The following is a 60,948-nucleotide window of genomic DNA, read 5'->3' on the forward strand; positions in this document are numbered from 1 at the left end:
CCAATAATATCGTCACTGTCCTTTCAAATGTTCACTCTGCATGTGAAATGTACATTATTTGGGAGATTTCTTCTTTCGCTAGATTTAGCATCCCAGAGTCCAGGAGTAATACAACTAATTACCCAGAGACAGCCCTCCAAAAGCCTTTATATCGTTAGCATTAAAGTATTGCTGTTGGCTGAGTAGATCATTGGAAAGGCTGCTTCTTGTATCCAAAACAATCTTCCTTTGCCTTATTGTCAGAGTATAATGAATATTTGCTCATAGTGAAGCATTACATTTAGTGGAGAAAAAAGGTCTGAATTATGCTGAGACTGAAGATATTCCACTTAATTTATGATTAATAATAACGACAACAGCTGCATGTGTTTACTTGTTGTTTCACTATTAAACGCAGGCATGGCAGTGGGTGTATTAAAAGGGGAAAGGGGCCCATTGAGGCTGCATATGTACGCTGCATGCCGTTGCCTAATGGAGCCAGGTTTAGTCATTTTGAAGCACTTGTGCTGCACTTCATGGGTTAATTCCACAACTCTTCTGGCCTTTTGTGTTTCTTTCTCGTCAGGTTTCAGGATATGTTAATTAACCAAGAGTACAGTCTTTACGTTAATGAAGCGAAATAGTGACATTTAAAATTGCAGCCCTGCCTCACAGAGAACCTGGATCTCTCATTCAGGTACACTAGACTGCACACATCACTCTGTATGATATAAACACAGCAAGGCTTTTATCCCTGTGGTTTGCAGTTGCAATGGAGAAACTTTTCATGTTCTAATGTGAAAACCATATTACGCTGTAAACGAATCAACAGTGAAAAAAAAAAAAAAGAACTGTGGCTTGCTACGTCATTAATTTCTCCATCGACTGTATAAGCAAACGCAAGCCTATAATTTAGCCATGAGTGATCCATGAGTCCATGCAGAGCACATTAATGGCTGAAGTATTGAAGCCTCAACACGACCCACTGCAAATGTTTACCCTGCCTGTTCATTCATCACACCGCACTTCTACCAGCTTAATTTGTCCGTCGTGACTTCTCTAAAAAAAATCATCATTTTGTTGATCCTGTGTCCAATGAATGGAAGGTGTCCCCAGGTCTTTCTGAATATACTATAATGCTTTTGATGGATTTTTCTAGGTCTTGAGGAGCTATAAACCATGTTTAATCTGTCCAGCGGTCCACTAAAATACACATTATCAAAGAAGAAGAATTACTTTATTTATCCCGCAACAGGGAAATTGCATTTTTTCACTCTTATTATTAATCATGTTACACACACAGGCACAGACAGGACCTAGACATGGAATTAGGGAGAGATGTTAGAGCGAGGGGGCTGCTAGTGACCGGTGGCCAGAGCAGTTGGGGGTTCGCTGCCTTGCTCAACAGCACCTCGGCAGTGCCCAGGAGGTGAACTGGCACCTCTCCAGCCAGCAGTCCACACTCCATACATGGTCAACACAGGGACTTGAACCAGCAACCCTACGGTTCCCAGCCAAGTCACCTATGGACTGAGCTACTGCCGCCCCCCATCAAGTTTCAGAACAGGTTACATTATCAGGTTCATTTTTCTGATCCACCGCACCTGCAATAGTCGTCATTATCATCCAAACTGTCTAATAAACTTTGTCACAAAGTACTACAACAAAGAAATGCAGAATATAAAGTATAATTTCATTATCGAGATTATAGCCTACTTCATACAACAAAAATTAATTAATAATAATAGTAATTATAATCCTGCATGGTTTACATTCATATCATCCTCTTTAAGTGCAGTTTCAATGCAGGACTTTACTTTTGAATTGACTTCTTACACATTGGGGTGCTTACTTACTTTGGGTTTTATCAGTATGATATTTTACACAGTGAATCCACACTAGTACTGTGTCCACTAGCCCAGGGGTGGGCAATTCGGGTCCTGGAGAGCCCCTGTCCTGCATGTTTTAGGTTTCTCCCTACCCTAACACACCTGAGTCTAACAATAATCAAACTGTGACAAGCAGCAGCTGCTTGATAACGAGCACAGCATTAGAATCAGGTGTGTTGGAGCAGAGAGAAACCTAAAACATGCAGGACACTGGCTCTCCAGGACCCGAATTGCCTACCCTTGCAATTGCTCGGAAAGTTTCAGGGCACGCCCTCTCAATCAGCCGCTCAGCCGTTTCCATAAAAAAGGCTCCAGAGGGATTAAGGAGACTCCGGAGGCAGTTGTGTGATAATTTAGCATGAGGGCAACGGGATATTTTGGATCAAGTCACTCGCTATTTTCAAGATGGTTGCTAGTGTGTGCAATTCTGTTGCATCTCTGAATGAAGTTCCTTTTAGTCGACGATCCAATTCAGACAAATTGACATTAAAACAATCAGGACCTCCAAGACCAAAATGAATAATTAAACAGGTTTCTTCAAAGGGGGGAAAGACTTACACCCGAGGATCTTCAACAAAGTGGTATGAGAAAAAAAACGGTTTTCTTCTGCTACCCCCGCCTTCTCTTCCACCCTGACAACAGCACAACAGAAAGCACTGCACCATCTGTCAGAGAAAATAAAGAAGCGTGAAATGTCAAAGATCCACACGGATAGCTGCTTGAGATTTGTGATTATTGGGTGAACATTGCCACTCAACTGGATGAGGGATACAGACTAGCTGTTCGCCGCCACCACGATGTGGTGAGCAAGAACTGAAAGATCCTCAACCGGCTCATTCAATGTGTGAAGTTTTGCGGAGTCTCCGAGTTAGCTTTGTGAGGCAAGGATGAGACGGAGGACTCCACAAACCCAGGTATTTTTCTTGGATTGGTGGACTTTTCGGCACAGTTAGACAAAGTTTTTACGAGCGCCATGGTGTTCAAGGGCACATCCAAGACGGTGGAGAACGAGCTTCTGGAATGTATGCTAGCAGTCGCATGTGTAACGATTGTGGAGGAGGTCAAGTCCGCTCGCTATCTGGTTATCCAAGCTGATGAAACCACCGACGTCTCTATGCAGACACAGCTGGCGCTTGTGTTTCGATACATTGATGACAACCATGCAGTGCAGGAATGTTTTTTAGTTTATTCCCATTCCATATTCAATGTCAGTTTCCATTGCCACAAGCTGACGATGGTGCCATTGTGATGAGGGGAGAGAGGCTGGCCATCAAGATGGGTTCACATAGTCCATTTGACCATTTGAGTGTGAGAGAGGCATCTGGATTTTATCTTTCTTCTGTGTTTTCATGCCCCACGTCAACATTCTGTACCAGAAGCTCCAGAAGAAGGACATAGATGCAGTCTTCATCATAAGGGCCCTGGAGAGCTTCACAAGCAGTGTGCAGACCATTAGGTAAGATAACAATAACTGTATTTGTGTTCTTTTTATTATAAATGTTATGCATGCATGCACTGACTTCACAGCCCAACCCCTGGACTTCCCTCTATCCACCAGTGGCGATTGTTCTAAGACTTCAAAGGAAGCTCAGCTTCCCCTTAAATGCTCAGCGCCTCTGGGGGTCTATGGGACAGTGGGCCGGCCCGGACGCTCGGCTTCTGCATGATGATTGGATGAGCTGTCTGAGGCGTAATCCTTTTTTGATTGACAGCTAAATAAGCGAATCAGCGATCTTGAAGAATAAACATCCAACGGAACATTTTCCAAGTTTTCATTCAGTTGTTCTGAACTGATCCGGAGACTTTACCGATCCCCAGGAACTTTGTCTTTGTTAAAAACAACAAGCGTTGTGTTTGGCGACTCTGTTCTGTCACAACTGTGCACTTTACCCCCCACTAACACTAACATTATGCATCCCAGCCCATTTTAAGTGGGTATAGTGACATCTTTGTACTGGATAAAGCATGAACATGTGCACCACGTAGACTACAGTACTGTACACACAGCCTAATAAAAACATTATTGGTTTGTTTGCATTTAGGGACTCTGACCAGCTGCAAGAGCAATCAGAAACCGACAAGCCAAAGACGGCTTTGACAGAAGAGACGATGCAGAGGCTGACTGAAGAGGTCTGCGACACCATCCTGGCTCACACCCAAGGAGGTTCTCTTTCACAGGCCACCTTGTGAGTGCTACCTTAGTACAGGGAGATTTGTTTGAAAGGTACTGCCATTCATTTCCTGTTGATGCTCTGAATGCCACTGTGAAGACATATCTTACGCTGAACAAGGCAAAGCTCAAGAGGGAACTGTCTTTGATCTATGAGAATCCTGAATTCACGGCTTGCTGTGGCGCACTGGCACTGTACCAGGTTATCATGAGCTACAACCTCCAGGAGACATTCTCTGAGACTGTGAGTTTGTTGAACATTCTCATAACCACTCCTATTGAAAAGACTGAAAGAATTAAAACATTCCTGCGAAGTTCAATGGGCCAGGAACAACTGACTGCGCTGGCTATGCTGTCCATGGAGAGGGAACTAGTCCTCAACATGCGTGATTTCATTGAGAAAGTCATCGACCGCTTTGCTGCACTGAAAGAGAGATGAGTAAAGTTTCAGTACATGTAATGTAGTCTCTCTCTCTCTCTCTCTCTTTTCACATTTACAAAGCCATACATTCTAGCTGCACCTCATCATTTTAGCTTGGCCCTTAATGTGTAAAGCCAAGATGCACTGCCACTCAATTGTTTAGTCACTTTGGCACATGTACATTTGGCTTTTATGGAAAAGCACTTTGTATCCTAAAGACCAGAAATGGTAGATATAAAGATCCAATTCTCGGCAATTTTACTTGGTTTTGCCATGCTGTTTTGATATTTATTTATTTATTTATTTATTGTTTAAAGTCTGCCCTTACCTTTACACTTTAAGATAATGTGACTGCACTATCTTGTTGTGAAAGCTCTTGGTCCTTTTGATCCTTGGTCAGTTATTAAATACTTAACTTAATATGCTGCCCCTGTCTTTATGTGGTTGATGGACATATCTTGTGTCCTATTGAATGAGTCACCTTCATCATTATCAGAAAAGATTTCCCCAACACTACACAACAGCATCAGCTTAGTGTGTGTGTGTGTGTGTGTGTGTGTGTGTGTGTGTGTGTGTGTGTGTGTGTGTGTGTGTGTGTGTGTGTGTGTGTGTGTGTGTGTGTGTGTGTGTGTGTGTGTGTGTGTGTGTGTGTGTGTGTGTGTGTGTGTGTGTGTGTGTGTGTGTGTGTGTGTGTGTGTGTGTGTGTGTGTGAACATGTTGCAGACATAACTCTGTCCCTGCGTTCCATGTCTATACCTTTTTTACATTTCCACCTGGGACAGGCTGTGTGAAGGGGTTGCTGTTCTGTATGTTTTCTGCACATTTTGCCAATCACATAGCATCACAGCTTACCACCAAGAAATGTGTAGTGTCTCCATTTTCAGGCAGGACTCCAGTCCACTTATTAAAGTCTCGTGCCTTTCCTCGGAGAACTGGTCAAGTTGTTCCTGGCTGCTGATTTGGGATCAGTTGTAAAGAACTAATATCTCTGCATTGATTAGTTTGATGTCAGAAGATCAATCTTGTGTATAGATGCATTCTAACTCCTTAATTACCAAATTAACATTGGAAAGACACTATTGCTGCCTATTGCGGTCTTGAACAGGACTCGGTTTTCCTGTGGTGGTTGGATCACTCTTTAGGATAAGAAACAGAAGGGTTGAGACGGATAACTTCTTATGCAACTCTTTTTCACACGTCCCCACGTCAACAACAACCCTACTAAATACTTCCTGGCTCACATGTCAAGGAACTAACCAATCAGAGGCTAGAAAGGCTTTATCTAAAGTAACTGTGAGGAAAACCACAGAGGCAGATTCAGGAGATTAACAAAACTTTCCATTAGATTCTATGGAAAATGTTTAAATCTCTAAATATGTAAATAATAATTGTAAACATAAATGTGTGTATATAGTTACTGTGTAAACATTCTTCTAAAGCTTACAATATTAACGGGGACACACAGAAAAGAAGCTATGTTGTGTAGAAATTGTGAATAATGGATGAGAAGTGGATTATTCTGCGGGAGAGGTTTGAGAGGTTCGGATCATCATTAGAGTGTAAAATCTATCTTATCAGGGGGCTAAAATTTGCAAACACATTTGGCGGGGTCATCTTTAAGTGAAAGCTGCGAGCACTTCTTCCTTCACTGGCTCTGCAGGATATCATATGAGACCCTGAAACACTGGACATGAGATCTGAATATATACCCCCCCCCCCCCCCTTTCCAAAAAGTCACAGCTAATCCTGCCCCCGCAGCCCCGTGTCAGCTGTCTGCACCCCCTTCCAGCTGTCTCCCTAATGATATACCTAATGAGACATCTGGGGGGTCCCTCTCTCACACTGAGACAGTATGAGCTCACCGAAAGGGGGTACGCCGAGAGGGGAAACACATCAACTTTCCCACGTGTCCCAGTATAGCAGTGTGACTAACTCCTCGTTGTTCTTTCATGAAATTTCATCAACTGCTCCTTGAGTTTTTGACCTGTAGTAGCACAAATCCACAGAGAGAGATAAAGCCGAGCGTGACGCGAAGCCGGAGTGTCGGGGTTATCCGTGAAAATTGAGATTCATAAGTGCCCGCGCACTTGAAAGGATAAGCCTGAGTCAATCAATCACATCTATCCCAGTAGTTCTGCATAATGTCATGGCAAATAAGTTAAGCCTCCTGCTTTAATTCTGATTTAAGCTGAAACCTTTTGAGACGTGTGAGTCTAGGCAAAGAGTGTAAATCTACTGTAGTGGAGTTCATTAGTCACAATGTTTCAACAGCTGATTTATTTATTTTTTTACTCCATTGGCTGAATAAATGTTTGACATACATTGGTAAATGTTTTTATCATTCCAGTTCCTACATTTCCTTTCATTTTGTACACATTCTTTAAGTGCATTATTTGATTTTTTTTTTTTTCATCTCTTTGTGACTTTCTTTGGAAAGGTGCCATGCAAAAAAGGTTTCTTATTCTTTAATAAGAGAAAAATCTGCCTAAGCCAAATGCCTTAAAGCTGCATATTTCGAATGTCCAGCAGGGGCTCCACAGGCTCCACAGGCTCCAACAAGAAGTCAGATTGTATAGAAGTCAATGAGAAAATGAGCCTAAACTTCTCACTTGATTGAAAACCTCAGTAAACATTTTCCTAATGAGTTTATGGTCTCAATCTGTAATTTCAAGATTTCTTCAAAACAAAAACAAGGTGTGCCAGGGCTTCTTTCATCCCTATGGCCATTGAGAAACTGAATTTACTTCATTAACTTGCTTGCTTTTATGTGTATCCTGCTTAGATGTCTTGGATTAGGGTGTCGCTACCACTGCAATGTTGTCAGGTTCCAACCCCCCTCCTACCCAGGTCCTACCTTTCAATGTGTGACATCACGGCAGCTGCATCTACTTCATGACCAGAAATCATGATGGTAGTAGTAAAATTGAGAATCTATTTATTTATTTTGTTTTGTTTCATTCCTCCATCCTTTTATGGAACTGCATTGGAAAATGAATTTTTGCCATATTTTTTACACAAACAAGGCTGTTAAAATCAAATTCTGTCCTCATTTGTTATGAGGAAAAAAAGGAACAGCGTTTTCAGGCTAAGGCCAAATTCACACGTTGTTTCAACTCAGCACAAGTGGAGCGGCGGCTCTCTGCAGGTTGGCTGCATTTGGATTCACACATCGTTTTGGAAACGATCCACTCAGCAGGTTTCGCTCAATTCAACTCCAGTCCAGGTTTGTTGGCGCCATCTGCCAATCGGACCCCAGATGTTTTTAACCTTCACTCATCAGAGAGACGTTGCCAGAGCAAACCACTGCTTCACATTCATGTCACACAGTCACCAGGTAGTCCACAAATTACCTTCTACTGCTTAGTAAGCATTGGTTTGTTGTTTTGTGGGTCACACATAATAAACTTCTCAAAGGGAATTTTTAGGCAGCTGGATTGAATTTCATCCGTGATTATATGATGATGATGATAATATTTATGATGATATTCCACTTGAACATGTAAAATGTTCCCTTTTCAACCAAGTTTACTTTTTAACCAAATAAATGTTTATTGGATGATGATCACTGTCTACAGCTGGGATTTAGATACTTTGATCATTTGCAGAAGTAGTTAAAAAATGCATTGTGAAATGTTGTTTTGGCATTTCATGAACCTTAAAATTCATATGTATTATTACAACTGGATTTCCTGGTATATATTTAATATTCTCACGTTCCCTTTAGCAACTCACCTACACCAGTGCAGACTCTTACTTTTTTGTGCAGTCTTGAAAAGCCACCTTTCAGATTTACACAATGTTACGCTTTCTAGTACGAGGAAAAACAGGCGTTTTAATGTCCGGAACCATTTCAATGATCCATTTCAAAGTTTTTCGATACAACACACTGCAGCCTATCAGGGAACATTGTCTCAACACGCAGCTGAAGGCTTCAAAATGTCTCGTGTTGTCCTGCTCCAAAATAAAAACAATTGTTGTTTGTAATCCACAGGTTTTCTCTTTTTTTCACTTGTATTTAAGTGTCTGTGTGCCTCCTGGATAAGAAACGAAGATTCTCCCCCTGGAGAATAAAACTCTATCACAAAGCAGAACACATAACTATGAGGAGAATGGGCTGTCGCTCACTTCCACCCTCGGGGAAGCTCCTGATGGCGGGGAAATCACAGAGAGTGACATGTGAAGTGTGCAGTGAGTCGTGCCATCAGAAAACCTCAGCTTAACCTGCAAGCCAGGGATTTTGTCTGAATCTTTCATATATTATGCACATTTCAATCAGCTGGTCAGAAGTTTAGAAAGCAAGGACAGAAAGGGCCAAAAAGTTTTTTAGTCTTTTGCAGCACTCTTCACACAATGACACACTCCACAAAAATCCATACTGTGGTCTTCCACTGTCTCTCCATCCGGTGGGCTTGTTTTGGCTGCGTAATGAGAACAAATGGTGATGTAGCCGCACTGCAGCGACTCTGAACGCAGCCTCATCCATCCCCATCTGAATGAGATCTATTCGCCATCACAGGGAGAGAATGCAGAGCTCCCAGAGCCCCATCACTGCAGTTACTTCTCCAGACTGGGCTCAGGCTCCTAAATGGGTTCATTTCAATTGATCACAGAACATTGCACTAAACCACGGCCTCATAGTGGCACAAGAGAATTCACAGCAACAGGTTGGATACATTAACACGCACTTTTCTGTACCAGAGACTTGTCGGCATTAGTCACCTGTTGAAATGCTTAAAACTTGTTTACATGTCATAATGCAGCTGCAAATAGTCATGGACAGATCATGAGACAATGGGTCCTTGGACACAGACATGTAAGAGGTCCCTGGGGCACAGACATGAGATCCAAGAGATCCTCCACTCTGTCTACGTAGGAACAAGATACCCACATTCAAAGAGTCGACTTTTAGTCGTTTAGTAGTCATTTTGGGTCTCTTTGTAGTCATCGTTTCTATGGTTTGCAGAAATTTTCAATATCAATAGCGACCAGGCTGCATAATCATTAGCACATTTTATTAGTACTTTATTAAAGGTATATTCTGGTCCCCAGGACAGGCACTCTCGTACTGCAGCACTTGCCTGTTTGTGTGGCAGTCCTGTGTTCCGAAGCACATTCGCCCATTCACTCCCATACATGCTGAGAAGAGATCACAACCGAAAAAAAGATCTGGATACCAATCAAAAGGCTCATAATTATCTTCAGACCCTCTACTAAAAAGAATGAATGTGGGCATAATTTTAGACCCTACCAAAATCGAGTTATGGGCAGAAGAAGGATGGTGTGCGGCCAAAAAGAGCCGTAGTGAAACACATTCAGCAGCTTAGGTCCCGTTTCCGTAGAGCCCAGTGCAGCATCACAACTGTGCTGCTCTAACTTTTTGTGCATTGTGTCCAATGTTTTTTCAATTTTTTTTCATGTTGTTTCATGCTTGGTGCTCAGGCATGGATTTCTACATCCGGTAAGTCCTCTCACGTTTACGAGAACCAAAAATGGCGGCGGCCTTAAGGAAGTCTGTGCCACTGAGCAGCTTTCCATACGAATGAATGGGCGCCATTTTTTCTGTCCGCTGTCCGTTCTTTTTCTGTGTCCATGGGTATATTGCCGTTTGTTCAGACTGTACAATAACAGCAACAGAAAAGTTTACTAATGAAGCTCAGTTTCTCCGACCTGCATTGGATATTATAGAAGAACATGTTCCCTGCACATATAGTGTTCGTCTGACTCCATTACAGCCAGAGGGAGGGGTATAAATGGGTTCATTTGCTGCTCATATTCAGGACTTTTGCCTGCTGGGGCCTTAAAATTACCAATCAACTGAGTGACGGAGGTCGACCATGCAAAACCAAACAAAACATAGAAAGAAAAAACACAAAAAAGACTGACTACAAAGAGGGGAAGTAATAAGAGATTCTGGACACAATATAACTTTACTTTGTGGACACAGACGTGCATCTGAATCATAAAGGCCATATGGGAAAAATAAAATAACAGCAGTGCTATATCCTCCTGATGTGGTTTTGTTTTTGTGCCTTGGAGCTGTTTATTTGTACATTGCTGTTTTCTTTTAGTGATTTTAGCTACTGTCTCTCGTCTGTACAGCACTTTGGCCACTGTGGGTTGTTTTTTAAATGTGCTTTATGAATAAATTGACTTTACTTGACTATATTGTTTACTATACTAAAAGTAATACACAGATAAAATAGACACATTAAAAACAAAGATATGCATCTATACTTTTTTTTCTCCCTTTTTTTATTCTCCAAAGTCCTAACATTAAACCTAAAAGTGGTTTCTTCCTCTTCTTCCTCTGAATTAAAGGCAGTAAACAAAGAGCGGCACCGCTGTTGGTGTTGGTGGGAGGGGATGAGAGCTGGCTCAGGACTGCATCAGTCACTATAAAGGCTTCTCTCCCTCTCATCAACAGCAGCAGCAACCTGGCAGCCTTCCACAGCTGTGTGTGTGTGTGTGTGTGTGTGTGTGTGTGTGTGTGTGTGTGTGTGTGTGTGTGTGTGTGTGTGTGTGTGTGTGTGTGTGTGTGTGTGTGTGTGTGTGTGTGTGTGTGTGTGTGTGTGTGTGTGTGTGTGTGTGTGTGTGTGTGTGTGTGTGTGTGTACACGCCCTTCAAACACACTGGACTTGGCCGTATAAATGAGAATGCAGCTACGCCGAGAAAAGGAGAAGGGGGAGCACCACCTGTCTTCCCTCCTGCCAGGATGTGGGTGTGTTGGTGGAGGGGAGTTGAAAGTGAGGGATGGTGATGGAGGGAGTCTCCTTCTAAACAAGGTGAGCCCCACCCCTCCACCTCTTCCAATTTCCCTCCCATCTTCCCCTTTCTTTCCTCTCCTCCGTCCTGGCAGAGTCTTAAATTGGAGGCTGAAGTGGTGGCTTCAGTGACTCATGAGGCTTCACCTCTGTCCTCCTCCTCCCACCATCTTTCTGCTCACCTTGCCAGACTGTTTGAGGGTGGGGAAGCATAGGGGGGGGGGCTTCCACTTCTGTCCCGCCCCCCCTTAAATGCAGCACTCAGAATATCCCATCTGTTTGAACACCAAGGTGGCGGCAGGTCGTCCAGCCGAAGCTCTGCCAGGCCCTCAACTGTCCAAAACAACATGAAATTTAAAAGAAGAAAATTCTGTGTGTGTGTGTGTGTGTGTGTGTGTGTGTGTGTGTGTGTGTGTGTGTGTGTGTGTGTGTGTGTGTGTGTGTTTGTGTGTGTGTGTGTGTGTGTGTGTGTGTGTGTGTGTGTGTGTGTGTGTGTGTGTGTGTGTGTGTGTGTGTGTGTGTGTGTGTGTGTGTGTGTGTGTGTGTGTGTGTGTGTGTGTGTGTGTCCTTTGGTCACCTGCCTGCAGAAGGGGGGGTGTCTGGAAAAGGTGTGTCTCAACTGTTGTGGAGGGTTTCGTGCACACACACACACACAGGCCTGTCACAATAACTTAACATACATGAGGATCTTTCTGGTGACACATTTGCTTGGTGGATTTTGTAGGTTTTTCCAAAGTGTAATTATAAATTTCTAGCACATGTGCAGTGAAAAGGAGGTAAAAGGTGTCGTGTGCAAAGGAAAGATGTGCATCCATTTCACAGATGGATGCACAAACTACATGACCCATCCGTACCCCAAAGCATGTTGCTTTGATGTGGGAGACAGCGGTTCACATCCTGTCAACCAACAAATAATGCAAAAAATGACCCAGGTGTGTTATCTTGTATTTAGGGTGCAGCAGCAGAGATCTGTAGGTGTTGAATGGTTTGATGTATTGGAATCACCAAGAGGACCTGTTAATTCCAAGGTCAAGAATAAACATTAAGCGTATGAATTTGTTTTAATGCACACCGTCATCAGCAGCCAGAGGAGCCTGTTCAGTGGAAGGCTGCTCCTGCCCAAGTGTAGGACCAACAGGCTCAAGAACTCCTTTGTCCCTCAGGCCATCATCCTCTACAACTCCTCACTCGGGGGGAGGAGGAAATAAAGAGGACAGAAGAGAAGGAGAGGGAGCCACTCACTGTGACATTAATAATCTACTCTTACATACCTGGATACTTATCCTCTTTTCTTTATGGGATAACTTTATCCACCACTTAAGTGAAATAATTTAATGTTAATGCTCATTTCTGTCATATACAGTCATACAGATTAAATCTCGTACATTTTCTCTACATTTTACTTATTCTGATTTCATTTTCCATGAGTTTTATTTGACCTGTATTCTGACATCTACCTCTCATATATTAACTAAGAGTTTATTGTTTATCCTATACTGTATTTTTCATACCTCTCTTGTGTTTTCGTAAGCTGCTGGAAACTCATTTTCCTTGAGGGAGTTCATCCCGAAGCTTCAATAAATCTAAGTCTCTTATCTGACTAAATTTAACCAAACTTTTATCATATATAGAGGTGACAATTTAATAACAATCACTTGAAGTAATTTTTAGAATGCTGTCTCTGAAAACTCTTATTTCATTGTTATTGTTAACTACATGGTAAAAAATAGATTTTTTTTGTAACCATCATGAGCATTTTGGAAAGCACCAGCAAACACTGGGCATGTTTACACAAACACTAGTGTTCCACTATATTCCTTAATTTGTCACAGGTCAACAGGCAAATAGGATATTCTGAATGCCTTTTTTCAAATGCACAACAGGTGGGATATGTCGATATAATTCAGGTTTTAGAGGAATTCTTTCGACATGTACAGTATTATGTGTCTCAGTTGGAGGTCAACACTCTTGCCTGTTTACAGCTTACAGTCAGCTCTGTTTGTACATAGACTTTGACATCAACAGGCTGCAATATGCTGCGAGATGATTAAGTATCCACCGACAAGTCAGTTAGCTGGCCCTTTTCCCTGCTAGATGCTAGAATGTGAAACAAAACTGGCAAACAGCACAAGCGTTAACACACAATTCAACAGATGGTTATTTGAACCCAAACTTGAACAACACAAAACTGTAGAGAATAAATATCAGGACAAACGCAGCAGTAATCTAGACATGAATACGTGTCTGCACAAGTTGAAGTGTTTCTACTTGATGAAAAAATGTGCATGACGCTGTGACGAAAGTCTATCAGCGCTGAAATTCACCTGAAATCACCGAGATTCAGAAAAGACAGGGGGCGGGGCCTATAAAAGACGTGCCCAGGGCCTTATGGGACCATAGTGTAAGGACTGAAAGAGGAATGTTCTGTTCACACAGTCAAACAAGTCCGTACTGGTGGAAAACTTTTTTTTTAAATACTATTTTTCACAGCTGCATGTAAACGGGAATATAGTGGAATATTCATTTCCATTAGCCATGTAAACAGCTTAATAGGAATATTGTCTTTTGGGAATAAATGGGCAAAAAACAGCATGTTTCGTGCATGTGAACGTAGTCACTGTTTCCTGCTGACAGTGGGAACCTAATCAGTAACCCCTCCTGGGTCATTTTGGAAGTATTGGCCCTGTGTTGAGAGTTAATGTCATATAGGACACAAAAACAGCCTTTGCACCAGTTATGGGCATCATTTAACATTTTGGCACTGGACTGGTATAATGGACATTGAAGAAAAACATTTCCTGCACAGATTAAAAAACAAAAACATAAGAAAGAAGCTAATGAAGACATGTGTTCCCATTCAATTCTGCATTTTGGCACCGGGTCCTGTTTCCACATATTTTTGTCATGTCTGTTGGGTTTTGTTTCAAAATTAGAGAAAATAAGTGACAACTAATCCCGAAGAATGACTGACGGAACAAATTCGCTTGTTGGTTTGTTCTGAAAGGAGCTATTGTATGGAGATAATCCGTTAATCCTTCTGGAAAAAGGGGTGTGATTTATGGCTACTTCTGCCAAAGGCAGTTTCATTTTTCGCCTTTGTAAGCGTGTTTGTCCACCTGCCAGCAGGATGTCTCGTTACCTGACCGGCACATCACCCTGACATTTGACGGACAGACTCGGGGAGACCAAAGAACCGTTTTCTGCTCATAATCTGGAATTCCCACCAAGAGACGATTATCGTTTTACAGCGTGCAACTAATGAAAATAAAGGCTGCATTTCAAACAGAGGGAGGCTTTCATGAGTCAAGTCCTTTTTTAACCTTCGACTGCATCAGGAAGTTAATGACTTGTTTTTTCATTAGCAGTTTGAGATCTCAAGTGTTTCGTTTGTGGATTCAGACAATGATGTCTCTCTTAGTCTTTTCCAAGCACTTGTTCCATCAAGGTCAATTTGTAAATGTTTCTATTCAAAGTACTCTAAGTGCTTCTTCGGCAAAGTTGACTACACTAATTTAAACTTCCTTGTGTCACTTACACAGCTTTTTCTTTATGTTTAATGAATTTTTTGATCACAAGAGAAAATCTGTGTCTTTCACCATCAAAGCGACCTCAAATTCCTCTGCATCCCACTGTTACCTCGTACAACTTTTCACCCTCACTCTCCTCTCGCAGCTCTCTCATTTCAAAGGGAACGTGTAGTGATGGGGGCGGTGTCTCTTTCCTCTTTCGTCGGTCCTAATCACCGAAGTCACATCAATCACGCGTTTGTTTTCCATTGAACAGAGATGCTTTTAAAGAACGATGGAAATATCTTTTTGGCAGCACGTCTGAGCGCTCTTCCTCTTTCAAGCCGTCTTCTTTAGCTGGTCTTACCCACTCCAACAGCAGAGCTCCCACCACATCTGTAGTGTGGTTTGGTCTGGAAAGGAGGGAGAGACAGAGGGAGGGAGGAAGTGTGTTTGGTGTAAGAGATAGTTAGCTGCTGGGAACCTCCAGCTCTGTGTGCATCTCTATTGCATCTCCTCTGGTTACCTTGAGCATGGTCTTCAACATACATGCAGGTGTGCCATGTACGGCGCTGAGCAAGCTCTCTGAAAGATGATGAAACTGTATAGAGGCAAATATAGAGCATCTTATCAACACTGGGAAGCTGCTGGAGGAGGGCCCAAATATGGTCTTTAGGGAAATGTGGTGAGACGTTCCAAAGAGGAAAGAGATGGGACCAGAGCCATTTAACGTTAAAGCACCACGCTGGTGGTTTTGCATGTTTTTGCTAATCTACAATCCTCATGTGACCTACCACTAATTATTACATTTATTTCCAACCTGTAGATGAGGACTGGAAGAGATAAGAAGACATGAGAATTGAACTTGAGAAGGATTTTCTATGTCCTAAAAACGTGTTTTTGCAACTCAACCTAGTCCGGTCTGCTGCAAGAGTTGATTGGGCTTCCTGCAGGCTCAACCAGACCTGAGCAAATACTTAAAAGTAAATACACCTTCATTTGAAACTTCAAAAAGGAGGGGGGCACTTCAAATACTTATTTGATGCTGAGCCGTCCTTGTTCATTTCATTTCAGTGAAAAAATCAACTGGCTGTGACCTCAGACTCCTGGGAAACATCCTCCATGTTGGCGTCGAATGCAAATATGCAAAGGCATTTTTATTTTTCCTTATTTTTGCATTCAAGGGACTGCCAAATAAGTGGGTTTTTTCTGATATCTGAAATGGTTTTAAACTTGTGAGTGCATCAGAAACAAAGGGACATCAGTTGAAAGACACATTAACAGGTCTGAGTTCAACACTAGGTCATTTTCACAAAAGAGGAAATGTGGGTCATTATCTCAATAGAGAACACCACCAAAGTGTTCAAATATTCACATTTAAAGGCAAAATATAAAAGGAAATATATAGAAACCCCAAATTACAAAAAAATGCTTTATTATCATTGGACCCCCAAATATGTTGCAGCAAATGGATCGAGTCAAACCTCAGATCTGACGAATATTTATATTATTTGCCCTTTACTGTTGTGTTATCTCAGTCTTTTGCATATTTGCACTTTACCAATTTTGTTTTGCATGTGCTGCACAGTATTAATAAACTTTTATCTTATCTTATTATCTTATTTAAATAGGAGCTCTTTCCAATGAGTCATTGGGACTGTATGTTTTCTGAATCTTCCCAGTGATGCACATCACTTGACACCATAGACTCTATAAAATATGGACGTAATCTCTGTTACATCGCACAAAGGTTTCTGAAGGTTTGCCTCATCTGTCTTCCTCTTGGTAGTGCCTAATCCCAAAAGGAACAAAGAGGCTGGAGTGTGGATGTAGCTGAGGCAGGTCGAATGAAACCTACAGTCTCTTGTGACAGCATTACCCTGCATAGTATCTAAATTCTTGTGATAACACAAGATCATGTGAAAAATCTGTATCGTCAGACTCCAAGTAGCGCGTTTGTGTTATGGTTAGGAGTGATCCGGCCAATCAGCATCTTGTAAAGAGCTACTGGCAGTTTAGGGGGAGGCTCCTTCTCCTGTTTGACTTTGACGAGAGTTTATGGAGACAAAAACAGCACCAGGCTGTAAACATGTTAATTTCTGCTGTAAAGTTGGGCATCACGGAGGTCTGTAAGGATTGACTCACTTTTGTGCCCATTCAAGGAACTGCAGTATTTTGGCACTTCCACGTTGGCTTCTGTTTTTCAGCACCAGAGGTTGCTGCATGACTGACACCCACAGCAGGCTACTAGTGTCGTACAGACACTAGTAGCATGGATGTGCCAATCAACGGAGTAATTATTTAGGATAATTGACACACATCAATGCTGGGAAATAGGATAGTAGCCTATTGAAAGGAGTTGTTTAAGTCCAAATGATGAGCACAAGTGTCTAGGAGATGCTACTGCAACTTTTATGCTTATTCCAAATGTTAGTACAGGGATTGTGACAAAAATATTTCGGTTGTCTCAGGAAGTGTGAAGAACTAGCAGCTGCCACCAGAGTGGAAGAAGGTGTGCTTTTTAAACTAACATGATGCTGGTTTTCAGAACAGGGCACGTCTCTCACTTTACCTGCGTCGGCTGCTACCGCCTGACTGAGAGGATATTTATAAACCTAGACTTTCTCTTTTCTATTTATTCAAGATGTATACTAAGTGCACAGGGAGGGAGAAGGTGTCACTCTGTGCAGCGGTGTGAATTATCCATCATTGTGATAAAATACTGATGAGGGTCCTTAAAAAGCCCTCAGTGAGAGAAAGCTGCCAATTAGAGGACGGATGGTGATTAAATGGAAACAACAATAAAGCTTTATCTGCTCTGCCTCTCACACACACACGTTTGTACTTCTATACTTGTGAGGCCCATTATGGATACTGCATTTCTAGTCCCTCACCCTAAAAGCTTAACCCTCAAACAGCCATTTCAAAAAGACAAATATGTCTTCAACTTCTAAAACGTCATCACTGTCAGTAATGTCCCCAGGATGGTAATGTTGCTCTACCCGTTACTTTGGTCCAGACTGAAATGTTTTAACAACTACTGGATGGATTGCAATAAAACTGTGTGCACACATTAAGGAGATATCAGGGACACCACACAATAATTAACATGGATTCACTTATAAAGACCACGCCAACACAGGATGTGTACAGGATGAGTTTGAGGTGGAGTCTTTGTTCCCAACCCTGGTTATAAAACGTCATTGTGATATGAATGTGTCAGATTTAGTCAAAGGCTATTTTTGTTTATTTCTGCAGTACATGGGTGGCTAGATGTTATATGTTAAAAGAAACCAGATGAAACATCACGAAGCACATGAAGGATCAGAATCAGAATCATAAATACTTTAATAATCCCAGGGGGATGTCAGCATCTATTAAAGGACCTGTAGTTGTTGGATGGATTGATCTTAAATTATGTTCAGACATTCATGTTCACCTCAGGATTGATTGGAATCCCTTTGGGGATACATTAAGTGATAGTTTGGTTTTGAAGTGGGGTTGTGTGAGATAATTATCCGTAGTGAGTAGATGACAGAACAACCGCTTGATTTTTAAGCTTCTCTGTGTAACTTTCACAAAACCCTTGTTATCAGCAATGCCGGTGAGCTGAACTGTAGTCAGCCTCCTGTTGCCCGCACCCACATGCTCGCACACTCCACAGCTGCAAACAAGTACTGGGCAAATAGTGAGACTGAACATAATTGGCCGACATCATGTTGGTATAATTCAGCAGACATTAATTACAATCATATTTAGAATAATTCTAGTTTTCTGTCTGCAAATCACTCCATCAGCCAACGCCGCAAAGCAACTGACAGCAGATTCATGCCGCACAGCCGAGACACAGACAGTTCAGTTTTCAGTGAGCTAACATTAGCAAGCCAGCTACCTGTAACTTAGCTACACTGTGTGGATTGTTGCCTGCTTCATAACATTAGCTGATAAGGTCATTTACAAGCGGTGAGCCAGCCAACATTTTTTTGAATTGATGTTATCCACTCAAGGCATTATTGGGAGCGTGCCTGTGTTCCCCAGATATAGGACCCTTAAAAAAAAAAAAAAAGATCTGGTGATACATACGGATGTTTAGCTAAAAGCAACACTGTTGTGCAGGTGCAGCCTCACAGACCCACTAGAATGCTGTAAGCTTATGTCTTGTTACAAGATGTCCTCCCTTTCCGAAAATCTGAAGGGCTGAAGCTCATTGATGCACAAATATTATTCCCAGTGCACACTATAATACCTCACGTACACAGTCTCACACACACAGAGCAGTGTGAGCAGTCGGGGGTTTGCTTTTTTTTCTGGTGTTTGTCAGTTGAACTCAGTGATGCCACCAGACATCAGCACCCACTGCAACTCTTAATGAGTCTCGGAGGAGCGGCCAGCTGCGCAGTGGCCAGGAAACAACCCCAGTTAAAAACCATCATTTCATCCCCTCTACTCACCCGCTTCCCTCCCAAAAAACCCCAACACCGCAACCTGCATCAGGCCTTACCACCTGCCAGACAATGCTGCAGCCTCCCTCCCTTCCTCCCTCCATCGCTCCACACTACACTGTTAACTGAACAGCCAGCCAAACGCTTGGCCTCCAGTCACCTGAAAACATCATCTGCATTTAAATTAAAAACTCCCTTTGGTGACTCATTCTTACTCCAGAAGTTCAGGGTGTTTCATTAAGGGGATTTGCATGCAGGAGAAAGGACTCGTCAAAAACATGGTGCAGCACTTGTGGCTCATATTATTGTTGATGTCCTTGGCTTTTTCTTTGGGTGTTGATAAATGGTATACAAAGGTAGAAATAGGCTGTGATGACATAGAAGCATGCAGAGAATAGAGAGACACATATATTCCTCTTCATGTATCTTTGATGCGGACATAAAAGGCACAAATATGCCATAAGAGTGATTCAAATATAGGCTCAACTACACAGACAAATCCAAAGATTCCCCTGGTCTCTTGTTAGTATTGAGCCTTGCATGAAGCTGGAATAAAAATCCTGTTCATGTAACTCAAGCGGAGCAAAGAAGCACCACCACTGTGAGAAGTTTGAGACGTTTTATTACCTCTTTAAAAACTTGTGTATGTACTCTCGGTGACTGCGAGGCTGCTCCAAGACGTTCATCATCTCCCACTAATACTGATTCCTGTGAGTGACCACAGAGGCTGGGTGGCCTCCGGTGACGAGCCAGCCTGTTTACGCACGCCAGAGTGAAGGTTAAGTCGACGCCAGATAGCAGAGGTCACCGGCGGCCCGGGAGACAGAGATGGATGTGTGTTTGGTCTGGAAGGGAGACAGGCCTGGAGACGTTCTCTCTCGTACAGAGAGGCCTCAGTGAGGCTCACCCACTAACTCACACATAAGGCTTACTGAGCTGTACACAAAGACCAGAGCTGTAAAATACCATCTACCTTCACTTCAGTGCTGCACTGAGGATTAATGCCGCAGCACCGGTACTTTACTTGACTGGTATTTCCTTTTGTTCTGATGTAATTGTTGAACATGTCCCCTCAAATGGGCATCCATCTGCTGCTGTAAAAGCCTCCAGTCCTCTGGTGGCATGCTTTCCAACAGACCTTCCCCACAAGAGCATTAGTGAGATCTAGGGTTGCAAAATTCCAGGAATATTCAAAGCAGCAGGAATAAACTTGAAACTTTGGGGTTAATTTATACTAACTGTATTTACCTTTTCATATGCAGACATTAATAGAAACATCTTGTATTCTCACGAGCTGATATGCATGCAAACATTTGTTTTTTAATGACATTTTTTATATTTTGTGAGTAGAAATGTAATGAATTCTTTCATTGAACAACAACTACAACACATTTTGATTTTGTATTTGCTAGCTAACTTAAATAGCATTAATCAAATGTATTCAGCCCAGTAATATTAACAAACCTTAACTGACTGGATGTCTTCCTTAGGGTCAAATACAGCAATGTGTCCCTAAAAGTCCTACTGTAGTGTGCAGGATGTAAATCATCTGTGCATGTGATGGAAGAATGCACCGTGCACAGTTAAAGACAGTTAGAGACAGGTACAGGTACAAGGTACAAGAAAGTGTCGAACTCTTGTGCAAAAAATAATGGGTACAAATTCCCAAAAATCCGAACATCAACTTCCCTTTAAAACATTTCAGGGAAATTCCCAAAAGTTTACCAAAAACTTTCCACCCCTTTGTTACCCTTAGGGGTCCAACACTGATGTTGGGTGATGAGATCTGGTTCACCGGTTCATCCTTAAAGTGTTAGATGGAGCTGGTTCAGGACTTTGTGCCGGCCAATCAAATTCCTCAACACCAAACTGGGGAAAAATAATTTCTTTATGGAGCTGGCTTTGTGCACGTGGGCACTGACTTGTTGAAAATAGGGAAAGGGACTTCCCGAAACTGCTGCCACAAAGTTGGAAGAATGAGGTCGCCTAAAAGACTCTATCATTGCTTGCTGTAATAATATGATTTCCCTTGACTGGAATTAAGAGGCACCAAACCATGAAAAACAGCCCAAGACCAAAAGTACGTAAGAAGAAAAGAAAGGGAGGAAAATGGATCTGGATCAAAATCTACATCATTAACTCTAACTGTCATAGATGCATGTGCAGGAAAGGAAGTGCAGTTCATAAGAATGTCAAAATAATATATCTTTTACAGGTTCGTTTCTTTTACATTTTGATTGAGATGAGACCAGAAAATGTGTCTGTTTTAAAAATCATCTCCATAACGTTTGAGGAAGTCAATAAAACTTCTATTTTGGACATTTTAGAGGGAAGTAAACCCTGAGGTGATAATCAAGCACGTTGGGCATGTCCACCGTTTAGATTTTTGTTTTTGATGCATTAAAGCGTAAATCCGGTGTAAAATCATCCCAGTCTTTTTCGGCAAATCGGTCACCAAATAAGCCATCAAGACAATTTTTTTGGTGTATGAATGATTAATGGAGAAATCCGGTAGAGTCGCTACAACACCGGCAGAGGCCAGCTGTTAACTAACACTAACACCTCTGCAGCAGCATGATCCCTACATATTAACCGAAGCACCAACAACGTTATTAGCGAAAGTCAATCCAAAAGGAAGGAGCCCATTGGTGCTTTGTTTTATGTGTAAGGACTCTTCTCATGCTGCTGCAGAGGTTTGCTGTTATTTTGAGCAGCATTAGTGGTTAAAAAAGACGCTTTAAAGCCTTCACCGTGCTGCCCCGAGCTAATCAGTGTTAGGCACGTCCGGCTGTTAGCGACTCTACCGGACTTCTCCGTTAAAACACGGAGAAAAATGTCTTGATGGCTTATTTCATGACCGAATTTTAAGCCGTTATCTCACATGAGTCTCGATCGTAACCCAAGATTTACGAAAGTCTTGCGGTGGTGGAAGTCTTACTGGAATGGATCAGTTTAGTACAGGTGGTTGGTGAGAGAGTCTCACGAGAGTTGTTATAGGTTTACACAAATCTAGGGTTACCATTTAGACATGACCATGAACTGGAGAACAGGAGATTCTCCGTGTCAGACGTGTTCTCACTTTCTGGAAATCCTCTTTAGGCAAAGCTGGGAAGAGGGTGCAGGAGGCAGGACATGGTACCAGTTACAGCACGGGCAGGTAGCCGGTTTTGAAATTAAACAACTGAGCCTCTTGCTGTTCCTTGGATTTGACGATTTCATTGTTGAACCGACAGAAGTTCCAGTATCTCATCGTCTCTCCAGTGAGACATTTTTGTTGGCGTGGTCATGTCAATCCCGCCTTTTCTCCACCGTCACATGGTTGTTTTCTTCCATTTTCACGCCAACCGCATGATAGAACCAAATTCTCAGCACAATGAGCTGCTCTATTCACACATGGACTCAATCTATATGTTTATGTTTACTGTCCAGTCCAGCTGATTAAGACAGCTGTGTTGTGTCCTGCAGCTCCTCTGGATAATATCTAGATTCAGATTAGATTGACTTCAGGGTGAAAGGGCCTTCAGTTTCTTGAATTTCTGATATAACCGCTTTTATTTAACTGTTTTTGCAAGAGACATTTTGATTTCAAGATGTTGTACCGCTGTTATGGAGTGTGGTGCATGCGGTGGCAGAGAACTTTTCCAGACTACAATTTATCCAGTACATGCTGAATCATTGTGACATTTTCAAACAAGCAGGACAATGCGCATTTAGTCAATTCACTAGCCATAAATGACATGTTAGACTACTCCGGGACTGAGGAGTTTGTATTCAGCTCGGTTTCGCGAAGCCTTTAAGAAAAACACTTGTGATGGTTTGTTTTCCTGCTGAGATGCCAGGAAACAAGAGGAACCGTAATGAGACCGGAGAGATTACACAATCACAGGCATGAGTCTGAAGGTCAAATAGTTCTTCTTCTTCTGTGATTACCTGACCCAGTGAACCTCAATACCTCCAGCTAAAACGTGTGAGGACAAACTGTTTCCTTCGCCATCGTTCTTCTTTTTCTCAGTTGCTATGTGGTGAAGAAGCTGACTCCGGTCTTTGCTCATTCATCACTCCCAAGAACAAGAAGTCACAGTTTGCCAGCGAGAGTTCATTCGTCACTATGGAAACACTGTTACACGCTGCCATCTAGTGGCCAGACTGCAAACACCACTAATCTGAATGATGAATGAACTGAGCTTTTTGGAGGCAGCTGATATTTTGTTATTTATGTCATTGGTTCCTTTCAACAGATCTTTCACCGCTTCGTGGGATATATTTTTATCATTTTGGTTTTATTTTATTCAATAAAGTATTAAATCTCGTGGTGTTGTCTTGAGCTGAGGATGGTAAATGGTAAATGGACTTGTACTTTTATAGCGCCTTTCTAGTCCTCTGACTACTCAAGGCGCTTTCACAGTGTTTGTCACATTCACCCATTCACACAGACATTCACACTGATGGCAGTGGATATTTACATACCATCAAATCTAATGTAACCATTCACACCACATTTACACACCCATGCGCAGAACGGGGAGCAATTTGGGGTTCAGTGTCCTGCCCAAGGACACTTTGACATGTGGACTGGGGAGGTGGGGCTCGAACCGCTGATCTCTCGAATGGAGGATGACCCATTGAGCCACAGTTGCCCCAGGATGATAGTTATTGAATTTGTTGCTATGATGCCAAAAAATGAAAATATTAAACTAAAGGGAACTTGTATCATTGTATCTTAGAAAGCAGGAAAAAAATGCAGTTTTTAGCAAGAAGTAAGACGCGATGGCCAGAGTCACCTTTTGTAGATTAAGATTTACATTTTGATTATGTACCTTCACACTTCAAACTAAGGAAGCAAGAAAATGGACTTGGACTTATATAGCGCCTTTCTAGTCTTCTGACTGTTCAAGGTGCTTTCACACTACTTGCCACATTCACCCATTCACACAGACATTCACACTGATGGTAGTGAACATCTACAAACCCAGCACGGGGAGCAATTGGGTGTTCAGTGTCTTGCCCAGGGACACTTCGACATGTGGACCGGGGGAGCTAGGGATCGAACTGCCAATCTCTCGAATGAAGGACGACCCACTCTACCACTAAGCCACAGCTGCCCTGAAAATACACTTACAGACATGTATCATGCAAGATAAATGACTTATGGCTCTTTATTGGAAGAAAACAAATAGACCAAGCATTAAAGAGAGGATTAAGGATGGTGTATAATGGTGTTAGAGGAGATAACTTACATAATGAGATAAATAGAAATAAATCTGGAAACCTTTTGTTACATTCCTTAGAAACGCAAACGTTAGAGACATAAGGAAACAATCTGCTGCTTCCTTCAAAACTAATATGCATCAGTATCAGAGTATTATTTCTGTTTGTCTTTTTATTTTGGTGCTGCTGTTCTGTCTTTTTGTGTGTGGGTTTATGTCACCTATTGGAAGAGTAATGTTTTGTTATTGTGTTTCCGGGAGGTTGAAAACATTGTTTAGAAATTTAAAAAAAACATATTTAACTCTTAGGCTACCTGTTTCATCCTTTTTTTTTTGTTCTTTTAATGGTGGAAACTCTTGAGTGAAATTGGGGATGATTAACTCCTTTCAAAGTTAAAGTTACACACATGCATGTATTCAACAGACCTTAGGGGAGCATTAGAATAAATACTGCTTTTTTTAATTCATTTACATAACGGCATAAGTAAAGGACTTAATGAATACATTAAACATGGGAAATGCAATTAGCAGGGATTAAAGGGAGGCATTGTATATATGACTGTTCATTAGTTATCCCACCTCTTTTCAAGTGCAAAAATGCAATTATCCTGACTTTTAATTAACCGTGTACTTTCATAGTGTTATACTTTATAGTTTTGAGGCACCTCCAAGTATCCTGCAAATGACATTTCATTGCGTAGTGACAATAAACGCGTCTTGTATTGAATAAAGATGAACAGCAGCTCGCAGCATCAGTGGTGCTCTATATTTGAAAGGGATGAGAGACAAAGCGAGACAGGAGTACAGACAGAAGCTGTGTTGAGAGATTTATTGCAGTTTGTTTCAAAGCGATATGAATAACAGCAACTTGTGAACAATCCAGATGTCTCAGATGTGTTCAGTTCTCCTTCGATTAGGAGGTTTTACATCAGACTATAGGCAGAGCGGACAGAAGCACGGTGCGGTTTATACTGCAGCAGACAACAGTGTGGTTTCTCTGTCAGTGGTGAACACTTGTCACCCTCAACACTTCCATAAACCTCTACGTCTTTGTGAAGATTTACATTGATGAGACTGCTTTTTTTTGTCTTTTTACAATAAATATCTCAGTGTAAAACTACGGTTACTACGACCACATTTTTCCAAACGTTCTCGGGTCCTTCCCCAGCTTCCTGTGATGTGACAGAACATTCAGATGTCGTGACGAATCAGAAATCTCTAACATGACTTGGAACTGCAATCATAGATGTACAATCTTTACACCTTTTACATTATTAATCTGTATTATTATTGCGTTATTGCAAAGCCCTTAGGCTGAATTAAGGGGGATTTCTTAAATTAACATTTCCACCCAGCTTATCAGTAAGCACCAATGTGGTTCAGCCAAGTTTGTGTTTGTGTGGACGGGATCATCTTCAAGGGTCATTCCGCTGCAAAATCATCCCAGGGTCTTTTCCGACAAATTCGGTAATCAAATATGCCATCGAGACCATTTTTTTCATGTAACAATTATTAACAGAGAATTTGGGGAGACTCGCTAGCAGCTGGACGTGGCTAACAGTGATTAGCTCGGGGCAGCACGGTGAAGGCATTAAAACGTCTTTTTTAACCACTAATTCTGCTCAAAATAACTCCAAACCTCCGCAGCAGCATGAGAAGAGTTCCTACACAGAAAGCAAAGCACCAACATCGTAGTTAGTGAACCCAGAGTTTATTAAAAGAGTGTTTTAAAGACTTACCTACTGGCCCCTGTACCAGCTCCTCTCATAGTAAACGACGTACTATTATTAGTGGTTACAAAAGCCGCTTTAATGCCTTCACCGTGCTGCCCCGAGCTAATCACTGTTAGTTAACAGCTGGCCACTGCCGGTGTTGTAGCGACTCTTCCGGATTTCTCCATTAATCATTCATACACAAAAAAATGTAATGCCCCGAGCTAATCAGTTTCATTTTTTGACACAATTCAGACTTTATCTTAAGTCCTGACGAGTGGGAACTCATTATAAAACTGTTATTTCTAAAAATTACAATTCGCTCTCAGAACAAACACAGAAAAAAACACTGTTCCTGCTCTGGAGGAAATGAGAAATAAACATAAAATTTGAAACCAAAACAAGATGTTAACAGTTAATGTGTTGAATACAAAAGACAACACAAAAATAGAAGATCTGAATGTTTTCAGCACAGTGACCGAGCACCGGGAACAATGACAAGAACAACAGGGACAGATGTGGAACGATCCTCAGGCACTGATGTTACAGAAATTCAGACCGGACTTCCAGAGGAAATAAGAAAAAGCATTACAGTACGTAAGCATGGAGCACCTGTGATGAGACGACATCTGTCAAACAAGTCTTCCTCTCCTTCTTGAGTTGTAACCGTACATGAGGAGCCTCTGAGTGAAGCAGGCCGGTCCGCTCAGTTTACATGTTTGAGAAAGATTTACAGCTACTGTACCGGGAGAGTCTCATCACTGATGTGTACAGTCTGTCGCTGTTTGTTTCTGTTGATCCAACATCAGGAAAACTCCCCAACATGTGAACAAAACATTACAGTCTCATTGGTAGAACACTTGCATCTGCAAACCGGCATGCGACCCAATAAATGGTTATTTCCGTGATCATGCAGTCAGCTGAGGTACTCCACTGCTGCACAGGGAGACATCTAGTGAGCTCCTTTACATATTTACATTAAAACTGTACTTTAGAAGAAGTCCTACATACAGTTTATACAGCCGTTAGGACCTTAATCTGATGTTTAAAGTATCCACTTCATGGAGTCCCAGCTCTTCACTGCCTGGTTATTTGAAATAACCCATCATGTGTATTAAGATCACTTCAGTCGTTTTTTTGATTTAATCAGAGTCTGTTCTGTTTCGCTCATGTAAGCTCAACTTATTCAACTCTCATCCAAAGCCCATAGTTATCTAAGAATTACACTTAAAAATACTCTAAAGAGTCAAAAAGTCTATTAAATATTGGATCTTTATAAAAAAAAGTTAATTTAATTTGATTACATCCTTAATAAGAATTGGTATATGCATAATAGTCTTTTGTGGTCATTTTAACATCTTGCCAAAGGACTGCAGTTGAAAATGAGCCCGCTGGCTCACACTGGCACATTTACAGAAATTTAAATAAATAAATGAAATGACATATGTGAATGTAAAAGCAAAAAAAAAATAGGGATTGAAACGTAGCAAATTGCCTGAAATGGAAACAAACTGGAGTGAAGAGTGATCAAATTTGTGTTTGGACATTTACGCTGAAAACGCACCAAGCAGCGGCGCAGTGCAGCCGGCGGTGAGCTGCCATGCAATGTCTTCGAAGTGCAGCCAGAAAAGCAATAAAAACAAGAATCAGGAGAATAAGGGAAGTACGCTTTGAGCTGCAGCCAATCAGCAACAGACTCCTGTGACATGTTGACCTGTTTACAAAGAAATTCTTCCTGAAACACATGAACCCGCGAGCAGCCCTTCGCCTTCGTCGTTTGGTGTGTTTTCGGCGTAGAAAGATAAATTTGGCGCGTGTAACTGAATTTTTAGGAAAGAGACTTGCAGCAACTTTTAAACAATATCTTTAGGACCTTGCAGCTTTAAATTTGATCATTTTTAGGTCGAAGAGAAATAATAAGTAGTTGCAATAATTTAAACATCATACTAAAGGCCCCTCAGACTCATGACCTCGGTGCTCCTAAAAGTTCTTCCTGATTGTCATCACCATCAACGCCATCGCAGAATTCTGGCCGTTAAAACAATGAATACATTTCTAAAGAACTTCAAAAACTTTATCTTATATACAATAACCTTTCTCCTTCCTATGTACTAAATGTACTGTGCAAACATTGTGCGGATCCACTTTCAGATACTGTGAGCTTCCTACAGTGACATGCTTCTCTCAAAATAGGTAGTTTTTCTGTTCAGTCGAGCACTTCTGAACCTCAGACCTTGATTTCCATAAACATGCACTTATAATCTAAACATTTAGTTTCAAAATCCTTTTGCTGAACCGCCAGAATAATTTAGTTTCAGGACTTAGATTGTCCAGCTCAAAATTAATTTCCAGCCTCCTCCATTTAAAAAACAACGTTACTAAAGTTGAATGAGACACAGTTTGATCTCACACAGACACACACAGCCGACCTCTGGCATCATACTCTGATATTTCTCAGTCTCCGGAATAAAAGGGATTCAACACTTTGTCTACATGAACCCAATTACAACCTGCACACACAAAACTGTCAACATCTTCTCTTTGTGTTTTTTGAAGTCACTCAAATCCTCCGAGGCCTTTTTTTCTCTCTCCACTGTAATCAACACCTCCTCATCATACCTCAGAAACTCCCCGAAGCAGACGGCCCACACCTCCTGAGATCAATGTGCCTCTTCGTTTAGAGGCTGCGGGCCTGAAAACGCCGTCACAGACACACTTCAGCATCCTGACAGGCAGCCCAGACGAAAGCCCGACACCCATCTCCACTGCACCGACTGAGGTGCAAATATCTTTGATTCTCCACAGAGACATGATGAAGGATGGATACAGAGAGCAGGAACAGTCGGACACTGTTTAACTGTCTATTACAGGGTGTCTGCAGCTTCCAGCCAGAGTCTATGTCTATGTGTTTTTTAGACCTCTGTTTGTGGGTGTTTTGATTTTGTGACTGGGTTCCATATTCACATGAAAATGTTACAGAGTGAGAAAACAGACATCTACGGACATTGGTGACTTCAAAAGAGCAGTGAGAGGTACATTTAGACATTTTCAAATCTAGTTTTGTTTTCTCTGGATAAAGCACTAAAGAAAGACTTTGGATTTTACTCTTTAATTCCCCTTTATGTGAGTGAAATGACCATATCTGACATCTGAATGGACATGTGAATATGCATATGGATATGTATATGAATCTACAAGGCCCCAAATATTCCTGTTTCCCGTACAACTCCACCGTATCACACTGAACATTCTTTGCAGATACATAACTACCTGATCATCACTTTTTACACAAGATACAGGTCCACAATACATGACCCGAACACTACAGGGTACAACATTTAAATGCCATGTTTGCGGTCTCTGCATCTTTTGCTGCAGCACAACCCGAAACGTTAAATGCAACATATTATTGCAGTAAATGGACAATATGTTTCTGACTGAACTGAGGCTACGTTCACACTGCAGGCCTTCGTGCTCAGTTCTGATTTATTGCTCAGATCCGAAAATTTTTGGTTGGCTGTTCCCATTATTGTATCCAATGTGAAATGGTCACAGTCCTGAAGTGAACGGCATGCGTAAAAGAACAATAACAAAGACGTCGCACGCGTCATTCTGTAAACACGGAGGCCACAGAAGTCGGTTTAATTTATAAGTTGATGGAAGCCAAAACATTTGTGAGGATATGATAAGGAGGATGAGGAGAAAGAGAGGCAAATGATGTCTTTATGTGGAGCAGTGGCTGCTGCTTCTGTACGGGAGAGTGTGTGGATGAGGAGTCAAGAGCCAGGAGAGGTGGGGTTGTGACGCAAATGGCTTCACTGAAACAAATTTAATCCAAAATTTTCAGGATGTGGAGGTCTACTTTTAACTACTTCTGTTGGCAAAGAACCCATCTCTTTAAACTCTGATCTGTATCTGATTTAGGACCACATATGAAAGTGGCCCAAATCTGAATCGGACAGATCAGATTCCATGTGATTTGTGCTGTTCACACTGTTAAGAAAAGAGTCAGAGTCCCATATGATCCAGAACGTTTGCCTGCTGTGTGGACGTAGACTTCCAATAAGATTGTTTTCGAGGAGGAGATCTGTGACAAATGACTGTCATTTTCAATAAAAACCTGCAAGAAGTTAGTTTGTCCGCTGCCTCCTTGGTTCCCTGCCAACAGTTTGCTGTTGTACAGGAAGATCTGTGTACAAAACAGATTTTTTTATATTTTTTTATTTATCTGTGTATCCTGCTTTGGTGTGTTAAAATAACCGCTTTACACACGGACGGTGAAATTGGCGCTGGAAAACCAAGTGTGGTTGCATTGCAGCGGCGAGGATGGAGGCTCTGTGGGGAGTGGCAGTGTGCGGTGGGGCTGGTAAGGACTCAGGAATGACGGTTTGGGATGATTAATAAGAAAAGGCTGCGTGGGAGGCTTTAGAGACGACACACAAGCTAAAACGCATGTGTGGAAGTGGTGAGTGATGTAGGATGAGTGATGGGAAACATGAAATGTAAAACAGGAGGGAAAAAATCAAACAAAATAAAAACAAAAAGGAATCCATGATCATCAGGAATTTATTCAACACTTTGGATTCACTTTGTAAATGATGTTTCTTTACATGAACGTGTTTTTAAAAAAAAAATACATTTGAGAGTCAAGTTAAACTAAAAATCAAATCCACTTCTTAAGGAGCATCTCCACATTTAGATGAAAAAAAAACTTGGAAAATTGGATTGAATAAATAAATAACAATTATCTCAGAACAAAAACACCAGCAGGCTCTACCTTATATTGATTCAAAGACTAAAATATATATTTTTTCAGTTTAAATATGATTACATGAACATCATTTAGCACCTCATCTTTCAAACTAAGGAGAGATTCTTTTAGAAATTCTGTCTTTGAGGATTTATTAAACAACTTTTATTTGGGGGGAATATCACGTCAACTAAAAGTGACTGAGGATTTTAATCATTTCCGAGCTGAAATGACTCTTAACTGTGTGTTCGGACAGAAGGTGATTACGATGCTCAAGCCAATTACATCAAATGAGCAAAGAATTGTCCCGTAACCCTGTGTTTCACAAATCTGATAGATGAGAGGAAAAGGAGTAAAGTTTGCTTTGCCTCCTGCCTGAACACACCTTTAGGACACATTCCCTGTGTAAAAATATGGTGGCCGCACTATAATTTAAGATGCAGTTAAATTCAGTTATTTTATTTTCACTCCTCATCATGTTTCCCTGACGCCACTGATCCTGCTGCATTTTCCCTCTGCAGCTAAACTGTTCTCTCTACATCCGCCTTAAGAGAAAACTCCTACAAAAAGGATCGTTCTTCAAGTGATTAAAAAAAAGATATATTGCAAAAACAGTGGAAACATCTGTCCCAGAACAAATCCATCAACTCCCAAGTTAGCAGAATATCAGCCTGATATCAAGAGAAGCAGAATCCACACGTTACTTTTTAGTCGTAGCATCCTTTTTCTTTTGCACGAGGACTCTTCCACATGACGCATATTGCAATATGCTTTCAGCAGATCAAACACACTTGATCCGCCTCCAGAAAGGGAGAAAAACTAAATTCATAAAAAAAGGTACATGATGCATAAATGACTTATTGCTTTTAAATATTTGTTCTTCTAGCAAACGAGATCGACAACTTAAAAGTCTCCTCGAACTCAACAGGAATCTTTTTTTCCGGACGGTTTTTGTATCGTAGATCATCACAACACGCTTCTTCTGCTCCCTGCACATTCGCACCCTGAGTCCAAACACACACGCGCGCGCACACACACACACACACAGCTACATTTTCAAAAAAATGAATAGTGCATTTACATAGTGGCAACACTCGACAGAGGGCAGCCAAAGAATCACGACAGCGAGATAAAATCAGCCATTTCTTCCTCCTAACGAGCCTAAAATGTCAAATTCAAGTCACTAAAAGAAAATTTCAAGACTTGGTTTACCGCGAAAAACAACTTATTTAAGATCGCTGTCAAAATGCTTCTGCTGCCAACTGCATCTCCTTTACTTGAGACTTTATTTTGAAGCATAGTGCAACACTGCTGCCAGCGGAGAGTGTTGACTCCTCACACCGCAGCCAAAGAAGACAAAACCACAAACTACCACCGCGCACGGCTGCAGAGGCTTCTGTCTTTGGGGTTTTGTAAATAACATATTTTCATTTTAAGTCTGTATTCAGTGACTTGCATGTGGCATTCTGCTGATATTCATAACAGAGTTCCTACATATATCTCCATTTCAAAATAGTTATTTTTTTCTAGAATGTCTTAATCACATCCTGGTAGAATTTGAGAAACCTGACTGTCACATCATATCACTGAGCTGGTTTTCTCTATTTGTATCCTGAGTATCGATACATTTTTTACAGTTTGTAGACTTTGTTAGACAAAACAAGTCACTTTTCTCTGTTTTATATCACTGAAACTAAATTTCTTTAGGTTTTCGACTGTTGGATGGACAAAATAAATGTTTTAATGAAATCGCTTTGGGCGCCGACAGCTTATGATGTGCACATGCGGTCATTATGGCGTCACTGCCCCGGGTAGCCCTGCTTGTCAAATGCATGCTGATCCACTACAGTGGCTGTTTTAAACACGGGAAACGTCATATTTATGTTGTGAATTCACACAAAGTTATGGTGTTTCAGCAACAAAACTACTTGGTTAGGGTTAGGAAAAGATTGTTGGTGGGGTTAAAATAAGTGCATTTGTAACGTAACTACAGCGACGCAGTCCTGTGTTTGTTTGACACATCCATCACCACAACCTGCCTGCTTACGTGGAGTTTGGCGCTCTTTATCCTGGAGCACTTGCTCTGAGCGTCTAATTTCACCGCAGATAGGTTTAAAGTCGAAAGGCAGTATTTGACGTCCTGTGAATAAGAACAGACTGGGAGCCCTCTGCTCAAACAATTTTTAGATTTCATTTGAAGCCTTTCTAAACCTGCACTGAGACTCTAAGTATTGATCTCTATCAGCCTTACATGTTCTGGTAAACGTCACTGTCATGAATCTTTCCCCCTCCTGACCTTTGACCCCTTTTCTGCCTTGAAACAGTGGCAGTGCTGCTAACGTACGCAGCGCTCCTGTGAGCCCGGCCCGCCAGGCACAGGGACACAAACACCTCTCTCTCCTGCCAAGTGTAACCGAGAAGTTGTCACAACGTTTGTGTGACGTGTTTAAACCGACTGCTGATTTATGCGGCAGAGCGCATGCCATGTCCCGCCGGATCGTCTCTAACCTAAACACAACCCTCCAGTGGAGCTGGCTTTGGCCCATGTATGGGGCGAGTGTTTACCCCCACACGCATCAGTCTGACTGGTCCCAGGCAACGCCGGGTCTGAACTGGGACAGAGCCCCGATCGGAGACATGCAAGCTCTTAATCATCCAAGTATGACAGCGGATTCCGGGAACGGATTAAATGGAGCGCTGTCCACTCAGCGTTATCTCATGTTCAACTTTATCTTCCAACGTTTACACCTGAGCTCTTCTCTAGTTACCATGGAGGAACAACTGAGGGATGGCTGAGCACAGCATTCACTTAAACAGTAAAAGCGGATCAACCCGTGACTGTGGGTTCACACTGCAACATGACAAACAACTCAGCAGGACTTCATTTATGTCCTTCACAAATGAGCAACATGGAAAACTGATTACTGCTTTTCTTTATTAACTAACAATTCAATTTTTTCATTAAATGAAGTATTTAGTCTCTCGCATTTCCATGTTAATTAAGTAGTAATTTAATTATCATATTATTTGAACACTGCCAATGTCAATAAGCTGCTGCCAAAAAGGAACAATCCAAAACAAATGCAGCTTCTTACACTGAGCAACATCGGTTGGAATTAGTGCTGAAATTATTTAATTAAACGATGAGCCGATTACGTACATTTTAATTTTGATAATCTATTACTTGTATAAATCATTTATGAGGCATAAATGCTGAAAATTAGCTGGTTCCAACTTCTAAAATGTGAGAATCTGCTGATTTTCTCGGTTTTATCTCACTGTAGTTTAAACCCAAAGATCATAAAAGAAATCATTTGAAAACGTCATCTTTGGTTCTTGTTATGGGCATTTTTCTTTTTCTTTTTTTACATTTTCTTTACACAAAATAAATCAAATATAATCAAAATAATCATTAGTTACTGCCCTAAAAGGACTATGTTGTCAGAAAAGTACAGTTGCCAGGCAGCTTGCAGTGTGAACACAGGTGAATAAATACCAACAGGCAGTGAGATGAATGTAAAGCTCAGTAGTTGACTCAAATATTATCTGATAACATCACTTCATCTTTGTTTACAAGCCCCACACATTCATCGCTGTGGTGCAAATAAAAATACAAACCGAGGACTCAGTATGGGCCTCAAACCACCTGATCTACAGCTGAATTCTTCTGCCAACGTCTACATTTCATCAAGTTAATCCTCTCTACAAACTCCTTACTATGCCCAAAAAGGAACAATGCATAATCAACAGTATATGATCCATAATATCTGTGTCTCGGGGAAGGCCACTTTGCATTTAAACTATGGAGGTCAAGATTTACAAAGATTATCAAACTACTCATGTGCACAAAATAAACTACTCAACAGCCCTCATCGCCCTCTGAGCCGACAACCTCCAAACAACTGAAACAGAAACCATCTGCTCTAACACTTGTTACAACAACTGTGGAGGCCCATTTCCACCAATGTGATGGAAAAGTCATTTTAATGTGACACTTAATCAAAAATAATGTCTGTCTTTTTGAGAATGTTTCCCCATTTTTTTCAACTAACTCATTATTTCAAGATAAGTCATTATTTTCTTCGATACTAACTTAATATTTTGGAGATAAGTCATTTTTTGAGATAATAAGTCATTATTTTGAGATACTAATAGCTCAATATTTGTGTGTTATTATAATCACTTACAGGATCATTATGATCACGGGGCTAAGGTATTACATATCTTCTTCCTTTACTGACTGGAACGGGCTTCCATAAACAACGCTCCGGTATTTGACTGGTTTGCTGTTTTTCGTGACCCTGTGCTGTTTTACGATCCTCAATGCTCATAAATATCAGTCAGTCTTAACGGGTTTGTTCATTTGTTGCTTTTAGGAAAAATCGCTGTTATTAAATGTGCCACAGTGCAACTTTGGCATTTTACAGAAATCTACTGAACACAAACGGAATCGATATTAAGAGATGTGCTACAACGAGACAAACGATTATGTAATAAAGTACAAAATGAAGAGAAATTACAGTGCAGTCGTTTTAAATATTCAGTCCTTGGCTTCAAACACTTTTGCAGCACGAAACCTAAAGGAAGGGAATGATGAACGTAAAGCTATGATTATTTTTTAGTTTTAGAATGAATATTTAGCATTTCTCTAATTCAACTCTTTAAACTCACATCACACATTTGATGCTTTTGATTTCATTTCTATGTTTTGTTTAATGATATATTTGGTTGCAGCCACCATTCTATCCTAACGCCAGCAATAAGCTACCGTGTCCAAGTACTATTAAAAAAAAGGAAAATTAAAGGTTACTTTACAATATGAGAGTATGATGAATAAACAAAATCAAAAGAGGGAAATTATGAGTATGATGAGTGAAATGAGAGAAATGAGTGAAATGATCGCAATGACGCAGATTTTTTCCCTCCAGAAAAGATCCCTCATTTCTCTGAGATGATGACATGAAAGAAATGGAAAGGCAAGACAGTTCACCTCAAACTTAAATAATATATATATATATATATATGTATTTTCCAACATAGTTTTTTTTATCAGTTTGCCATCTTTTAAGTTGGGAAACCATCGTTTCATGTCATTCTGTTCCCTCTGTCAATAAATAATTAAGTAAAATTACACAAAACTAAATATTAACATATAATACATGATTAGAATAGTTTAACATAATGGCAAGTTAAGCTTATTTTTGATTTTGTGCGATTTTAAAGGCAATATGCCTTCTTTTTCATTGCTTTAGGGGATCAAATTGATGCTGGAATTACATTTTTGAGAAGGCAGCTGTTACCTCTCTGTCTTGTCGTCCAGGAGTTTTTCTGTGACCGGGTACCAGTCACCAACTCCTCAGTGGTCTTTTTTTCTTTACATAAGTGCTGTGTGTCTTTATGGGGGGGAGTTAGCTGTTGAGTGTGGCTGCCTTTTCCTTCTCAGCCTTCTCTTTGGCCTTTTCCTTCTCGATCAGCTTCTCCTCCTTCTGCAGCATCACCATGATGTCGGCCACCTGAGTGGTGGAGATGTCGATGTCCTCCTTGTCGATCAGCTCCACCACCTGGGACAAAAAGGAAGACATTAAAGCCTTTGATCTAATATCTTCATGCTAAATCTGGATCTTAATGACTTCCAATATACTGTATTTAAATTCAGCTTGTACTTGGAAAATCCATAACAAACTTTTTTTACATTTTTCTCTTTCAAACCAAAAACTCTAAAAGAATTCTATCTGGTAATTAAAGTAACTACAAAATGAAAAGACAAATCAGGGGAGTGTTTCTCCTTTTCTTTCTTCCCGTCATCGTACTTTGATGACGTCGTCGATGTCGATCTTCCCGTCCCTGTTGTCGTCGAGAGCCTCGGCGATGCTCTGCAGCTTGTGCTCTGGAATGTTCTGGATCTGCCGCATGATGCCGATGAGCTCGTCGATGCTGATGAGGTTCTCCCTGAAGGTGTAGAACAGACTGCATACAGGAAACGGTATGTAACGAAATGCAATGAATACGTGGTGGAGAAGTCTCAGATCAACATGCTGCATATCGAGGTTCCCAGATCACACCAATCAGACGGGACTTGCGAGCTTCATTGGTTACGTTCAAATTTTGGTCAAAGCTGCCTCAAAGTTAATTCATGCTGAAAACTTAAAGATTAAGAGATGGTGGAACTGATTTGGCTTTAAAGTTGGCAAATATACAGTAGTTCAGAGCTGCTCTGGGAAACATGTAAAAGATGGAAATATAGTTTCTGCACACTAGATCATGCTCCCATCCACGTAAATGTATTTCATTACCATCAAGCGATGTTTCGAGCGCCAGGCTTGACACTTGTCTATCTAGACTATTTTCCCATCTTTTACATAAAAATATTGTCCTGTACATTGTTAAATCAGACATCAAATTAGGGCTCCACAATGTATTATTTTTTTTAATCATCATCATGGTGTCAACATCAGGAAAGACACCACTCACACACAGGGATTTTTGAGTTGGAGTTGAAAGAGAATATCAGTACAAAAGTGCTTTTTAATTTTATTGGTGCCTTTTGTTTTCAATCTTATTTATAGTTCTAAATCATAACTAGAGTTATCTCAAGACACTTTATATAGAGTAGGTCTGGACCACACTCTGTGGACCCAACAATTCCTCCATGAGCAACAGCAAGTTGCAATATCGATCGATCTCTCCATCTATCTAGATATATATATAGAGAGAGATATATATACCGTATATCTATAGATCTATAGATCTACTGTATATATCTATTTATATAGATATAGATATACAGTATATACATCCAGCAATCATATGCACAGTGGCAACAAAAACCTTCCCTTTGACAAACAGGAACGTCAAACAGACCTGGCTCTATTGTGGACGGACATTTCAGGGTTTTAATTCAACAAGCAATTTGTTGTATTTTATCAGTATACCTGAGTATACTTTAATTTCTGTTTATGTATCATAATATCATTATCACGGTATTCAACAACGTAATTGCATATTTTCCTGCATAGCATGCAGCCCCACATCTAAAATTTGTCAATCCTCAGAAAACATCTGAACAAAAACATTAAGTACAGTTTGGACTCTCTTAAATATTTCAAATCAAGCAGAGTTAGATATTTGTATTTGATTTGATTTCATTAACTGGGGAATATAAAATGTTTATTAAAGTGGATGCACAACAACCTTTTTTTCAGCAGCTGACGGTGGAAAAAACCCACAATGCAATGTTAGCATTTAGCAAGCAAGCAAATGGCAGTTTATCACAGTTCAGCTTACCTTACAGCATCTCTGTGTTTAAAATAGAATAATCTGTAAAATTTTAAATAAATTAGATTTTGGTTTTACAATCATAAACTCATAACTGGCATTATCACTAACAGTATATGATGTTTTTTGGTCTTTTTCTGGGAAACCTTTTGATCCTTGTTTTATCTCCACCACCATTTCACAATGACAGTAATGATGATGAAGATGACAATGATGATGAAGATGATGATGATTATGATGATGAAGATGATGATGATAGTTATAGTATAAAAGTCCGGTATATAATAAAATGATCACTGCTAAAAAAAATTGTGTCAGCAGTGGCTTAAGCGTGACTACCTACCTGCAGCACTTAAAACTGTGCAAAGCTATGAGAGCCAGCAGAGCTTTTACCGTAAAGCATTTGTCCAACATGTCGGGGAATGTGCTTATTTATTTTCTTTCCGAGTGAGATGAAGATTACTAATAACGCTGAAGCATAGACTCTATATAAAGATGGACAGAAATCGTCTTGAAAGTTAATTGTTTATTGCTTAAACTGTGCCAGCCACCAGGGGGCGATCCAGATGCTTGAAGTTTTTGTTTTTACGTCTGTCATCCATCTTTATACACAATCTATGCTTTGAACAGAGTCAGGCTAATTGTTTTCTCCCTGTTTCCAGTCTTTATTCTGGGCTACAGGCTTAACACATCTGACTCCATCTCCAAACTTAACACACAGCAGATGTGAGCTTGATTTTAGTGATCTCCTTTGACGCTCAGAAAGAAAGCAAACGAGCATATTTCCTAAAGGCTAAAATGTTAAATAAAAAAACACTGACTGATTTAAAAGCTTCTAATAATAAGGCAAAACAACTATGGCTTAAACAATAGCAAATGTGTGAGCACTGAGATGCATGGGTTTATGTCGCATACATACTTTTCCTTCCCTCTTCCCCCAATGCATTATTATGTCTGAGCTTTTTTCTTTTTTTTCACAATATGTATGTGACATAGCAGGGAAGTCAGAATGTATTGAGAGACAGAATAATATTGATTGTCTGGATTGGAACCTGCTTTTTACTATGCTGACACAAAACAAAAACCTATTTAGCTCTCACCCGATCGGTGGAGTGGTTCCACTGTCGATCTGTCCGTCCAGGATGACCTTGTCCTTCTCCAGCTCCAGGATGATCTTGCCGATTCGACCGATCATACGGTTTACTCTCTTAGACAGACGCTGGCTCGCCTTTGACTCCTCTATTGCCTTTTCTTGACCAGTCTTAGAAAGCTCCTTCTTTATCTCTTCCAAATCCTGGAAAGCACAACAAAAAACATTGATTTGAATGGCGTTAATAATCTTAAATCTTGTCTCCCTGCAATAAGTACAAGTCTAAGGCCCCTTTTACACATGTGCTGCAACCCTGGACTTATCTAGACCTGAGTCGTCGAACATTTTCTGGAGTTCATATGAGAAAACAGCTTAAGTCAGGCACCTCGTTGTATTCCAAGACATCATCCTTCAGCTCTTCAAGCTCTTCTTTCTCCAGAGTCAACAGCCTCTTCTGGTCCTTCAGCTTTGAGCACGCGTCACTTAACAGGTCAATCTCTTCTTTGGTGATCTCCTCACCCTGGAACACAAACATACGATTGAAGAAACTTGCTCTTAAATGTCAAAAAATACTTAGAAACTTCAATTACCATGTCATTTTTAAAACTAACAACATGTCCTTAGAGGTAGACTAAATTTAAAAAAACTTTAAAGACAACTTTCTTGGGACACCAAATGATAAACATGTCAGTTTACGGTTATATTTCCCCTCCACAATGGATAGAAAGCAGGTCAAAGAGTGAGTTCACTTAACAAGCATCACATGTGCATTTAATATAAACCCACATAAGAGACCAACCCAAGCAAACAAAGTGGGTAAAAGAGGGAATCTGTGGAGGACACTGGGATACTCCCCATAACCCCAAAACACAAGACCACATGATGAAGAGAACTGTGGAGCTACAAAGGCTGATAGTTAGAGAGGGAAACTTGTCAGTGATACTGCCTGGAAGGATCGACATGGGAAAGAGAAGGAGAAGTCCGTATAGATGTGGGCAAAACAGAATTTGCAAATCATACAGTATTTTGGCATTTCTTTAACCAATTCAGAGCACCAGATGAGTAGGATTTTCTATAATAAGTGAGGGCATGTTGGTGAATGTTGACCATGACTACCATTTATTTTATTCTGAAAATAGATGCCTTTATTTTAGGCATCTTAAATGGTAACAACTATCAGGAAAAAAAAAGAAAATATAATTTGATTCCAGTCCTCGTCTTTGATTTGTCTGCACTCTTTTGCTTTAATTTACCTTGTCTGCTTTTAATCCCACTTGAGAAAACCCAGAGCTGAATATGAGCATGTGTGGATTGCCCTCACTAACTGACGTCAACATTCATCTCATCACGACAATCAAACTTTGCCTGAGGGTTTATTTTACTGTAATTTGGATTATGCTCCCACTGCAATTGAACCCGAGATCAAATGGCAGTCTGAAATATATTTTTTTAAATGCCAGAACTATATGCAAGTACTGTTTAACCCTCATTTCGGTGGGTCAGCTCAGGGAGAGAGCAGATACTGTGCGTGCAGGGATAAACTGGTTTAGATGTGAGGGTCATTTAGGAGGAGACATCATTAAACCTAACCTGGTAGCGTAGGAATGTCTGCCACTGTTCAAACTGTGTGGTACAGAAGACGCAGATGTGATCAAAGGAACAAGTGGCAACAAGTGAGTAACAAACACAACACAGTCTAAGTACTATTAGTATCAGTTGGTAAGAAACAGAAAATGTGTATATATATATATATATATATAAACATGGTAAATGCAGTACATATACATATTTAAAGATAACCAAAAGCATGTTATTTGAGTTTTATTTACCCAATGGTAAATATATATACATATATATATATATATATTTATTTTATTTATTTTTTTAAAGAATAATTACATTACCGTATTTTTCGGATTATAAGTCGCAGTTCTTTTCATAGTTTGGCCGGGGTGCGACTTATACTCTGGAGCGACTTATGTGTGAAATTATTAACACATTACCGTAAAATATCAAGTAATAGCCCGGGCTATTATTTATCTCAGTCACGTAAGAGACTAGGGGTATATCAGCAATCGTCACACACACGTCAACCAGTCAAAATTGGGCGGGGGCGGGTCATGGCAGAAGTGCATTGTGAAATAAAGATGCCACCTGCTACTTCCGTACCTATGAGTTGGCGGAGTTGTTCAGAAGTGACACCGAGGAAGAAGAGTTCATTGGATTTAGTGATTAGCAGTGACAGATTGTTTGGTAAACATATAGCATGTTCTATATGTTATAGTTATTTGAATGACTCTTACCGTAATATGTTACGTTAACATACCAGGCACGTTCTCAGTTTGTTGTTTATGCGTCATATAACGTACACTTATTCAGCCTGTTGTTCTCTATTCTGTTTTTATTTTAAATTGCCTTTCAAGATGAAATGTCGTTTCTTGGTGTTGGATTTTATCAAACAAATTTCCCCAAAAAATGCGACTTATACTCTAGTGCATGGGTGTCAAACTGATCCAGTAAAGGGCCGTGTTCTTGCTTGGTTGGAATGAAAACATGCAGACACACAGCCCTTTACTGGATCAGTTTGACACCCCTGCTCTAGTGCGACTCATATATGTTTTTTCCTTCTTTATTATGCATTTTCGGCTGGTGAGACTTATACTCCGGAGCGACTTTTAATCCGAAAAATACGGTATATATATATAAAACATACATATGAGAATGTTTTTTAACTTTATTTATAAGATTTTACACACACCCAAAAAGTAATCATTAAAGAGAAAAGAAAATAATGATAGAACAATGACGATAATAACAAATAATTAGAAATAATAAAAAATAAAAGTTTGTTTATGATCAAGAACACATATATGTTTAATTAACAAACTTTTATTTTTGTATTTTTATTTGATTTATTTTATTTATCAAATACACAAACTAACTTTGATTTTATTATTTTTAATTATTCATTATTATCTTCAATGTTTTATCATTATTTTTGTCATTTTTTCTCTATAATATGTTTACTTTTTGGATGTGTGTATATTTGCTGAAAATCTTACAAATAAACTTTAAAGACAAAACAAAGAAAAAAAGACATTCTTTGGTATGTTAATTGAAAAGCTAATGACTTCTTGTCCCAGTCTGATTTGTGGGGTCTAAGTAAAAATATGATAACATATTGTATGTAACATGGTACATACACGTATTGAAATGCAAAAAAAAGTATTTAACATGGTACATATCTCTTTAGCTGAGCACAGCTTTAGATAGGACAGTGTTTGTTGTTTCGTTAAGATACTGGTAAATAAAAGTATTTATAGAAAAGTGTTTGTTCTTTAGAGGTTTACCAGACACCAGAAACATCCATATCTAAACTGGACCTAAATTTAAATAACTTTGTAAGCGGTTAAACAAAACTGATATCAAAGACATTACCTTGATTCCTTCTATGACAGGTGCTGAATCGCTCAGTTTCTCTGAATGAGCAGCCTTGTCGGCCTTAGCCAGCTCTGCTTCAAACTCCAACTCTTCTTCCTGTAGAGGACAGTGATGAGGCAACTGATCCAATAAAGTAACAAAAGTGAAAGAAATCCACCCGACCAACTGTCAAGTACCAACATTTGGCACAGAAAGCTTTGTTTATATTACTCTTAAAACCAGCCCCATGTTCATGTTGAGACCTCAAACCAAAAGACTTTTGTCAAAGGAACTCAAATATTTTCTTGAGCAATAAAAACAAAGTATCCCTGTATTGTTACCCTGGCAGCCTTCTCTGCAGCGTCTGCCAGCCTCTCCATCTCCCTGTCCTTGTTGTCCTGGCGTATGGCTGCCTCCTCCTGTAGCGTGGTCTCCAGCTTAGCTTTATTGTCCACTTTGGAGAGTTCCATCTCTGCCACCATCAACTGGGCTTCCTTTGTCTGGAGGGAACAGAGTAGGATAGAGCAGAATAGAGTACCAAAATATCTACTTTGATAAGAATAACCACAACATAAACGTTTGGTGGCAGCTGCTGACCACGGAAGATAAGCAGCTTATCTACTTTTTAAATGCTGTTTACAGTCCCTTTATATCTTTAAATATGTCTTCCTTTATCAGTTACATGTTAACATTTCACCTACCACCACTTCAGGCAGCGTCTGAAGTGTTGTCTTAAGCTGGTCGGCGGGGGAAAGGGTGTCGGGGAGGAACATGGCTCTGGACAGCAGCAGCAGGGACGTGGGGATCTGCTGGTTCAGATGCAGCTCCAGCCACTATAAGTGCCCAATATAACATGACAGAGGTTATGGCAAATATGCATTCCAACGTGGACAGTCAGAAAATTTCAATAAACTTCCATAACCTTATTGTTTGACTCTATGAGGGGCTAAGTCCCTCCCCTTCCGGTACAGCCCACGGGACATTAGTTTAGTAAAAAAATATGTATGGTAGTGAGCAGGGAAGGACAAATCATTTTTTGATCCCATTTGAATTGATCCATGGATTACACGTGTCATTTAACAGTGAAGAGTGTAACAAACCAAAACATTTCACATGCCAGTTAAGTTCTTTAACTGAAAAACAATTAATGCATGTGCGCCAAAGAGTTAAATCCTGAAAGTAGCCTCCATCTGTTTGCTGTTGTTACCTGGGAGAGTTGCTCTCTCAGTCGTTCTTCTGTGACTCCAAGAGATCTCATGCCTCTGACGCGACAGGCTGCCTGCACCTCATTCACGTTCAGACTCTCCACCCCTTCCTCCGCTATCAGCTGGATCAACAGGGTTCACACAAAGCTCTTAGTTATCAACCACTTTCCATTTTGGTCTGTTCAATTCTGATAACGATTGATACGATAAAACTGGGGTCATTTCGAGAGGAGATCTACTAGAACTACTTTATCACAGAGGTTCATACCTTGTCATCTGCACGGATGGCCCTCAGCTTCATGATGAGCTGGAAGCGGAGAAAGTTGTTGGTCCCGATGGACTGGAGCTCCAGGAGACGGCAGAGAGCCACCAGCTGAGGTCGGGTCAGGTTGTCTAGTGTCAGCTCGTCCTCAAACAGTTTGGAGAATTTGAGGATCTGCTCATTACTGGGGCGTTCCCCAGAGTCCCGAATCTGGAAAGATGATAAAGTTAGGACTTAAATGCTAATTGAGAAAGACTTTTCAGGCAAAAATACATATCTTGAAACTATAACCAAGAGCCCCACTTTTTGTCACTTCTCACCGACAGGAAATGTTGAAATAAACTCAAATTTATTTATATTTTGCTCTATTCACTCTCTGTATATTTGCACTCCTTCCTACTTTACAACTGATGCACAACAATTTCTCTCAGGAAAAATAAAGCTTTATCTTATGATAGATTTACTGTCTAAAATAAAGTTCTTGAAATGAATGTCGAACACATTACACATTCATGACCTATCTTTTTAACTAGTTTACTGACAGTATGCCCAATACAAAAAAAGTGAAAACATTTCATTGTTTCCACCACCAGAGGGCCTTTTTCTTGATGCCCTGCCTCAGTGAACAGACACCAACCTTCTGGAAGAAGGTGGAGAACTCCTCCGTCACATTCCCTTGCGCAGCCTTGTTCCGCAGTGCAATCTCCTCGATGGTGTCCTGCAAGAACTTGGCCATCTCCAGTTTGACTCTCAGCTCAGTTTTCAACCTCTCCTCCTAAAAAAACAACATTGTACAAATTAAAAGTGGCGGGGGACATTCTGTTGAGAATTCTGTTTTCAAGGAAGTTATAAACTATGCAAAGAAACTAGATGACATTTAAAAAACATATCTATGATCTACTGTCAACAGTAGTCTTGCAGTATTGTTAAGAGGTCGATGCATCAGTGAAAATTGTTAATTTATTATAGACTGCAACAATACCACCAGAATACATTCATTCTACAATGGTTGTGCCTCAAAGTAACAGAAAAAAAATGAGCAAGGAAATTTACATTGCATGACTACAGTATAAGTTTCATTGCCACACAGGTGATGATTCAAATTTGATTGTATTATTCAAAAATATTATATACTGATTCTGCAATATGAGAGACTGCAGAATAATAAGATAAACTCCCACAATATACTGGTGTTGAGCTCGGGGCCGCAACAATTAGCAGATGAATCAAACTAGTCGTTTGAAAGAAAATTCACTATAAACTATTTGAAAATGACTAAAATGCCAAACATTCTCTGGTTCAAGCGTCTCAAATATAATGATTAGATTCTTTGCTTTGTCATATATGATCATAAACAGAAGATCTTTGTACTAAATAAAACAAGCAATTTGGATAAATCACCTTGGGCTGACCAAATAATCAAGAACATCATCAGCCGATTAATGGATGATAAAAAATAATATTATTTAAGCTGCTGTGTCTTCAGACTACTAAGTATGTAGACCAAAAACTGGACTACAGCTTATAATGGCATGCAGCTTCAGTCCAAAGCTGTAATTACCTTCTTTGACTGTGTCTCGAAGGTGGACGGCAGCATGTTGGGGAAGAGTTTCAGAGCTACAGGAAGCAGGAACTCCATGAAGGGGACGATGATGAACACCAGGAAGGGAAGTAGTCTGAAGACGTCGGCACACGTTCTGAGGAACTAGGGAGAAAATATGAGGAATTAGAATGGACTCCTTAAAATTAGGAAAATGAGAACTGACCACCTAAGCCAATGTCTGCTTGTGTTTGGATTTGCAACAATGAAGACAGCATATCAGGAGAAGCACTATTCATCCCCACCAGGCGGGAGTTTGCGCGTTCCTCCAGCAGAGAGCAGCAGCGAGAGGAAAAAGCCAACAGGGCTGAAAATGTTTACCTCATCTTCCTTTGTCTCTTGGTACAATCACCCACGGCTCCCCTCTGGTTTCAGTTTCTACAGTCAGCACTTTCAACCCTGTCCCCATACATCCCCCGGGGCAACAGAAACCTCCTAATTCATTGGAGCTTTATTTTTGCATGGAGCTGTAGACTAAAGTGAACATTCTGCCTCACAAGGCTCAGAAACTGTCCACTTGAGCCACACATTTGTTCAGCACAGACCTGAACAATCCTCAGAGTATAGAAGTACCAGGCTGACACTAGTCTACTTCATTGTACGGCTGTCTAACTGTGGTTTACTGACTGTCCACCCAGGGACACAATCCCAACCAGCCATCTACAGAAATGGCCCCAAAGGGGAGCGGGCCAAAACACGAGTCCCTTCTTTCTCTACCCTCTACACCTGCATGTCAGTCGACCAGTAGGGTGAAGGATTTGGGCCAGCCTGAGTGAAAAGGCCTTTGTCCACAAGCCCATTGACATGTATATCATCTCCCACAGTTTCACATCAAAGGAGGGAGGAGGGGAGGGTTGACAGATTCAAATAGAAGAAGCCTTAAACGGAGGCCTGAGTATTGTACATGAATATGAAAGGAGGAGATTAAGGAGGCAAAGCCAGTCCAGGTTAGATGAATGGGGTGTGGATGGGCTCGGGACATGCGCACCGAGGGAGTCAGCTGCATTTGAAAAGGTGCAGATGGTTTGGTGGTGAGGCTTTAATGAGGGGGGAAACTGTGGTCAGCAGCAGCAGCACTGACCAGCAGCGATTAGCACTGCAGTCAGGCGTTATTTCCACTGTTACTTAAGAGCCTACTCACGATGTCCTTTTGGCCGCGGCCAAAACCGTTTTTTCAGCTAAAGCCTAGTACTTTTAAGCAGTGTGAGTGCACCCGCTCCGCGCTCAACTGCGGCCAGCGGACTGTCCACGGCCCGCTTGAAAGAGGTGGGCTTTAGCGGAGCCGTTTGCACATGTACGAGCACGAGCGTGCGTACGTGTACGAGCACGAGCACGAGCCCTATGGCAGTAGCGTTATGTCCGCCTGTTCGGACATGTAAATAGAAGGACGGACCATGCGCGGACATTTAACAACAACAACAATGGCGGTGAAAGGTTCATGTTGGTGTGTTGCGGAGGTGGAGTGTCTACTGCAGATTTGGTCGGATGAAAATATTCAAAAACAGTCGACAAGACGCACAAAAACTCCGAGGTCTATGGAAAGATTTGTAAACAAAGCCACACACACGCGATCAATGCGTGTGACGTGTTACGGCGTGATGGCTTATGGACAGCAAGAAGCATTGGCCGGCCCTGGCAGTGTGAGTACAAACGGGGCTGGGGCGCGGGGGGGAGAGGGAGTGGGGACAAGTACCCTAAAGTCCGGGTCGCGGTCCGGGAGGACAGTGTGAGTATGCCCTTAGCATAATCACACAGAGCTGGTTCACGTTGAACGGTGAATTTGAATATTTTGTCTAAATCCTGAAATATATACATTGCCATTGAAAAGTAACTGTTTGTACCTATAATTGTATCTGGGGCTACATTAAACAAAGACAACAGAGACAAATCTTGCTATTACATCTGTCAGATGAAGGGATTCTAGTTGTCAAAATGGCTAGAAGCAGACATTGGTCACAAGTCCCAAGTAATTTTTCCTTGGTCAGGTCAATTCAAATCAAATCACTAACCTGCAGTCTCTGGTCTTTATAAAGAGAAAAGACAAGGTATTAGTACCTGTGTGATAATATTATTGGCCAATTTATCTAACTGGTTCAAAACGACAATGAATTACATTTGTATTATAATGATTGATATTTGGTCAAATAAAATCTTTTTAATTTGATTAATTTCTCAATAAAAACATATCCCCTCCCCATCACTTAATTACTTACTACAGCCTAAAGTGATATTCCGCCGTAAAATCATACTAGGGTCTTTTTCGGCAAATACACTTTTCAAAAAAGCCATCGAGACAATTTTTTTTCCGTATATGAACTATTAACGTAGAAATTCGGTAGAGTGGCTAACAGCCGGACATGGCTAACACTAATTAACTCGGGGCAATGCGGCATTAAAACGTCTTTTTTAACCACTAATACTGCTCAAAATAACACAAACCTCTGCAATAGCACGAGAAGAGTCCTTACACAGAAAACAAAGCACCAATGGGCTCCTTCCTTTTGTTTGACTTTGGTGATCCACTGGAATGGACTTTACTATGAGAGGAGCTGGTACAGGGACCAGTAGGTAATTCTTTAAAACACTCTTTTAATAAACTCTGGGTTCACTCACTACGTTGTTAGTGCTTCGTTTTATCTGTCAGGACTCTTCTCATGCTACTGCAGAGGTTTGGTGTTATTTTGAGCAGTATTAGTGGTTAAAAAAGACGTTTTAATGCGTTCACCGTGCTGCTTCGAGCTAATCAGTGTTAGCCACATTTGTCTGTAAGCGACTGTCCGGGACTTCTCCGTTAATAGTTGTTACACATAAAAAATTGTCTCAATGGCAAAGTGTATTTGGCAAAAAAGACCCTGGGATTATTTTACAAAGAATTTCACTTTAAGATTAAGTTTTTTGCTTGATTATTTATGATTTAATTTCTTCTCATTTAAAATGCAAGCATTTTATTTTGGCAATAAATTATTGATGTGAACCGTTATCAGGCTAATGCTTGCTACAGAGTTGGCTAGTGTTGGCTAACATCAGCCCTTACAGACTCCAGTTAATGTTACACAGACGCTTGAACATTCTAAATATTTAACACTTAAACTGAAAACATTAAATTAACACATAAGTCATTCCAGTCATCATGTCTCAAGTCAATTCACAAGTCTTTAACTTCCAAATTGAGTCTCAAGTCTTTTATTTTCTGTCAAGTCAACCTTCAAGTCATTAAAACAATGACTTGAGTCAACTAAAGTCCAAATCATCAAGTCCACATCTCTGGCTAGAAGTAACACAGATAAAGCTCAATAAACCTATAACATTTTTTATCAAATCTGTGAGTTAATTTTATTTTGATCATCTCAAATGTCAAAGGAGAAGATCAATGAAAAATGTACATCTACAACAAGAGTCACTGAAAAAGGGGCACAGTTCAGCTCTGTGGTGTACTGTTGCACTGGCCTTTGCAAAGTATAAGAGGTCCCATTGTCATCACATGTCTCTGCACTGATGTCTGTAAAGAAAACCTTCACATTCCTCTAAGCTCCTGCACCAGCTTTTTAATTATCATCCTGTATTTTTATGTTGAAGAAAATGTAACAATTGATAGATAAATACTCTCATAAGGCTTTAGTTTAATTTAATTGTATACATAAATTTGATTTCATTTAATTTTAAACCTTTATTCAAGACTTGGGGAATCAACTGAGGGAGAGGCCCAATTTCAGTGATGCTGAGCATTAAATAAGGAACCCAAACAAAGAATCAATAACACATCAAATAAAAATACAAGCAAACCAAACAACAGCAATATCAGTTCAAACAGTTACATATAAATGTGGAGCTATCTTAGCTGTGCTATAAATTTCTGCATGCAAATTTTCAAACATTGTTTCCATCAGCCACTCTGGCAGATAAATCATGGTGTTGGTTTTGTTTCAACTCATTTTGTCTAGTTAAATAGCAAAAGCTGATGGTACATTCCACATTGAAAAAGGACAGCAAAACCCAGTAACCACCTAAACAAATCTTGGCAACTATGTCCACTAAGTCTGTACCTTCCTGTACTGTTGAGGGATAAGGTTACGGCAAGTGTGACCTGAACTGACCTGCTCATCTTTCCCTGTAATGACACCTATGTGCCAGCGCTGGCATCAGACTACTGCAGCGGACACTGAGCCTCGATTCCAGACGGCCTCTCTAAACGTCAGACTGCAGGCAGATCCAGACCCAGGGACAACCGTTTTTATTACTTCACTACTTGCAAAAGAGGAGAAGTGATTTATTTGAACTTGTTTCCACAGCAGTTGACTGTAAATCCTAAATACATTTAAACTAAACAGTGTGTGCTCTACAGTATGTCTGCTTTGAATTACTGATTGTAAAACCTTGTTATTTAATCAGGTCATCCACATGCATCACCAATTAAAATCGAATTACACCAAATCTGTACCCCTTGTAACACAACCCCTGTATAACCCAGAAAATATAACTTCAAATTTTTTTTTTACTATTTCAACACATGTTTCAGGGCGCACTCACACTGTCGTTCTGTCCCGTTCTGTCTTGGGCTTTAGCGGAGCCGTTTGCACATGTAGGAGCACGAGCATGCGTACGTGTACGAGCACGAGCCCTACGGCAGTAGCGCTATGTCCGCCTGTTCGGACATAGAAAATAGAAGGACGGACCATGCGCGGACATTTAACAACAACAACAATGGCGGTGAAAGGTTCACGTTGGTGTGATGCGGAGGTGGAGTGTTTACTGCAGATTTGGTCGGATGAAAATATTCAAAAACAGTCGACAAGACGCACAAAAACGCCAAGGTCTATGGAAAGATTTGTAAACAAAGCCACACACACGCGATCAATGCGTGTGACGTGTTACGCCGTGATGGCGTATGGACAGCAAGAAGTATTGGCCGTGGCCCAGGCAGTGTGAGTACAAACGGGGCTGGGCCGCGGGGGGAGAGGGAGGGGGGACAAGTACCCTAAAGCCCGGGTCGCAGTGCGAAAGGACAGTATGAGTGCGCCCTTAGATTCGATTGCCATCATTGTTGTATGGCCTGGCTCAGGTTTGTAAAATATGGACGGATGCATACAGATAATTAATGCCATACAACTTTCTTTCTTTCATTGTCTAGTTTGACAGTCCGTCGGAACAGAAAAAGATCAGAAATAGACTTGCATACTTGCTGATACTGACACCAGCATTTAGGGCAGTTTCTTAGGCATTACTGACACTGGTTTGAGTATCAGAACGCCTCTAATTTCAGCAAAGTTACATTTGATTACATTTTAACAGGATATATCATCACATGGCCGTTATATCATCATCAGTTGCTGCACACTTTGTAGATGTTTCCCTTTTTCTACTTCAAGGGATCGTGCTGTGAAAACCACAACCACTTAGACATTGTGGTACAACTTTGGCTGAATGAAAGCACACACTGGGTGAAGGTGAAGTTAAATGAGGAGTTTTCTAATCAAAGATGCAACACTTAAAGCTTCTTCCTAAAGAGCTTTAATCAAGCAGCGCAATCTGCAGAGCGCCGGATGAGTAAACACCCAGCGTGCAGCCAATTTCTATAATTGATCTCATTAGGTTTGAGAAGCTGTGGATTAAACATTATAGAACAAGATGTCTGGGCTGTCAGAATTGAACCGTACAGTCATCTCCGATCTCTAAGCTTTTGCTGGTTATCAGCTCTCTGTAAACTCTGAGTCAGACTTAATTTCACTGGAAACACTGGCTGATTGACTCAAGGCTTACTGTAACTGCTACTTATTTCCTGCTCAAATAGTTTACAGAATGCATGTACTCACCAGACGTGCTCAAACATTTCCATGTACACATAATGCTGTTTACAGTAACAACCACTTGGGATTCTCATTTATTTTTCTAACCAGCAACTGATATGCTGACTGATATGACAACAGTCACTGTTTCTAGCTAGCGGTTTATGCTAACATTAGCAACAACAAAGCACAATCTTTGGCTGTCTTTTTAATGTTTCCAGATGACTCATTTGAAGGCCAGAACCCTGTAAAAACAGTCTTACACATGCGCTTGATGGCGATGGCGACATACATAATGCTGCGCTAAAAAAATTGAGGCTAGAGCTGCATGTTCAAGGCAAAAAGTCAGCATCCATCCACACAAACTAGGTTCACAGGGTTTTGATTCCAGCTTCACTTGGTCTGACACACCAGATGAAGACTGTTGGGACTGTTGGCCGGCCAATGCTGTTGGGCTTAAGACCACCCAAAACGATTGGGATTGGTTTAAAGACATGCAAACAAGCCAGAAAGTTCTTTTCCTCGTGCAGTCAGGCTTTTCTCCGGGCTGACACAGAGCTGTGGAGATCTGGGATTGGGACACTTAGCATCACTAAATGTGATACTAACTTTTAGGAAATTATTTCCCTTTAAGCATCAAGCTGAAAACCAACTCTGCCAACTGAGCTGCTCAGAAACCAGCCGTGGAACAATGCTGTTGTAATGTGTGTATAATTTGAATAAAATCATAATCTTTACTGATTTCTTCTCCAGAGCAAACCTTTCAAGACGACAAGACATTTATATTTCATCCCTGCAAATCTCACCTGTCTCCTTTCCCGACGGGACAGGGGGTGTCCATTCAGCACCCTCCATAGCATTCGCCCAGCAATGGTGGTATCAATCCACAGCAGCCTGAAGCCGTGGTAGTAGTGCTTGACCTCATCTACAACCCACTGTCGAAGCGTCCTTCTTACAGGTGCTGCATCAAGCGTGGGGCTGTACACTGGCCCTCCTTCCTCCAGCTTCTTCTTCTTGTCCTTTAACGACCGCAGTGACTTCTCCACCTTGGAGTCGTCCCATCTCCTCCTCGTGGTGTGTATCCACCTAACGCCAGAGATGTCCTGTGGCCTTGCTATAGTCCACGGGCCTCCCGTTGTGATTGCGGGGTACGGTGAAGAGGAGACCCCCAACGAAAAACCACAGTAGAGGCGCTGTGAGTCCTGGCTCTGGTAGGGCGCCACATGTCCATCTGGGAAGGAAGGACCGAATGAAGAGACCTGGGCCAAACTGCCAAGTTGGAGCCCATCAAGTCTAAGAAGACAACAAGATGAAGAGCTTAAGAACAAATAGTAGTGTATCTTAGTCTCGGGGGAAATAAAACATTGTACATAATACATTATACAATTTATAAAGATAGAATAACAGCTTTAAAAATAGGTGCTTTCACGCCGGCATGCGGTAACTTGACGCTTCCAATAATCGATGAGTAAGCGGTTGCCGTCCACATGAACACAAACAGATTTTGCTCTGCTGCCCAGAGTTCAATGTGCTGAACTTCTGGTGGTAACCACCGGGCAGCAGGAGTGGCTTTTAAAAAAAGCTTTGCTTTTTTTGGGAAACGCTCTTGAAGGCAAGGTTGTGGTGTGGCAGTGTGAAACCAACTTAAGTCTTAATATAAATATCTTAGTCTGGATATTTATTAACAAAATTCTGGTAAATACTTGTTGCAAAATAGATTGTTTTACAATGTCCCTATAATTCTGAAAGGTGTACCACAAGAAAAAAACAACCTCAAAATGTCTCTGTACATTATAAAATAAATGTGTCTGCATGTTTCATAGAGTGAAATATTTTTTCAGGCTTTTACTGGAAATAAAAAATAAAAGGTATAGACCTTTCAGAAAGTGTAAATTTGTTTGTTTTTTTAACATCAAAACAGCACCCAAGACAACACAAAGCTTTAAAGACCTCTAAGTCTTAAAATGTTATATTAGACTGCATGCTAGACAATTTAAGGTCTTATGTTTTCACATCATTTATTTTCAGAGGTTTGCAGGAAATATAGACACTGTTAAAGCCATGCATTGAATTGGCTTACTTTTGACTGGAGAGTCTGATCGCTGTACAGTTGAAACAGGCACCATCTTGTACTTTCCCTAAAAGGAATAGAAAAAAAAAACATGAGCAGCTGTGTTCTGATAATCAACCATTAGACAGAGACAGGGACACAAAAACACATAAAGCACCCTGCTACTGATGTGCAAATAAGCAAATCACATCAGCAGCTTATCTGCAGGTTCTGACTGTCCTGACACTTTAATGCAGCCTTATTTCAATAACACAGATATGACATGTTCAAAACCACCCAACGCTTTTCACTGGTTATGCAATAACAATGATATAAAGGGACATCTTTCACCATAGTGTATCTATGAATGCATAACAGTCTGCTGCAATCTTGTTCCCAGAGGTGGAATGTAACTAAGTTCATTTACTCAATGTTCTGTACTTTACTACAAATCTGAGGTACTTTTAGGTTCATATGATGATCCTATATGATTTATTTCTGTAGATTAAACTACCCAACAGTAAATAAAGGTGTTAAAATTAGCACAACCGTAAACATCTCCAGTTGTAGAATGCAACATAAACATTAATGTAATATCAAGTAATAATATTAAGTAATATTAATCCAGGAACACCAGATATAATAAGGAATAACTGACAGGATAATTCATTATTTTGCTTTGGATTTTTTTAAATACACTTGCTGATAATGCCTTATATACTTTTACTTAAGTAATGTTTTGAATGCAATGGTTTTTATTTGTAGTGGAGTATTTTCACAATGCAGTATTGCTACGTTAACAGTCATAAAGGATCATTGTAGCATGCAAATCTCTTAGACAAGATGGATTCAGTTATCCAAAATATACACAGAATCTCTTTGACGCTATTATCTTGTGGTTACATTTAGATTTTTTCTATAGACTTTTTCAACGAAATTCCATTGCTAGGCAACAGGCTTGGCCCTTGTTAACTTCCTGTCCGTTTCTGTCATTCACATGAACTGCAACAGGAAATAAACTAGGGCACATTTAGAATGTTTATGTTTACATCTTTGAAAAGGTCCATATTCAGAGATTATCTTTGCTATGTATTATCTTCCAAAACATGTACGGCATCTTATCTGTAAACTAAAGATCTCTGCCACACAAATGAAGTGTATTATTCTTCTGTTCTTATCGTTACACCGTCTTGGAGGCCAGGGTATTCACTCCCTGTGAGGCCCACAGTGAGGCCCCCGAACCCAAGAGGCCGCTGTCAGTGTGAAGTACATGCAGAGAGAAGGCGGAGTTGTAAAACACTTCCAGCCAATTATGTCAGAGCACATGGCCTAACCACGCCCTTCCTCTGGCTGTCACATGGCAGGCTGGAGTGAATCCAGCAAGGCCTGGTTGAACATGTCAGGCTGAGGCTGGCAGCCAGGAGGACAGAGAGTTTACTGGAACAGTGTCACCTTTGTGGCTGAGCGGGCGCCTACTGTAGCACAGAAAGAAAACCCTGGAAATACAGTACCTTACACTATACTAGTCCTCTGTATTTGATCCCCTTGGGCTTTTTACAGATTTGGTTTCACATTCTCATTTCTTTCAGTCCCAGATGTGTCACAATAAGTAGATCACAATGGAAGTACAAGAAAATCTCTTTTCTCTTAATAAGTATGCAACTTTATAGCACTATATATGTGGAATTACAAATATACACCAATTAAAATGACTCAATATCTTGCATAGCATGCACTTAATATGCCATGGTGGCATTACTAAATCTTGCATAAATCTACTCAAGTCAGTTTTACTTATATAGCCCAAAAGCACAAATATTCGGCATATAGACAATTCAAATAACCTCTATTCTTCTTTTATTCTTTTTTTGAGTTAAGAAAAAGAAGAAACCCCAGGAGGAGCAAGAGAGGAGTGAGTAAACAAATTAAGATAAATTATTTTAAGAGTTTAACTTCATTTTTTTATACAATTTAATTCTCCGTTTATCTGGCAATAAAATCATTTATGCCTGTGTAGCCGTGATACTGCAGAACACAGAGGAGATCATGGCTCCAGCTCAGAACCTTATTTAAAAAAAGGAAAACTCAAAATGATTCAAGTAAACACTGTGTTTCTCTTATAACCACAGTAAATAGCAAACCTTGCATGTCCTAAACCTCTTAAACATGGGGGAAACATTGTATATGATTTATGTTCTAACACTCTTATATTTGTTCTCATCCAGATCAATGTTGATATCAAACAATGTAAAGCAAGAAATTGTCATCTTGTAATTTTTAATAATGATGATAAAATAGCTCTACAGAAACATGTTGATCATTGATGTTCCTTTTTGTAAAGTAATCTATCATATTAATTGGCCGTTTTGGGGTTGGGCAGGACTTCTAGGATTACTATGATTTTGTGTTGATCCCATTTGGATCTGGTCTGGCATCGAACTAAACTGGTCTGGTCGTGAACGGTTTTGAACGGTCTTGAACAGTCTTGAACGGTCATGACTGGGTCACGCCCTGCCCTGCCTGCTTGATTTGAACCTGCAACAACTAACTCACGTGTGACCCGCAGCCTGCAGATGCCTGTTACGTGTTAAAACACTTCCTTACGCACTGTGTGTGCGGCCTGGAGCCAGTTCAACACATCAGTTGTTACTTTTGGTCTCAGCTTTTTCAACACAGATACAGCCATCTTGCACAAAAAACACACACACTGTTTTTTTAACATCTAACAATACATGATGCAAAATATCTGTTTTTTTTTATCAAAAGTATCAGCTCACGTGTATAAATCTGACTCTTAAGGGAAGCAGCTGAAGAACAAGAATGTTGGCAATACAACGTGATCTGTTAATCAGGTGCATAACTCCCATCAAAGATGACACTTTGCATTAGGTCTAGAAGACCTAACAGAACAACCTTCTGCTCTTAAATCCATGTCCAGTATGAGCTTAATATACAGAGGGCACTTGAAAACAAAAGTGGTATGGACTCAAAACAGGTTGTTTTTTAGACAGTATGATGGTAAGCTAGAGTCCAGACTGCGGTCCGTTTAGATACGCTTGGCTTTATGAGTATGTGGCTTTAGTGGCTCTCAGATGTCAAGCATCTCCTTTCACAGTGCCCATAAAATATGACGATTCTAGTCATTTCCCCTCGGAAAACACTCTCATCCATACTCACTGTTAGTAAAAGAGACAGTTGAAACTCACATTTTCAGGCAGACACTGCTCCATGTCATTGCAGATGCCCATCACAACCACTACACTTACACCAATGCATGTGTACCGTCACTATATCACAACTCAAACTTTATTGTTTCTCCAGTAGATTATTGACGCTGTGTTAGATGATGATATAATCTTTACTACTTCTGACCTTGCAACCTTTCTTTGATGATTGCAACCACTTTGCTCAGACTGTGTGGTGACCAATGTTCAGCACTCAAAGCAGGCCCTTACTATTGAATGCATCACTGATCACTTATCTTGACGCTCCTGGGGGGAATATTCACAAGCAAGATATGACTGTATTTATAAGGAACTTAAAAAAAAAATATATGACATAGTGTCTGCCCCCAATACTACAGTCAGATAATAGCACTGATGTCAGCACAGACATGAAAACTGAAAGGGGAAAATTAAGACGAGGCTGTCTCAGGTGGAGTTATAAGAGGAACTGACCTTTCCTCATGGAACACCACAATTTGTCTGAAAGTCTGGGCCTAAAGCCAAGAGCTCAGCCTCAGTCCGGCCAGTGCAGACAGACAAATTCCCTTTATGACCCTCTCGTCTATTTATAAGCACAGCTTTAATGCACTTAGCTAAGAGACATAGAGACTCAAATTATTATTTCCGTAGAATTGTCCTCTAAGATCTTCAACTGCACTCACAAATATACGGTATGTTGTTGTATGTTTAACAAAAAACTTGAAAAGAGAAGTATCCCCTTAATGTCTCTGCCGGTTATACAACAGCTAACAAGGCAATGCTTATCAAAAACATGCAGGGAATGGTGATAAGGAGTTACCAAGTTGGTCTGCAGATACATTTACTTTGACCGATGCCCAGTTCAAGACCATTCAGTGAGAGGGATAAGTTTGCATGAAACAAAAAGAATATTCCTGTCAAAAGATGAGCACATGAATTAATGAAGTGTGTGTGGAAAGTTTAAAGGCAAAAAAAAGAAGCAGACTTCAAAGAACTAGTGGAGGAAAGCAGACTGCCACGTCGTTTAACATCGCCTGTATTTCACCCAAAAAGTGGGACTTGAACACACTACAAAGACTACAGCCAACTAGCATATACGTTCTTCACCTCTGTGAGAGGAAATTACCAGCCCTACCAGCAGGCTGCGGTTATCATTCATAAAGGGAAACTAGAAGACCGACGAGATGTCGTAAGAACACAAGAACGGAAGTTCAATCCCCAGTTACTCCTGTCCCAGTTTTAAAACATAATTCAGAAGTTGAGACATATACTGTTTAATAACCAAAATTTAAAGTAAAATGTCCATAGCAAGCCTAGTTTGGACAGGGTACAAAATCCCCACAATGCTCTGCATCTGCAACATCCCTGTGGCTCAATATTTCAAAGCCTTGTCCAAACATCAACAATAAACAGACAGCCAGGGTAAACTGTGATCCGTGATCACAGAACAAAGGACACCATAGAACTATAATATAGCCTGCCTCACTCGTTTGAAATCCCACAACACAGCTTTCTTATATACAAGCATCTTGTGGATCCTGGTTAAACAGACGGGAGCCTGCCTGCCATGGCAACAAGCATCCTCTGAGACTGCAGAGAAAGGGGGGGGGGGGTGCTCGCTCTCTCGCCAGCCCAAACAGACGTGGTTGTCCTCAAATAACCTGACTCCCAAATCACGTCTTGCTCCTTATTGAATTCTCACCAGAAAAAGGAGCAGTGAACCTTACATGCAAATACAGAAAATGATTAACTGATTCATAGCCTACATTGATAAATGATAGATGGTTTTAAGTGATGCTCAGTAATCTGAAAATACACCTCTGTAAATACATGACTCCTCTTGCTAATATGAGTAAGTTCCATGTTAGCTTTATTTAATCTCCATAGACATATTCAAAATTGAGTTACCTATACGGATTGGCATTTTGGTTAACTTGACGAACCATAATATAGCCTCTTTTTTTTTTAAATCCCACAACATACATCTTAGATAATGAATCTTGTGGGTGCAGAATACAGGGACAGAAACCTGCCAGTCGTTTAATAATGAGCATCTTCTCAGACTGCAGTGGAATAAGGGGGGCGCTCTTCAGCCAGAACAGACGAGGTTGTCCTCGAATAACCTGAACCCCAAATCATGTTTTGCTCCTTTATTGAACCCGTCAGAAAAGGTGCGGTGCCTCGAGCTGCCCAGTGACATCACTACATGCAAAAACAGCCTTTATGAAAAGAAGTATTAACTGATTCACAGCTTAAAAATAATGAATAATACATGATTTAAGTATGATGCTCATGTTATCCTGTCACCTTGAGTCAACCACCATCTTCCGGAAATAAAGCTAAACAGGGCTAACAACTCAGGACCCCCTGTCTCTGAATGATTAACGTTGTTAGCTTTATTGAATGATAAAGACTTGAGTTAACTAGACAATAACAAACTGTAATAGAAACCTTACCTTTACCTTTCCGGAATTCGTTCTTTAACGACCTGGATGTTTTCATTAAAGGTGCCCGAGACCTCGTAAACAGGATTAACGCCATGCGGAGGCTTTTCTGTTTCAATCACCTTTTACAGTTACAGTAAGTTACAAGCTAGCTAGCTAGCCGGTTAGCTAGCCACCGTTTGTTCCAAGTTGTCGAATAAAAAAAAGAACTGATAACCGTGGTACACAGGAATGTAAAATGTGTATTTTCAACAAACGACGACGCGTATGTTACTGTACATTGGAAAATATAACTCCATGTCATGCCCTTCCCTTCTCTACGCAGATGACAGCTAACCGGACAAGGCTCCGAGTGACGTCAGACTGTGGGTGTTAAACAGAGCCGTTGGTTAAGCAGCCGGAGATGTATGACGAGGACACACTTCCGGCTATTTATCAAAATAAAAGCCCGGGTTTTCGAGTTGGAGGAGGGTTTTGCAAGAAGAAGAATTCCTTTATTAATCCCGTACGGAGAAACTAAATCTTTTCACTCTGTTATTATTAGTATTATTCAGGTTACACACACACACGCCCGAAATACACACACATGCACAAACAGGACCTATATACATGCAATTAATGGAGAAATGTCAGAGCGAGGGGGCTGCCAATGGATTGGCACCCCGAGCAGTTGGGGGTTCAGTGCCTTGCTCAACAGCACATCGGCAGTGTCCAGGAGATGAACTGGCACCTCTCCAGCCACAAGTCCACACTCCATTCATGGTCCACAAAACATAATGGCATTTATAATTTGACTATTGTCAAAAAGAAGTACTGTATGGTATGGAAGGACATTGCCGCCATTGTGATGAAAAAAAGATTGGATCCTGTAAGTCATTATGATGAGTTAGTATCTCAAAATAATGAGAACACTTTTTTTTGAGATACTAACTCATTATAATGACTTACAGGATCTTTTTTTATCACACTGGCAGGAGTTGGCCTCCATAGTATCGAACTTTTTTGAGACATAATGCAAAATTATTGAAATCATATTTCATTTGTATATATTTTAAGCCGATATCAGAATTTGCACAATACTGTTTATTATATACGATGTTGCTTTTACTTGCATGTTTTTTTTTCTATTTATATTTATTTTATGGGGCTTGTTGGCGGGTGCCTGAGGCCTTAGATATAAACAAATATTTATGTTATTGTTGTGCGCATAACAAATAAAGAACATTGAACCTTGAAAATCTTTACTGTTATTTTTGTGATGTGGGAATGTTCTAACTCTATTATAGAATAAATTAGCCATACATGTCTGTGTTTTTTGCCTAATCCAGTTTTTGTCTTTTTCATTATGCACTTATGCATTTTCTCTTATGTCATAGCCTAAAAATTCTAGAGAAACAGGCTTGTATTGTCCCCAAACCAGCAGAATACTGCGAGTGAGGACTGAGGAAAGTGAAAGAGCTGCATTTGCCCTTTCCTCTGAGGAAGGCCCTGAGGCCCACCTGTGCTAGTGAAGCAGCGGCCAACAAATAAGATTGAGTGGTTGCACACGGAAGCTTCCAGATGTCAATGCATAACTGAGTGTGAGCAAGAAAGTATTTCTTAAGATGTATGTGGATAAATAAAGGAACTAAAAAGAAAAATAGGTCTCCAGTATCAGCCACTTCAACAATTAAATGACAACGACCAGTAACTGCACATTTCTGCGTTGGGTTGAGGTCTGCTTCTCCTTTTTAACCTGAACCCACCCTGGCCTAAGCTAGTTGTCCTCTACTTTATTGA

At 40.6% G+C, this 60,948-nt stretch overlaps 1 protein-coding gene across 7 annotated transcripts; it reads right to left on the reverse strand.

The window, feature by feature from the left end:
* Positions 1-30,578: 30,578 nt before the first annotated feature.
* On the reverse strand, positions 30,579-59,480 carry letm1 (leucine zipper-EF-hand containing transmembrane protein 1). Of its 7 annotated transcripts, none has more exons than XM_083924026.1 (16): positions 59,182-59,480; positions 53,553-53,610; positions 52,279-52,765; positions 45,651-45,794; positions 44,727-44,864; positions 44,096-44,299; positions 43,830-43,949; positions 43,324-43,455; positions 42,964-43,122; positions 42,641-42,739; positions 40,793-40,825; positions 39,588-39,722; positions 39,213-39,406; positions 38,122-38,154; positions 36,648-36,786; positions 30,579-36,398 (listed from the first exon to the last, which is right to left on the reverse strand). In XM_083924026.1, exons 1-16 carry the CDS (start codon positions 59,264-59,266, stop codon positions 36,246-36,248), a joined length of 2,313 nt encoding a protein of 770 aa, XP_083780152.1. In that variant the 5' UTR covers positions 59,267-59,480; the 3' UTR covers positions 30,579-36,245. The 7 variants fall into 7 exon arrangements, with proteins under 7 accessions (XP_083780152.1, XP_083780151.1, XP_083780154.1 ...); XM_083924025.1 differs by having other exon boundaries at positions 36,648-36,804; XM_083924028.1 differs by lacking the exon at positions 40,793-40,825 and having other exon boundaries at positions 36,648-36,804.
* Positions 59,481-60,948: the final 1,468 nt, after the last annotated feature.

The sequence above is a fragment of the Echiichthys vipera genome (genome assembly GCF_963691815.1).
Source record: "Echiichthys vipera genome assembly, chromosome: 12".
Classification (NCBI taxonomy): Eukaryota; Metazoa; Chordata; class Actinopteri; order Perciformes; family Trachinidae; genus Echiichthys; species Echiichthys vipera.

Coding starts and splice junctions, on each gene's coding strand:
- letm1 (XM_083924025.1), bottom strand. CDS start 59,266: ATGGCGTTAATCCTGTTTACGAGGTCTCGGGCACCTTTAATGAAAACA. Junction 53,611..59,181: donor CGAATTCCGGAAAGGTAAAG/GTAAGGTTTCTA, acceptor TATTCCTTTTAG/GGAAAGTACAAGATGGTGCC. Junction 38,155..39,212: donor GGAACCACTCCACCGATCGG/GTGAGAGCTAAA, acceptor AAAATTTTACAG/ATTATTCTATTTTAAACACA.